Source organism: Euprymna scolopes, chromosome 2, assembly GCF_053919585.1.
Source record: "Euprymna scolopes isolate OS-2025 chromosome 2, ASM5391958v1, whole genome shotgun sequence".
In the NCBI taxonomy this organism is placed as follows: Eukaryota; Metazoa; Mollusca; class Cephalopoda; order Sepiida; family Sepiolidae; genus Euprymna; species Euprymna scolopes.
The window spans coordinates 188,733,315-188,805,403 of NC_136483.1; the positions used below are offsets into that span (position 1 = coordinate 188,733,315).

The 72,089-nt window shown below is 34.3% G+C and overlaps 1 protein-coding gene across 1 annotated transcript; it reads right to left on the minus strand.

Annotated features, from left to right (window-relative positions):
* Positions 1–21,804: 21,804 nt before the first annotated feature.
* On the minus strand, positions 21,805–53,685 carry LOC145299745 (uncharacterized). The gene is made up of 4 exons (XM_080144429.1): positions 53,494–53,685; positions 28,249–28,344; positions 25,292–25,385; positions 21,805–23,422 (listed from the first exon to the last, which is right to left on the minus strand). The coding sequence occupies exons 1-4, from the start codon at positions 53,551–53,553 to the stop codon at positions 22,521–22,523; spliced, it is 1,152 nt and encodes a 383-aa protein (XP_080000555.1). The 5' UTR covers positions 53,554–53,685; the 3' UTR covers positions 21,805–22,520.
* Between the last annotated feature and the right edge of the window lie 18,404 nt (positions 53,686–72,089).

The window sequence follows — 72,089 nt, forward strand, 5'->3', positions numbered from 1 at the left end:
CAGTCCGGAACATGTAGTCAAGCTAGTGAATAAAGAAATGTTTCGTTTGCACTTGTTGACCCTTTTCACTGAGTAATTGTTTCGCCTTCCACAACAAATAGGAAATGAAAGAAAGCGTCCAAACAATGAGAAGCAGTTAACCCACATAAATGGACAATTCTTCGAGGAAAAAACACCCAATTTAGTTACCATAACGAGGTTGAACCGTGAAAATGATGAAATGTTCGAAGGTATTATTCTTCAAAAAAAAGAAAAAAGATTGCATTATTAACTGACGTATATAATAAAAGAGAGAAAAATTGTTTTGAAGGGTTTTCTGGCTTTCTTTTTGTTAAGTTTTTCTTTGCCGAGATTGCATGTCAGAAAACATTTGATGACTGCAAAATGAACGCAAAGAATAGTTTTTGTTTCTTTTTTCTTTTAATAAAAAGGCAGACCACAACGATTAAAGCTCGACGGCGCCGCGTGGTTTTTAAAAGGGTAATTCAATCCTAATTTAAATATGAAGTGGGAAAATAGAAAGTATTCACTTTGTCATGGCGGTCCCGTTGAAAATTAGAAACTGTAAACCGGTTTTAATAAAAAAAAAAGTCCCCAGTTATTTTAAGTTGCATAGCTTTTGTTAGATTTGTTTAGATTTTATTATTTACTAAAAAATAGTTTGTATTTATTATCGGTTAATAATTGCTGTTACATTGTAATGCTTTTTAAAATTATTTTTAGTTAATTAATAAGAACCCTATTTAATTAAACAAAATAAATCATTCCAATTATGAAAAATTATTTTTTATTATTTGTTAGAAATATTTTCAAATTTAATTTAATAGATACATTTTCGATCATCAAAACCCATTTTTATTAATATTTTAAAAATGTATTGAAAAAAAAATAGGACTTGACAGAAAATTCCACGTAAAATACAAATGGCGATCTTTCATTTTGGATTGCAATTTACGATTTCAGATACGGAAGCATTGACGAAATTTATCATTTCTACTTTTACCTATAAAATATATTACATTTTATTAGTCCCTCACGTGTCTCTTATTCACACGCAGTCCTTCCCACATATCCTACATCTTCTCAGCTCCTTATCTTAAATACATGCATCATTTTGTAAAAACACACACAAAAAAACAATCGATATGCTACCACCATGCAATGTCTCATCTAGCTATTTTATTAGAAAACTGAACAAATCTACATTTGCTTCCCAAAAGCATTTTACCCTGGTTTTTTTTTACTGACGCAAAATAAAGCTCAAATAATCTTTTAGTTCTTAAGTTGAGTCATATTTGCAAAGATATGGACGTATATCACGTCTATTTTGTTATAATTTATATAATATTCCGCTTCTCTTTTCGTTAATTTATTCATACTTTCATAAAGGCTAAGTACACTTATTGAAAGCCAAATTGCTTCAAAAAAAGCAAAATTCTCAAAAGTTAGTTTTAAAAATGCCAATCTGTAAACCATGGACAGGAATATGAAAGTGACCTTTCTTTGATATAGCCTCATTTTCGAATATCGTTATAATATATGATCATTGTAATGGTGTATGAAATGGACTCGGTTCTTCGCCGACGAAAGGAATCAACGAAATGTTAAATAAAAAGGGAACATTCGAAAGAAACAGGGCAAAAATGGACATTGTTTGCCACAAGGTGCTGGACGGAAGGACTAAATTAAAGATTTTCTTTTACGATGTGATTTTATTATTTGTATTGAACTATGTAGCACACTATTACTTTTTGAGTATTTGTACATATTCATTTATCTTATTTAATCAGTTCTATATTTGAAATATAATTTCATAGAAATTTTTTTAGGAAACTCATATTTGCTGTGTGTTATTGATCTTTCTGTCCAAAAACTTATTTTTACGCTATTCAAAAAGCTATCAGTTTTACTCAAACATATTTGTTCATTTAATGTATTGACCTTTTCATTTTGAACTTAAATTCAAGCCATTATCACCGCACAAGCAGAAAGGCATAGCATATAAAATTAACAATAGGTCATTTGATATGACAAGTACGCATTGGAAATGAATGTTTCCGTTTAGAGCACAATTGAACTTTTGCATTTTAAATTTTATTTCAAGCACTTATATATATATAAATTTTTTTATAAAATCAACAGCAGGTTCTATACAGTACAATGTAGACAACAATATATTTTTAAATCACTGCGGGGAGGTATGTGAAGCTTCCTCTCAGTGCACCGAAACGGGTCCCTAATTAGAGCAGGCAATCAATCGATTTAATTTAAAAATAGGCGATTTCACCGGTTTTGATGACTAAAAATATGGGAGTGTAAAACATTTGTTGATCATCATTTAATCCCGAACAATGTCGGATGTCCCGACTTGTTTAGTATACGTTCAATACAAAGACGAAGCACTTGCACAGATTCTGTCTGTATCAATTACGGTATTCGTTTTTTCTACCATCATTAAATCACAAGGACATGCGGATTCCATCCAAACTATCATCTGTAATTTGCACGGGCCTCACTAGTTTGTAATTAAGATGGCAAGTAACTCACTATTACACCTGTATATTTATTTCGCGATATTTCATCATACATTGATTCAACTACACTTTAATATTATTAATTGTTTTTCACACACAAAACACCATTGAACGGTACTTTTTTGTGATGATAAATAAATGCCAGTGTCAATTCGATTAACGATAACTTTTTCTTCTTTCAAAAAATCTAATTACTAGCTATATATTATAAATGTCTCCTCTTTTCGTTTACTTGAAACTGTATCAATTAAATTGTCTTTAAACGATAAATAGTCTGTCATTTTACCGTAAAGTTAACTGTCAGCTAAATATTCTGAAACTCAATAAAACAAATGTTATTTTTTTTAAATATGTTTAGTAATAATTGAATTGCTTTAGTTTAAGTACCGTCTTAATTCGATGTTTGGACAATTACTTTTCACGTGGAGTTCGTCATAAATTGTACTTTAGCGACATCATATAAATCATTAAACACTATTATTGCAGATCAGCTATCCTATTTCCTTGATGTTGGAAAATGTGATAACATACATACGAACATGGGGTGCCTTAGCGAATTAAGTTTATAAACGATAAAAATAAACAGTAAAATTATCTAGGACTTCATAACGTAACGGATAAAGCGCCGGTGTACTGTAATACATATGGTCTCGACTTCTATTAGAAAGACATATGCAAGCTACGCTGGAGACAGGTAGGACTTCGAAACATGCATGTCCATAGATTACTTATAAATTAATAAAATAAATAATATTAGCTGCCCAAGTATGGCAGCTAAAAGACAACGGAACACAATTCATCATTAAATGGATGATCATAGAGAGAAGACCAGCATACTCACCAGCCTCAAAACGGTGCCCACTTTGTTATGCGGAGAAATACCACATTATAAAGACTATAAATTACCCCTAAAAGACCTGTTTGAACGTCCGCTGTGAAACCCTTAAGGCCTGTATACATAGGAGAAAAGCGCTCCTAATAAACTGAGAGGACCGAACAACAAACGAAGACCCTACCTAAAGAAATTTCTTTAAGAGTATTATAAATGCAGTCAATTTAACGCATAAAATAATTTAGTAAAAGTGAAAATATACATTTAGACAATTGTAAGTATAAAAATATTAGATAATTTTATGGCTATATATATATATATATATATACATATAAAAGTGAACGTGTCTGTCTGTCTGTGTGTCTGTGTGTCTGTCTGTCTGTGTACATTTCCCTACGCAATAACTCTGTCAATTTTTAGTCTATAGACTCGAAATTTGAAATACCGGGTACTGAGATTTGGGAAAATCGATGTGACGGGTGTCAGCCAGAAATTTGGCTGTTAAGGGGTCAAATTTCAACGATTTGACCTTAAAGAACTCTACACAACTCCTCCGACGATTTTGGATCTAGAAACTTGAAATTTTAGATATAGGTTCTTTGAACCTGGATCTAACTTAATAAAGTTATTTGAGCCCGAAACTATAAATTTTAAGGGGTCATAATAGGGGTCAAATTAAAAAAAAAATTAATTATTTTTGCTCAGCATACACATCCAAACACCCGGGCAACGCCGGGCTGAAATGCTAGTATATATATATATATATATATATATATATATATATATATATATATATATATATATATATATATATATATAAATTAAAGAAAAATAAAAAGACCTAGACATTACGAGTCAGGAAAGGAAATTAAATAGCTTATATAAGATCCCTTAGAACCTGACACCAAATGCATAGTAACTAAAGATAAACTAAAATAAAAGCATATGGGTACTGATTGATTAATCAAAATATAAGCGTATAAAATATATATAATAAATAAAATAAATAAAATATATATAAAAACGTATAAAATATATATATAAAAATAAAATATAAAATATAATATAATAGAAAATAAAAGAATCAGGAATTACCTCCCTTGGATTAAAATAAAAACAGACAAAGGTTAAAGAATTAATAAGATAGGTTAATAACGTCCCTTGGACCCACCAAGGCTAACCGATCAGACCGGAAACCATGCCAATTAGAAACAGTATAGGACAACATGCAGTTACTAACACTGCATTAAATAAAAGATTATAAAATTGATATAAAAATAAAATAAAACATACATAAATAGGGATAAGCTATAGTTGAATAAAAATGAACATTATTTTAAACAATGTGTGTGCTCCTGTTTTTTCTCAAACAGAAAACAACATGGCTGACGAGAGCCTAACATTATTTACGCTTTACCATTAACTGGTCCCCCTATGTTCGGCTTGAACATTATGATAAATGCAGTCAATTTAACGCATAAAATAATTTAGTAAAAGTGAAAATAGATATTTAGGCATTTGTAAGTATAAAAATATTAGGAATTTTTATGGCTATATTAAAGAATACCATAACCTCTCTCTCTCTCTCTATCTCTCTCTCTCTCTCTCTCTCTTTCTCTCTCTCTCTAAAAAAAATATATATATATATATAATAAAATGAAAATAAAAACACCTAGACATTACAAGTCAGTAAATGAAATTAAAAATAGCTTATATAAGATCCCTTAGAACTTGATACCAGATACATAGTAACCAAAGATAAAATAAAATAACAACATATGGGATACTGATTGATTAATAAAAATATATGCGTATAAAATGTATATAATAAATAAAATAATATATATATATATATATAAACGTATAAAAATATATATAAAATAATATATATATATATATAATAGAAAAGCAAACAATCTCGAATTACCTCCCTTTAACTAAAATAAAGAAAGACAAAAGTTTAATGAATTCATAAAATAGATTAATTAATTCCCTTGGACCAACCAAGGCTAATCTATCAGACCGGAAATCATGCCAATTAGAAACAGAATAGGATAACATACATTTACTAAAAATACATTAAATAAAAAATTTTGAAAATAAGAAAATTGATATAAAAATAAAATAAAATATACATAAATAGGGATAAGCTATAGTTAAATAAAAATGAACATCATTATAAACAATATATGCGATCCTTCTTTTTCCTCAAATAGAAAACAACATGGCTGACAAGTGTCTAACATTATTTACCATTTACCATTAACTGGCCCCCCTTATGTTCCGCTTGAAACCGACGGAACCAATGTTTTCTGACCTTCTGTACAATTTTAAATAAATACTAAGCTCTTATATCGAAAAAGGGGTTTTCTTTGTAATCGAACACTTTATTGGAATTCTTTCCCCAAAAACAGTAAACAAATATATATATATATATATATATATATATATATATATATATATATATATATATATATATATATATATATTGACTATAACAATGTGCTTGATGAAAAGACAATTAAACGTTTGATGACCAAATTACGTGAGATGGGAAGTGTGGCAGATTCCCACAAAGATTACAGTGGTTGACATTGTTCAACCATAATTCTTGACGATATTAAAATTTGACATGAACATTTTAAAGGATAACCAACAGTACATCTCTTACAATAAACTGGCATTTCGAGAACATCAGTCTTGAGGATTTTCGTTGATTATCTTAATTATTTTCCTTACAAAATTCAGAACTTGCAGAGGCAAACCAACCGCAATAAATAGAAGGCGAAACGTTTGGAGAAAATCTTAGTCAAACAATTTAAAATGACCTGGGTTGTTGGAGTTGCTTGCCTGGTTGATATAACGTTAACCTGTTAAGCTAGGTATGGCTTTGTAGACTGGGTTCAAATCATCCGACAAGCAGTAATTATCATTTTTTATATTGATTGTTGCATAAGAACGAAGCAAGGGTAGTTTTATAGACTTGGTTTTAATCTCCTGTCATACAATCATTATTTCAATTTTAATCAGATTGTAAGGATATAATCCCCAATCATTCAGTTATTATTTGGCGAAAAAGATGTTCACAAAATCTATAGAGATTTGAGATCAAAATGAGAATACGGTGACTTTTTACCCATCGGTAAATTTCTATTATTAATAGAACATTAAGTTGATAATCGAATCACTATTCTCGCTTTCTCTCTGTAAAAATCTTGAATTAAAAAAGACTGCGCCCTTTTTGAGAAACTCCAACTCCTGTTTTATTAACATGTGTGAATGGTGGCTTTGCAGGGATGCAAAATAATCTCACGTGTAAGTACTTTTTTTAGCCCGGTTGAGGAGACCACCTTTCTTTTAGCAACCCTGGCAATGTATTTGTTTCAATTCGTGTTCCTTGCGAATGTTAAGTCAAAAAGTTTGAAGGATAAGCTCTCGTGTACTTAATATTCGTCATGAGAATCAGTGGATGAGATGCTTCTTGTAATTTCTTAAGGAAATAAGTTTAGTCTTAGTAGTATGAAATGTTACCATTCATTTACATCCATATTGAATTACAGACTACATCCAGTATCGAAATAGTAGCTTTATTACAACATTTGACATATTTCTATTTTGCGTGAAAATTAAAGGGACATCGTAATATATATATTATGGCATCACTGTTGGGTTTGTTTACTTTTTGTTGCGTCTCTTGATTGCCGATTCTTAATTTTTTTTTTCGATTTTGCAGGTGAATCTTAATAATAACTTCTCGTATATTCCACTATATTGGGACGTGAAAAAGTGCTATCTAGCAAGGAGAAATAAATAAATAAATAAATAAATAAAATCTGCTAAATGCACGTCTCCTGATGTTATTGCTGAGAAAATAAGACGCCATTTTGATACAGTGAAAAGCTTCATGAAGAACTCTTCACCATGAAAAAATGATCAGATACTGGACATTCAAGGAGTCTTACTGCTATAATTATGGGAAATATGGTTCGTTAGCTGAATAAAAAACATTGCAAACAAGTAAATCAATTTTTACCGCCGCTGGGCTTCATGAAGTGCCTAAAACCAAAACAAATGACATAATTCGCTGCATTGTTTATGTCAAGTGCCCTCTGAAATTGCCTCCTCTGACCCCAAGACAAAAGGATTGCGGACGAAATGGGCATAGAAATAGATGAACGCTAACATAGATATTTTTTCCATTGACGAAACTCTTGGTGGACCTGACGATTCGAGAAAGGGCTGGTTGCTTTCTGGAACTGAGCGTCATAAACGTTTAAGACGTCAGCAACAGGAGGAGGCATCGTGATATGAACTGGTATGATAGAGGATAGATTGTAGGTCCTATCAGAATACTTGATGGCGTGAAAATTACATCTGCATCATATTGTGACATGTTAAAGGACGCCTTTGACCCAGGTGTGGACGACATACTTTTTCCCTTGCTGAAAAATTTGATTTCCATGCATGACAATGTATCTTCACATTCTATTCGTACAACCACACCATTTTGGCCTCTTTTAGATTTCATGGAGAGAAACTAATGGTATGACAGTACCCCCTTCTATAATAAAGAAACTAGACAGTTCGGTAGATTCTAAAGGTCATGGGGTCATGTTGACAAATAATACACTTTTCTCATTAATTGTAAAAATTTAATGAAAGATTGCATGCTCAATATATATTGTGTTTATTTCTCTTGCTTCATTGCACTCCTTACGTAATATGACCGGTCAATGATTTCGCATCAAGGAATTCAAAAGTTCTACATGATTTCAACTTCTACCTTCGCTTCCAAGATGGATGTCAGCTCTGTCTGTCCGACCCTGTCCGACCTCTGACTCGGCCCTGACTTCTCTCTCTGACTGACTAAAGCTCTAACTATATTGAGAACTCATCTCTTACTCATGACGTCATTGCATGACCAAAAACCACGTGCATATCGATCCCGCGGCCTGACATGCCTCACGTTGTCTAAAACATGCCAAAAACACGTGCTTCGTCCACACATACTTGCAAAGAAGAATTCTCTAACCTCATTTTCGACTAACCTATTTTACAATAAAGTTTAACATTTTCTATGGTTCGGATCTAGATAACCTCAATTTAATTTCATTTAATTTTCATAACAGAATTGCATCATCAAATTCCTTTTTCAAAACTATTTTATGTGAAACTAAACAATGAGTAATTATACATTCCATTTTCAATAACATATCTGTATTATTTATTTTAAATTCTCCTGAATCTTAATTCCAAACCTAGCTTCCCAGGTTCGAATTCTCGGACCATCCTATCTCATTGTTACTTACTTACAAGAACTGGCGACTGTTCTCTAACATATACATACATACACATATACATATGATGATTGCAACGTCTTGTCAGACGAGTGCCACTCCCTCAGACACTCAAAATCCATGAGCCCAAATGTCTGAGGGAGTATCTATACAAATATGATGTTACAGAGTCTTAGCTTTGTACGACAGCTAAGTCTCTCTCTCGGTTCAAAATGTTGAGATCCAGCAACAAGTAAGAGCAAGATAGCCAGCAACAAATTAAACTGCAGACCAGCTTAATGCGGGTACTGGTCTTCCGCTTTATGGTTTTTTAAATCAGAGATTTGTCTTCTCCTAGAAAGGTTGCCTTCACCATGGCTTACGGGAGCCCTCTCTACCCCAATACACATATACACACACACAAATATACACGGTGCTAGTTGGCCGTTGACCCAGAAAAAGAGTTCATTCGCCCTTTATATATACATACATATATACACATACATGCACATACATATAAGTATATAAATATGCATGCACATATACATACATACTTTTAATGATGTTAGATCAGTTATTACATACTTCTTGTTTGTATGGCCTTCACGCGTCACAACGGAACCTTTTTCTTTTCTTTTTTTGTAGACAAATGTCTGAGGGAGTATCTGTACAAATATGTTATTGCAAAGTTTTAACTTTATACAACAGCCAGGTCTCTTTCTCTGTTTAAAATGTTGAGATCAAGCAACGAGCAAGAACAAGATAGCCAGCAACAAGTCAAAGTGCAGACCAGCTTAATGCGGGTATTGATCTTCCGCTTTATGTTTTGTTTTTAAATCAGAGATTTGCTTCTCCTAGAGGGGTTGCCTTCACCATGGCTTACGGAAGCCTCTTCATCCCAATATAATTCGATCCATTTCTGGAAGTAAGGTATCTGGGTACCAGAGCATATTCCACACACCGGTGGGTCATGCATGCTGCAGCTGACAGGGCTTAGCCTCTGTGTAGGATTCTGTCAGGGTTACCTCACACTTAGTCTTTGGTTAAAGAACCTTAGCCCACAAGGCAGTGGGAGTCCAGTTATACAGCGCCGGGCACACGCTGTTCATCAGAGTCCCAACAATAAATAAAAAAAAACAACATCAACGAGACGTTAAAAAGGTGGTCATGAGTTGCGGTGTCTGTGCAAACCGAAGGAGCGTCCAAAGCGGCAGAACTCCCCAGCGATCACGACGACGATGGTCATGGGGCCAATTAAATGATTATATATATATATATATATATATATATATATATATATATATATATTGTGTGTGTGTGTGTGTGTGTGTGTGTGTGTGTGTGTACAGTGGCGCAAAAAAGAAAATGGCACTGGTCGTTTTTTCCCAAACAGCAAATTTAAGCTAAATTAAATGTAACTGTTTAAATAACGTATATCGCATTTGATTCGTCTTTTATTCCTCTACAATGTTACGTCTTCATGCTTGACTTTAATTCAACTATCCTAGTGTTCACCTCGATTATAAAAAAATAAGTTAAAATCGAAATGAAACTCTGCAACAACAAATGAGCTTTACACCAGCTTTAAATATCATCCTTTTAGGAAATAAAGCTTCTCTAATCGAAATTATTGTTTTTCCAGGTTATACAACGCAACATTTAGTCCATGTACGTCGACTCTCTAGGTTAGTCTATATACCTCGATTCTCTCTTAGTAATAGTCAGGAGTTCATTAATCTTCATCTTTCTGGCTTATCCAATCTAGAAATATGCCGCATATTGAAATGTGATGAAAAACAGTACGAATGACTATGCAAAAGCACCAAAACACCGGTATTCTTCGTGATTCCGCAAAATCTGGTCGTACTAAAGTTACTTTTTACAAGGAAAACAATGCTATCAAGATCCGCAGCCCCAGAAACAGATTTGAAATGGCTTTCCAAATCCAACAAGAGTGTATTCTTATTAAAAAGTACTATATCTCTCCAGTTAAGAAGAGACTGAAGGAATTTAATTTGCGAGGCTGTGTTAAAAGATGCAATCCCATGATTTCTGTAAAGAGGAGAAAGTGTCGTTTGGATGTCGTTAGAAGCAATCAAGACCATGGCTCTTCATATTGGTCAAAAGCGATTTTTAACGACGAAAGTTCAATAGACTAGGCAATGATGGTAAGCTATATGTCTGTCGTGGGAAGGACGAAGAAGTTAATCCTAGGTGCCAAGTTTCAACACTGCAAGGTGGTAATTGTTCATTTTTAGTGTGGTAGGTGATTCGTGGTAATGATCCAGGGTATATAGTTCGCTTACAAGTTCGAATTAATTCGACTAAGTACATTAATATGTTGACTGAGCATTTTCTACCCTACTTTGGCCGGAATTTTTATGATGATCTCACCTTCACGCAGGATAACGATCCCATTCGCATAGCTGGCAATGTCAAGAGTTTCCTTGAAGAGCATGATATTCTGCGTTTGGATTGGCTTGCACAATCTCCAGACCTCAATCCTATTGAAAACGTACGACACTACATCACGCAACAGCTACGCAATGATAAAATTTCAAATTTGAAAAGAAATTTGGACAAAAATTAAAGAGAAGTGGAATGTCTTTTCACTAGTATATTGCCGCCAACTAATTGAAGGAGTGCCCACAAGAGTGCAGGCTGTCAAATTGCTGCTAACTATCAACTATTTCATTGTGTTCCTCTTGTGTTTGTGTTGCATTCATGTTCTAAAGTTACATTTAAATAAACATTTTCCATTATGCAGAGTTTCCTTTTGGCTTTTTCGCTTTGAAGTTATTTTTTTTAATTGACGTTAACACTAAAATACTTCAATTAAAACTCGAATATGAACTAGGAAAATTATAGAGGAATAAAAGCCGAATCAAATGAGGTATAGGTGGTTTAAACAGTTACACTCAATTTAGTACGGCCTTTCTTTTTGTCGCCACTTTATATGTGTTTGTGCGTACGATATCTTTTTAGATTATTGAAAATGGCACTGTTATGACGACTGAACATGCATTCATGACCTGAAAGTTTCATCTCTCTTTTTCATATATTTACGGTGTGAGACTATAAGAAAGTAATTTCTGACATAGACGTGCGTCAAAAGCACAGATGCGTTAGTGAATTCTTATTAAAAGTGAATTAAGAATAGTGACTATGTACAAAAGACATTCTAGAACAGAAAAGTTCGCTCGTTTTAATTTTACTAGTTCCAGTTACGTAGCCCTTTGACTTTTGGAGTAAATAAATTGGACGCCTTTCTTTTGGAACGATTCTCGTATGACAAATGCGCTTACAACGTTCATCGACAGACATCGTTCACCGCTGGCAAAAGTGCATAGAAAATAAATATGACTATGTAGAAATAAAAATGTTATGTCACCAAAATGCCACTTGTTTTAATGGTATCACTCGCAGGTATGTAGCTCTTCAACCTTTTTAGTTAAAATATAAGAGGCTTTAATTTTCGAACAACTATCGTGTACATATAATGATAGGGTATGTATGAAGGTCTATTCTACAAAATCTTCAGCAACGGTATAGCTGGAAATATTTTTAAAATTATTAAATCATTTCTCTCTGACAGGTTCATAAGAGTAGCAGTTGAAGATCAGAAATCAGAAACTGACAATATTAATGCTGGAATCCCGCAGGGGTCCATCCTCGGCCCAACTCACTTCCTGATCTACATCAATGATCTCCTAAATCACATCCTAAGAGAATTCGTAGACATTTACGCTAACGACACTACTATCTATGATCTTGATCACGTGGTGCAATGGGAAAAGAGGTGACTGGTTAATGATAATGCATCTAGAACCAAGCTTTTATCTTTCCGTCATTAACGCTTGGACCGTCGTCTGGTATCAATTGAAATGAATGGCTCTCGTCTTGGGGAGTCTCCGTGTTTTGACAAGCTTCTTTCGTCTGACTTTTATCCCTAATCTAAAAAGGAGCACACACATAAAATCCGTTTCCAAAATAATGGTTTGATCATTCTACTGGTAAACTAGATATATCACTGCCGATACAATTCGCTACATGTATAAGAGCCAGGTACGTCCTTGGATGGAATACTGTTGCTATATCTGTGCAGGAGCTGCTAGCTCCAGCTTATCCTGCCTTGACATAGTTCAAAATATACTTCGTAGGCTAGTAGTGGGTGTGCTTTTCTCTTTCCTGCAACCTTTTTCTCACAGACGAAACGTTGCAAGCACGTCTCTGCTATCGTTATTTTCATGACAAGTGCTCGTCTAAGCTTCAATCTATGCCCCCACTCTCAATAAATTCCCCTACACTTTTTTGTGCCTAAAACTAAACGTGGATTCCATGAACAAACTTCATACTTAGAACTGCACGCCTGTGGAACCGCTTGCCTGCTTTCCAGCTGACTACAATATGGTCGTCTTTAAGTTCAACGTAAAAAGTTTCTTGATGAGGCTTTCCCTTAAGTAATCGGGTTCAAAAGCATCATTGGTCAGACGCATTGCCAAAATGGGACTACATTTTTCATCAAATGTGATAACGAAAAATTTGAGTTCATTCAAAGAATATGTATATCATAGAATTCACTAATATTGTTAATCGATAAATTCACAATTTCTTGCTATAAAATCATAAAGAGAGTTAAAAAAAAATTAGTTATTTAAAAAAAGTTCAGTTTTTAATTATAAAAAATAAACGACACACGGGATTGAACCTAAAATCTTTCCACCAACCCCCGGTACTCTAACCGTTACGCTAACATGTCACATTGGCAAAATCGCGGTAAAAAAATATTTATATACAAAAAAAGTTATGCAAAATAAAAAAGCGTTAGTCACTTATGTACTTACTATCCTGTTTGTGAACCCACATATTTTGTTGTAACTTTTTATCTACTGAGCCAATTTTCGAATTTTTTTTTCAAAATGTAGCTAATGAGGTGTTCTATCCAACTATATAACCTGTTTGAGATTTGGTTGCGAACAGAATTAGTGTCCAGTTTATCAAATTCCCACTACTAATGATTACTACGATATTGTCCGATTGAGTTTCGTACACTTATGAACCCTTATCCTTAAGTCGCTTCCAAGCCTCGATAAGTGGTGACTCGCTTATAAAAAAGGGCAAACCACGTGTTGTAACAGTATGTCTCACTATAACCGTTACTATTGAGAGTTTCATTTGCACTGTTTTAGCAGGGCCTTACTAACGCTGATACAAAGGGTTACTCTGCTGCCGAAACAAGAAAATATCACTGTCGCTGTTACAGGGGTTATTCTGGCACTGTTACAAGGGAATTTTACTGGCGCTGTCAACGGGGCTCTCACTGGAACAGGCACAAGGAACTCATTGCAAAGCTTACAGAGTTAAACTACTGATTTTATAAACGGTTATTTCGACGCGTTAACAGGAGTATAACTGGAGCTGTTTCAAGGCGTTATCATTGGGACTGATACAGGTGTATCCCACTGGCGCAAGTACGAGACAGTACTTTTGCGTCATCATTGTATCTCGAAGTAAATCGATGCAAGTACTTGTTTTACTCCTTTTTGCCCCAAAACAATGTATATTGCGACTTGGAACGTAACGTGTAACTATTTTAGATCGTGTCTACCAGGGAACCATAAGGAGTTGAGTAGCGAGGTGTATTAGACCTCTTCAAAATTGACCTTTTTCTTCAAACATATAAAAACTGCTATTATTCCCATTCTCCAAGGTCTAAATTAGTAAATATACCAATTATTGTGATCTTGGACCTTGGTTATGCCTGTCTCAAGAGCCATGTAATTTTATTGTTGACGTTTTTCAAAAACGCTGCAAAATTTGGGATATTATGTCCTTATTTTCATTGTAGCTTTCCAGAGGTTGATGCTATAGCATTGAAAGTGGTACCAAATGAGAGCTAATAAAATTGTCTTGCATATGGTAGTAAACATATGAACACCTGTGTTAATTTTAACTAATTTTACTGTACAAACATATATATTTTTATGCTTGGAAAGGATGCCATCATATAATACATAACTTTATCTCAAAAATGTTACTCTTAATGCATGTATATAATTTATTTTCACTAAGTATGTTTTATCTCTTCATTTCAGATTGTAAGTTAAAGCTGATTTGTTTAGATTTGTGAACTGCTGACAACATGGCATCTGGAAGACAACTACGCTGTGGGAAAGTGGGTCATCGGTACAAGTGAACGGGATGAACCAACTGAAAAGAGAAGAAAGGTAGCAACACCTGCCACAAGGTCATTCAGTGATGTGTATCTCATTGGGCAACCCAGCTCCAGCATCAGCGGCTCTCAACTTCCTACTAATCGCCAGGTGTTCCAGTATTTCCTGAATTTGAGGAATGATAATCCCAGCAGTGACAATAGGTCTTTAGCCCATGATACAGTGGATGTCGTTTTGCCATTCTGGAATATGGCAAGGATTAAAACACTAACTAGACCAAATGCAGTCAACCGTTTCATGATCCTCCATGAAAAGTACAGGAAAATTGTTAAAAACAAGGGAAGAAATAACAAACCAGAGTAAGAGAAACGAGCTAACTTTCTGAAGGGTTTAGACAAGTTATTTGATATTAGAGCAAAGGATGCTGTGAAGGAGATAAGAAGCAACAGGCTGCTCACAAAGGAGACCAAGGAAGAGGACGTCAATTTCTACTTGGACCAACAGACCACTCGCCTGGCCCACATGTCAGGTCATGATAAGGTGTTTGAGAAGAAGTCTAGAGAGAAAAGCTTCCGAGAAGAAAGAGAAGAGAGAATGTTATCATCAGTGACTGCTGCAGCAGCAGAAGTTGGGAAAATTTCATGTGATGAAGACCCAGAGAACAGTAAAGGCTCTGGTACTAGTGAGGGTTCAGAATACACTGAGACAACACCAAGCTGTTCATCAAAACCAAGTAAGATAACCTTACACTTTCCACACTCAGTTATGACCAGTGAAGAGATTTGTAGCACTGCAGATCGGTTGTCACTCTCTGACAACCAGACTACAGCCATGGTGTCTGCAGTGTTGAAGGCAGGATGCGCAGATCTTGATGACTTTATTATATCAGCCTCTACTACAACACGAAATAGGATAAACACTCGTCATAACTTGTGCCAAAGTTATACTACACTGGGATGGAAAAGTTCTACGGGATGTTCTTGGTGAAAGATACCCAGTGGAAAGTCTTGCAGTGCTCGTCTCTGGTACTCCACAGTATGAAGAAGGGAAGCTGCTTAGTGTGCCCTTCAAAGAAAGCTCCACAGGAATCCAACAGTGTAATGCTAAATTGGAACTTATAGAAGCATGGCGTCTCACAGACAACATTGTAGGCTTGGTATTTGATACCACAGCAAGCAACAGTGGCATCAACAAGGGTGCAGCGAAGCTTATTGAAGAAAAACTAGGCAAAAAGGTATTCTACTTCGCTTGTCGCCATCACATATCAGAGGTAATAATTGGAAGTGTATGGGAGGCTGTGTTCAGCAAGGTCAAGAGTCCTGACAACCCAATGTTCAGCAATGTGAAAGAGAAGTGGGACAAGTTGGTTAAAGACTGCCCAAGAGTTGAACAAGACTTGAAACAGAAGAAGACAAGCACAATTGCAGTCTTAAGCAATTTCCTTGAGGAAGCAAGTCCGAGGGCAGATTACAGAGAGGTGGCAGAGCTGTGCCTGATCCTGCTTGGTGAGGAATCTCCTCGAAGTATCCACTGGGCCAAGCCAGGTGTCATTCACCAAGCCCGCTGGATGGCCAGGAACATTTACTGTATGAAGATGCTCATGTTTTCCAAGGAACTAAAATACAACACGGACACTATCTTCAAGCTGGAGAGGATGAACAAGTTCCTAGTCTTATTCTACACCAGCCACTGGGTGACCACCACATCCGCAGCTGATGCACCTATCCATGACCTCCAGCTTATGAAGAACATGCTGCAATACAAGCAGTATGACTATGAACTGGCAACCTCTGTTCTCAAGAAAATGAACAACCACCGCTGGTATCTGACCCAGGAACTAGTGCCATTCACCTTGTTCAGTTCACATTCCAGCATGACCAAGTCTGCAAAAGAGAAGCTCGCAGTCAGGCTGTCGGAAACAGAGAAACCTGAGAGTTACAGGAAAGGCAAGCCAGTGTTTCCTGTCATCAATGCAGCTACAGTTCTCACAGACCTGGTAGGGCCAGAGTCTCACTTTCTGTTTGATGCTCTTCGAGTGAAATGTGACTGGCTCACTACTCCTGCTGACACCTGGGAAGACAATGAAAGCTACAGGAATGCACAGAAGTTTGTGAGGTCAGTGAAAGTGACCAATGATGTGACTGAGAGAGGTGTGAAACTAATGAGTGACTTTGCAACTCAGGTCACAAGTGACCCAGAGCAAAGAAGCTGCTTACTACAAGTTGTGGAGTACCAGAGGAAAAAATTTGACAGTTTCAAAAAAGCCACATTGAACAAGTGATAATACACGTATTAGTAACATCCTATCTGACAGTTTCTTATGAAATATATGTGTCAGTGCAGTGCTATCATACAACCAAACTGATTTTTTGTAGTGTCCCAGCTGTTTGTGCATTAAAATTAGTTAAAATTTACACACGTGTTCATGTGTTTTATTGTGCTTACTACCATATGCAAGACAATTTTATTAGCTTTCATTTGGTACAACTTTCAATGCTATAGCATCAACCTCTGGAAAGCTACAATGAAAATAAGGACATAATATCCCATATTTTGCAGCGTTTTTGAAAAACGTCAACAATAAAATTACATGGCTCTTGAGGCAGGCATAGCCAAGGTCCAAGATCACAATAATTGGTATATTTAGCTAATTTAGACCTTGGAGAATGGGAATAATAGCAGTTTCCATATGTTTGAAGAAAAAGGTCAATTTTGAAGAGGTCTAGAGGTGTATGTTCACATTACATTAACACTTCAGCAGTGGGGAGACATGAAGGGAATTCCAAAGTCTTGCTGTCCTAGAGAAGAAACCATTAAAGTAGAAAACTTCCCGGCACCTAGGGATTTTAGCAGTGAAGGGGTGGTATTTTGCTACTTGTCGTTCAACACTGACTTTTTGTCAACTAATAACTTGGCACCTCTTTTACCTCAGACAATATAATGAAATGGAAGTTGCCACCAGATTAGTTTACTTGACAGCCGATAGGTGGCTTTCATCTGACTGAGGCATCAATGTGGTTGTTTACACTGTACCTGCTTGTGGAAGTCTCGCTTTATTTTGAGATTTAAGTTTATTTCGCTTAATTTTAGCTTTAGCGCTTGCATTTATATACATCACAATTATACTGACACACCGGTTTCAATTTTATCACCAAAGTAAAGCAACGTTGCGCATAGTCCGTACCAGATAGGTAACCATTTGGGAATATCAATCGCTGTACGTATGAGGAGTCGACATCTCTTAACAAGAACTGTAAAAACATAACATTGTCATCTCTCCTGATACGGATATATAAAGGACCGTAGCGCAGTGGTTAGATTACTTGGAAAATCAATTGTAAAAAGTGATATTCTCCTGAAGGTTGAAGGTTCAACCCTCAGTGTGGGCGATCCAAAAAAAGAAAAAATATCCAGTCATGGCTGATGGAACAAGAACATGCTACCCCCCGTGAAGTAAATAAAGGGTTCTGCTCGAATTTCTGTCCAAATTCCCGAATTCGACAGAAACATTCACGAGTTCGACAAGATACACCTGAAGAAGGTCGGAGGTTACATCGACCGAAACGTTGTGAAAATCACACTCAAGATGAGAACAGTAGTCTGACGAATCAAAATAATACGAATAACCAATCCTCATCTCCAAAAGAAGAAACTTCAGAAATGTCTAACTGTGTCGGATATATACTTGAGAGTAAAAAAACAATGAAAAGAATATGCTGTTGTCATAGCACTAATGATTAGCATGTATTGACGAATTATTATTACAATGAAATCGTATGCTCCGACAAAAAGGGTAAATCCGGTAATGCTCTGGAACCTTTTAGTTTACAATTTTTTTTACATTGATATCCTCAACTCTACTTATTCGCCGAAAATTAATTGAAAACATCTTTTTGTTTCATTTACGTTTATTTTTTAGCTTGACTAATCAAACAGTCATCGTTATATCGTATTAATCTGAAGATTCTATTTTTTGCATTGAATTTCCTCAATATTTTTCCACTCAGAAGTCTTTATAGAAAGACATCGGTTAGTTATAAGCGAAACCAGTTGGAGGTTGCCAACATTCTTAGCGAAAGTGATTCGAACTTTTCCTCAATATTTTTCCACTCAGAAGTATTTTTAGAAAGACATTGGCTAGTTACAAGCGAAACCACTTGAAGGTTGCCAACATTCTTAGTGAAAGTGATTCGAACTTTTCCTCAATATTTATCCACTCAGAAGTTTTTATAGAAAGACATCGGTTAGTTATAGACGAGACCACTTAAAGGTTGCCAAAATTCTTAGTGAATGTGATTCAAACTTAAACACTCAGATTATCAGTCCGTAAATAACAACTTCCATGCGGATACCTCCGAATAAAATATTAATACAGTATCAGACGGAAGTAAAAATACATGCATACTATTATAAATTCTTTAGAACCATCGATGGATGTCTGCTAATTTGAAATCCAATTACCTTCTTTTAATAAAACCTATAAAAAAATTTTAAATAAAATAAAAAAAAGAAAAAATCAAACAACAGAAAGAAAGAATAATAACTGAATTTATGAAATGAATTTTAATTTATTAAAAATTGTCTTTAATGGGGACGTGAAGAATTATGTCAAATCCACATTTTGAAGCAAACTGACGCCATTTAACCTCATCATTTGGTTGTTTTTTTTTAAGTTTTATTTTCGCATTCTTGCACGTCAAAAACAGCCAGACACGGTGTCAATATCTCAAATGTCTATCTTTAGTATCTCGTATGGTTTGAAAACAGATTTCTGTGTCGGTGTAAAGTCTTTAATCAGAAAGTGGTAAGGGAAGAATTTTCGTTTTCCATGGCGATGAAACAACTGTTCTTAAACTTAGTCACCAATTATTATTTTTATATTATCGTCTATAGTTGTTGCAGAATGGAGTTCTTTTATATGATTTCGTACGTGATTTTTTTTTTACTTGCCCAATTAAAAAAAAACAATGTTCATAGTTTCACTTATTTAGTACTGATTATTATATATATAGCCTGAGCAGCGTTAATATATAATACGTGCATTAATGAGACAACTAGATATACAGGGCGAGTCATGGAAAAAGGGCGAGTCACGAGAAACGGGTTTTTAAAACGCTCCTTGCTCTCCTTTAGTAAGAGATAGAGAGTGATGAAAGTACTCTTTAAACTTGCTTAAGATGCCGTTATCTTTCTTGTTATTTATTTATCCGTTACCTTACATTTAGTTTTCGTTAGTAATTGATTTTAAATTGCTTTCCTTTAAAAATTTAAAAACATCCGTTTCCCGTGACTCACTCTGTATAATTCTTACTTTTGTTTGGCGTTATTGTAATATATTGTTTTACATAACATTTTGAAATATTGTCTAATAAATGTTAAGCATTTATGCATTTTAGTTTTATTTATTTGTTTTCTATTTTTAGAGACATCCACTCGGTGCAGGGAGCGACAATTCAAGAAATCTATACGAAAGTTTAACATTTGTAAAAAAATTTGTTTTTGCAAAAAGAAAAGGAAAACGTCCCATACTTTAAAATAATGGCTGTTCAAAATTATTTATAAATTTTAATGGTTATTTTTATTTGTTACAAAAGTTTATATTTTAAAAATTAACCACTTTCATTTATTTCATAAAAAAATTCTACTGCAATTTATTTTGAAATTCTAATTATTAATTAAATGCATGTTCAGATAATAATTGTTTACTTTTGTGTTATTGCGTTACATTCGTGTGCTTTGTTTTGTTTTTACCAATATTTTACATGAAATTTTTCGAAGATATTCCTGAATTCCTTCCCTCTGTTCCTAGAGGACGTCTCTAAAACTTAAAACAATTCAAAAATGTCTTAAAAAAACAAAATGCATAAAAGAGAAATGTTATTGTATGTAGTGCATTGCATTTATGGTTTGGGCTCAAATTTTCAGTATCTATAATTTACAAAGTTTACTAGATATGTTAAGCTTGCACAAACATTGTTTCAAGATCTAAAGATTTAATTTTTTTCAACCATTCAAGCGAAATTTACGTTGAAAAATGCTCGTTAGTCTGTTCGAGTCTGAACGAAAATTCTGTAAAGCATGGAGACAAACAGTCCGTTAAATATGCCATTTAATTTGCTAGAATGATTAATGCATTACAACCACTTAAGTCTACGTATTGCAAATTGGTCACACACCATGTGTGAAAGATATCAGCCAGCACTAATGTTTTGACTGATACATTCAGCAGGCAATGGCGTTGCTTGAAGGCAAATTAATCCATCCGTGAAATACTGGATTCACACAAATACACTGTTATTATGTTGCGTATGCAATGACTTTTTCTATATTCAGTGAAACACTTGATAAGATGTTTCATTCTCATTTCAAATCTTAGCTGGTTACAATATTGTTGTTTTCAAGACCAACGTAAACAAATTATTGTTTAACCATCTGTCTGCATAATCAAATTCTACCAGATTTTTATCATCATTACCATTCACCTAGGCGTTGTCTCACCATTCACATTGCACTCATTAGCTCTTATCCTCGAATGGTATTTGTGCCGTGACAAATGATTAATTCATTAAAAAAATAATAAAAGTTCTCTGTTATTTATTTGTTGTTTGTTCCTTGAAATCACATTTATAATCATGTTTCATTGCATTTCAAACCTCAACTGACTACAACATTGTTGTTTTCAAATCCAATGTAAACAAATAGTTGTTGAGCTGTAGTCTTAAGTCATAAAACCATCATTACCAATCACGGTGTTTTATCACCGTTCAACTGAAACTCGTTGACCTTAATCCTCGATGGGCTTTTGAGCTTTCACAAGTGGTGACTCTTTAGTAAAAAAAGTTCCAAGTTATTTAGGGATGCGTTTCTGTGTTCAATGAAATCACAGTTATATCCGTTACAACAAATGAGGAATTTTATGCAAACTCCATAGCAAAGTTTTAATTCTACGGCTGACAACGATATTTTTAGTCAATAATGTTTTCCACGGCTTTTTTGGTATAAAATAATAACTTAATTCCGTTTTACAGTGAGATTTACTCAGTAAATTTTAATATACTTATTTTAGTTTCGTATTTTTTTATGAACAATAACTGACATTTGGAAGATGCTCTTATGAAAATTGATGCTTAATTTGTTTTGTTTTTTTTCTTTTGAAATGAAATACAAACTCTTCCTCTTGTTATTTTAATCGTACACAATTCATTAGACATAAATTATGTGTTAATCATTGCCGAGAAGAAATGAACCGTTCATATATTTCGCATCGGTATTAGCCAATAGACAATATAGATCGGGTATTATATAAAGTCAGCGTGACAGGATGTACAGAGCGATAATATAAAATTTACTTTACTGATGAGAGGATCATCGAAGTCTCTTGCATATCATTGAACGGCAAAAAAGATAAAGATGGTTGGGTATTTATATCTGGAACTCGATGGACAAGTTAAGCGCACGCTTGAGTTAATCTGTACCAATTACATTTGGACCGCAGAAAATACTGTAAATTTTATTAACCATTATATGTGTGGCAAGGTTTTGGTCATTCCATATTGTTCACGACGTTATTCATTAAACCATTCAGGCAACCACTAACAAGAGCTCAAGTTCTATCCGTCAAGTGCTCGAGTATAAATCAACGATTTGTCCCGACTTGGTTGTCAATCCTTTAATACATGTGGCGATATTTACTTTTTAATTGATTTCAATTTTCGTGCGTGTTCCAGGGACGCCACACATTCTGTATGGATACGTTCGGTAGAGCACCTTCATCTGTCGTAGAGTATGCAGAATCGGACATATTGCCATCAACTTTCATCTCGAACGAATCGGCGTTGCCCTCTTGTGGAGTCCGTAACAACCCACCCACAGGCGAACTCGACGGCGTTGCAATGACAGTCCCCGTGGGAGACAAAGTAGCTAGTCTCTGTGATTGATCAACCGATGTGTATAATGGGATGGCTTTGATAGCTAACGGAGTGGTCACCAAAAAGGCGATAGGCATTCCATTGTTTGTGTCCACCCCAGTGATTTGGTTACCGTTTCGAATAAGTTCAGCTATGTCGACAGCGGTGGGTAAATTACGTACAATTGTAGACGTCGTACTCGATGGAATATCCGCCAATTTTGTTTCATTGTGTTCAAGATGTTTTTGACTGAGGTCGTAAATTGTCTGTTGGTGATTATTTGTATGGAACTGAACTGAGCGGTGGCCGGCTATCTGTTGTGGATCAATACTGACCGCTTGTACTGTTCCGGAGGGAGACGGCTGACCATTGACTACACAAAGAGGTCTAGGATGACCGTCACGTGCCTCGTTGGACACAGGAACTGAGTGATTAAAGGACAGTCCCTTCAGTGTTTTACAGTCGACCGAAACTGAGACTTGGTGTGTTTTCTGTGTTTTAACTTCTGCCTTCTCTAATCGGTTGGTTATTTCTTGGTTCGGTGTTTTACTCCTGTTGTTGTAGCAGTTGTTTAAGTGGCTGATGACTCGAGATCGGAAGTCGGTATTGATGCAGTCTTTCTTGCCGAAATAATCAACGACTTCGCCGATGCAGTCGTTAAATCCATCGCGATATCTTGGATGATCGTGGTAACCAGCATCTGAAAGAGAACAAAGGCAAAACTAAATAGTGATTCGACATTTAAGGTTTGTTGCTTTTTGAAATGTAATGCAAGGTCGATGTTTTTAATGGAGAATCTCGTTCCTCTAAAAGGATCACTCTATACTGGAATAAAAAAAATACCGTTCTTATTATTTGAATTCTTCAGATTACTGTTCTTACCTTGAGAACAATTTTACAACGTTTCGGTCGATGTAACCTCTGACCTTTTTCAGTTGTCTTGTCGAGCTCGGGAATCTTTCTGTCGAACTCGACAATCTGCATGGAATATCGAACGGAATGATTTATTTAAATCAAGTGGAGTGTTGGATGGAACGGAATGTTGTATTTAAATCAAGTGTACGGTTGGTTGGTTGTTTTTGTTTTACGGCATATCAACCCTTTTCAGGTTATTTAATGCTGAATCTAGTTGTTTGGAGGGAAATTCTTTTAATAGAATTTTTTTTTTTCGAGTCGGTTTCTATTCAACCCATAGTTGGGACCCTAACAGGTACTACCACTCCGGGTCAGAGTGGATCTGGGAGCAATAGCAATTTCAGGTGGCTCCACACCCCCCAAAGCCCACAAGCTGAGGCCTCACCATCGGATATAGTTTAAGGTCATATCCAGGATCGTAGATAGCATGCTCTTGTGTCGTCAATCATGACTGTTTAAAGTACATATTAAAATTTTGTTGTTCACTCTTTTGGGGGTTGAAAGTTTGGTCCTCAGTGCGGGCAGCACTCAAAATGCAACTGCTTACTTAGGAATGATATCTTGTCATGGAACTAGAGCATGATACCCCCGTAGATTAAATAAAGAATTCTGAGTAAAATTCCGTGCAGATTTTGGAGTTTAGAAATGACAATAATTTACAAATGGCAATTATATTTAAAAACGTTTCATGTTTTGGGCTTAGTTTTTAAACCTCTTGTTGCAAGTACGTCATACAAATTTCTGCTCAATTCCGAGTTTTATCAGAGGCAAAAAAACCCAATGTTAAGTCAACCTAGTTCTATGAAAAATTTTGACATGAATGAGGAAAAATCCGTCTTCAGTTTTACTAATAAACTCTGTAATTTCTTTGATAATAAAGATAAAAATAACTCGAAAAACATCCCAATGACCTTCTAGATTTGGATCAGTGGAAACGATGTTAAACAAATTGTTTTAAAGCGATGGTAGATGAGAAATTGTAACAACTTTTAGATGCCCTCGTATTTTTAGGTTTTTCCTCCCTTGGCGTTTTTATTGTTTCTTTCTATGCGAGCTGCAACGAAGCTTACAATAAGTCGCATGCAGCCCACGAGTTGCATGTCTAACATGTATGGACTAGACTAGCAATCGTTGGTTATGCAAATAATAAATCATTTGTGGTGCAAATAGTAAAACAGGAAAACTTGAAATATAAACAGTTTTTCTTTGCTAATTTCGACGACGTTTCTAGTCATCCTAGAAATCCTACACAAGATTCAAACAATTCACGTCTTGAAGAGGTTCGGTTAAAACTGCGCAACACTTGCTCCATCATAGAATTCACTCACAGATATTTTCACTGATAATATTCATTGTCTTAAGAAACTTAATGCGGCGTTTTTTTTTGTTTTACCTGGTGTACTTATAATTCTATTTAGCTTTTATATAAGATACTGACAGATCCTATATTTCTAGATAACGATCGTTTTGAGAATAATAGTGACAAAGAGATAAAAAAAAAACCCTACCAAATTCAAACATGAAATTTCATGAAAAACACTGAACACTGAAGTATACAAATGCGAACTATAGTATATAGCACTCAAGTATTTCATTGTATCACGGCAGAAAAATAAATTTAAAAAATGACAGAAAAAATCCAAACAATACTCACTATCGTCAGGGTTGATTAATTCTTGGAGCTTTTTTAATTTTCGAACCGTCAACTCCAGAATTTCTGCTTTTTCTAATTTGGAAATATGCGAATTCTAGAAAAGAAAAAAAAGAAAACAATGCAGTTAAATAATTAATCTGTATAAACAGAAAACTGAAAATCTGGACCAAGTATATTGACAGCACATCGCATTTATAGGGGTGCGTTGAACATACCATAACATTTGTTAATAAACAAACGCCGTTCTTTTGAAACATTGGCAAAACACATAGATTCTTAAATTGAGTTAATCTTAGAATTGCATGGAAAAGACATAATTTATATTTACATCTTGAACAAGAACACAGACAAACACATCACCAACAAACACACATACTAACACAATATACAAAAACACACATACTAACAGAACACATACAAACACATCACCAACAAACACACATACTAACACAATATACAAAAACACACATACTAACAGAACACATACAAACACATAACACACAATCACACCCCAACCACACATGCTGTTAGCTTGGTCTCGAATGTGACATTTTCCAGATATGTTTTTTATGTTTTCTGATCTCATGTATTAAGGACAAGATACACAGAAAAATGACAACTCTTTCAGGTATCTATTTTGACTTTGTTTAGATTGGAAGTGAGCTTCTATAGCATGCAATCTACTTTTGAAGTGAGGTACGGAGGGTCCTACGGCACATTTAATGAGACAATTCTTCTATATGAGACTCTCTGGTTTTTAATCAAAGTTAACATTATTAAGATCGCTTGCCTTCACGCAACACAGAAGACCTATCTGTCTCGTTAACTCTAAACTGATGACAGTAGCAATTCGGTTATGGGGACCACAGAGAAGAGAGCTCCACTTTTTGTTAGTTTTCCTTCTATTTTATGAATTATCTTTACCACGGCTAAGGAGTTTCATCTACACACATACACACACACACACACACGCATATATATATGTATATATATATATATATATATATATATATATACATATATATATATATATATATATATATATATATATATATATATATATATATATATATATAACTTGAAATTGAAACTAGGGGTTATCCGAAGAAATAGAATTCTGGGTAATTTTACGTAATAGATATCCTCTCACAATGAATGCCCTTTAATGCAAATTTTCGATTTTTAAACATTTTTATGCATGGATATGTCCATATTCTGTCAACTAAAATGCCTCTAAATGGTCATAATTAAAATTAAATGTGTGCTATATTTATTAATTGATTTCTAATATCTATTCTTAAAATCTCATAAAAATCAGAGATATTTTAAATCACGAAAGGCTTCCATCTTCTCTTTGAGTGAAACTAAATTAGTTTAATATAACGTGCATTAGTCAAGCTTACGACTATCATCCGTCTTTCCAAAACTATAATAAGATCTATATATGTGTATAGAAAATAAAGAGAAATAAAGGATACATTAAACCTTAGTATATGAATAGCAATCGCAGCATAGAGATTAGATAGCAAGTGTCTATATTTGTGTTTCGTATGTGATTGAATTTTACTCATGATTAAGCCCATAATAAAATGAGAAGGCGAAATACCGATCCTTGGGGAATTTTTTTTTTTTTTAAATAAAAGGTTTAAAATAGTCATTCGTAATATTATTAGCTATTTCCATCGATAAATAACTGATTAATGATACATAAAACATAATACTGTATTATATCATCGTCATTGTATCAGGCGAGTTGCCCGAAAAAAAATACTCTTTTCCTTCACGAATATTACCAATCTCGATTACACTGATGATGTCGTTTTGTTAACTGATGAAAAGTTGCCACATATCATAGAAGAGTCAGCTGTTATGATTGGACCGCAAACAAACGCAACTAAAACAGAATGTGTCCTTCTACCAAACCGGCCTAATTGAAACACTAGACACAACACCGCTACAACAAGTACTTGACATCGAATATCTAAGTAGCCACACTCATTCACTGAAAAAATAATTATATAGCTACTGTATAAGTAACGGATATGCGAGAAATACACAATAACAGCGAATTTCTCATAAAATTTGTTTTATATAAAGACTAGCTGGCAGCCCGACGTTGCCCGGTCATACAATACGTTTAAACATAACATTTTAATTTATGTAGATTGCGTATATATTATTATAGAATAAGTCCGCTATTGATTATTATATGTTACGTCGAATAATTCGCCCGGTCAACTAATTCGCAAAAATAAATAAATAAAATAAAATAAAATAAAATAAAATGAATTAATGATGATGTCGTTCATCAACTTTCGTCTGTGTTTGTTTACAATATCACGTCAGCTGATAATTGGGTTTGACGATGAATGCTCTTAAACAGTCATTTCAAATTAATGCTTAGTTTTAAAATATGAAAACAACGAAATGATTTGCGGCGATTTTAAATGGTTCATCTTCTTTTATCATGAATTGAATTCACAAATAAGAATAAAAAGTTGAGGTAGACACGGGCTTGAACAGGCGATCTGTAGTCGAATGCTCTACCATATGATAATAAATCTCTGTATTTAAAGAAGAAATGATTTGCTGAAATTTTATTATTTCCCTTGTCGGTGTAACGCAAAATATTCCCATGCAAAAAATTATTCTTTCTTATCTATAAGAGAGAAAATCTATTTTTAAGATCAGATTTTTTTTTGATTTTTTACACTCATTGGGTGAATTTATGTACAAAACATATCTAAGCGCACTGCCAGATATATAAATTAGATTGATGTTAAATTTGTAAAAGATAGGCTCAGCCGTTTCCTATGAGGAAGGAACTCAAAACACGAAGTTACTTTTATATAATAGATAGATAGATAGAAAGATTGATAGATAGATAGATAGATAGATAGATAGATATTATTTGTTTTTTTTATACATGTGTGAAAAGATGCAGAGGATTTACTTACATCTTTCTTCATGTCTTGTATGAGAAGACTTTTAAGTTGAGTCAAACAGTTGTTAATACGCGCTCGTCTCCTTCTCTCCATCAACGGTTTATTACTCTGAAAAGATTAAAAAAAAAAAGTAAGATTTAATTATTTTATAGAAAAATTATCTTAATATTCGTCTCATGTTGCCTGAATGGCAGAGTGAATTTCGAGCCTATAAAGCAATCCAGGATTAGTTATGAAGCATTTACATATATTAATATTAATAAGTAATATGAATTTGCCGGTTGACGTACAATTTAATTATAAGTTTATTGACAATCACTCGAAACGAAAAAAAAAAAAATACGTGAATCTTTTTGACTATTGGAACGCAGTTGGTTTTTCGAAATTTTCAAATAAAATGCACGTAAGGGTTTTTATGACGTGAATTGTCGTATATTGATAAAGATTTGGTAAATGACATGTTAGATTCCCAATTTAAAAAATCTGACTGGAATTATCTTTAATGTTGTAAAAAAAGAAGAATGTCAGGAAGGTTTAGTTGAGTCAAATATGGTGTCGGCGAAATACATAAATAGATAGATGTTATTTGTTTTTGTTTTTGCGATACGTTTGGAATGAATTCAATTATTTACGAAAGTGCATTTTTACCTAAATGCGAGTTGGAAATAATTTTCCCTTCAACCAATTTGGTACCTCCACATAGGGAGCGGTATATATATATATATATATATATATATATATATATATATATATATATATATATATATTATTTTTTAAAATAATAAATATATAGACAGATATAGAGAAAAGAGGATCCGGAAAAAAAAACAGAATGAAAGTTAGAGGGACGAATTTACGTTAAGCCAGGAACACGCGCAGATGCATAATCCAGTGTTATCAACTGACGCTATTTATTTTCTGCAATGTTATAAATTTGAGAGTTCATTCAAATTTTCCATGCATACATACACACACACACACTAACACACACACACACGCGCACACACACACACACACACACACACACACACACACACACACACACACACACACACACACACACATATATATATATATATATATATATATATATATATATATATATATATATATATATAGTGCAAAGTTTTGTTGAAAATTCAAAGACTCGTGTTTTCTTTTTTATAACCTTCGTTTATTTCGTGGATTTTTCCATTACAGCTGTTTCATTAATGAGTGGCAATTTTACGATTTATGTTTCCGTAAAAATATCCTGTCCCCACCAACTTCTTCAGATGTTTATCCATTAGATTTTTACAACAAATGGTATATTTTAAACATGCTGGACATCGTATTCGGGTAAAAAGTTTTCCACAGCCATGCTTCCTCACTTTCTTCATCTTTTGGTGTTATATATATAAACATTTATTTTTTAAAGTTTTTCTTTAATCCATGAATTTCCAATGAATTGCTCATCTCGTCGGGGTTAATGTCAGCAAAACAGATGCGCGTAATTATAAAGTTTGCTTATTAGCACATAAATTGAACATTAAATTTGAAATGATTGATAGGATAATTCATGGTTGAGTTAATGTATCATGTTCCTCATTCATTCTTTTGAGTTTTATTTGTTGTAATTCTACATAATTTATTTCAGAATTTCCATTTAAATTATAGCTCTATCTCGTATATTAAACTTTCTTTATCTGCTAAAGGGTGTCTTATAAATATTGATACTAATATTTCTTTGGACTTTAGATTTACAGCATTATACAATCTGTAATCCTACGATAGACATACATATATATGCATGTTATTTTTATTTATTTATTATTTTTACAACAGTAATCTATGTGGATGCATGTTTCGAGGCCTTGCTTCTCTTCAGCATAGCTTGACTGTTTCTATGATTCCCTTAAGAAATCAATTAAAAAAATCTACATAAATATCTACGTAAATATATAGACCATAAAAATGAATATCAAAATTATCTCTGGCTTAGTGATGTAATGGATTACACGCGGGACTCCTGAACATAAGGCGAACTCCTGAACATAAGGTCCGGAGTTCGAATCCTGGAATCTTAGAAACCGTCAAGCGTTGTTGATAAGAGGTAGGCCTTCGAAACATGCACATCCATAGGTTACCGTTTAAATTTTTTTTTTTTTTTATGTCTGAATAAAACTATGGGCGATTTCCTAAGAAATAAGATCTTCAAGGTGAAGACGCTAAGTTAACCGTATTATCGTTTAAAAACACAACAAATCTACATACACAAACGCATTTATATATATATATATATATACATATATATATATATATATATATATATATATATATATATATATATATAGTAGAAATGGTAATTAATAAAACCCTGAAGAAAGTGCTCAATACTGTTGTAGAGCAAATATGTGTTTTATTTTTTATTTTTTATTTTTTATTACCATATTTTTCTGTTAAGTTACATTTTTGTTTCGGCTACACGACCGCTTTTTTTTGCCGTCATGTAGCTTCCTCAGACTATATATATATATATATATATATATATATATATATATATATATATATATATATATATATATTGCTGCCTTATATGTATGCATTTCAGGGATTACAACAGGATACCGTTCTATAATCATTGATATTGAGACATGATGGACACTTTAAATGAGTGGACAATGCGACTTTTCTCTCGATGTCCGCCATACTTGTGTCATGTCGGAAAATCGAGCAGATTTATGACAAGAGCCATTTTGTTTTAAGGAAAGATGAAGAGAGAATTGAAAAGGGGAAAAATAGAAAAATGTCCATCGGTTTAATTTTTCATTTGTTTTCTTTATTTTTGTTACCGGAAATGTCACTGCATCGTCCAGTCAGACATAAAACCGTAATCTGCAGGTGTCACATTGAATAGAACGGATAGAAAATAAACAAATAAGAAATGACGTCCCGTGCTGATGTGGAAGGGGGGCGGGGCAGCACACGTTGACACGGCCGATATTTCACACACTGGATAAAAAAAATATATGGAAATCAGGATAAACCTAATCTATCTACCAAACAGAAACGCTTTTTCATGAAACATTTTTATAGGCGTGCTTTATTTTTGCAAGCGATTCGCCACTTATCAAAGCATGGGAACCACTCGAGGATAATTGCTTATGCATATAAGTTGGTCAATAGGGCAACAACATAATGATAGGTAGTGGCGGAAATAGCGAATAGGATTTGATTATTTAAAAGGACGGTTCATTAAGAACTTGAAAATGATCAGGTTGTAGTCAGCTGGAAAGCAGCTCTACAGTACAGATTTCTACAAACGGGCAGTTTTAGGAAGGAAACTTTTTATCACGGAATTAGATTTAGCTTTACACACAGGTAGTGTGGAGAATTGTTGACGGCTGCTGCAACTAGACGAGTGTTTGCTGTGAATGTTTTGCAGGTGAAACAATGTATTGAAACTCACTCGAGCACTTGCCAAATAACGATTAAGCAGAGATAGACTGGCAATGTTTCTTCTATTGTTTCCCGAGAATAGGACATTAGTTACTAGGATTTGAAATCGATTTTGAACAATGTGAATCCAGGGAAGGTTGCTCTCGCAGCTCCTCCCTAGATGAGACAACAGTTCACCATTTTAGAACATATAGCCAACACAATTTTGCGGCTTTAAGACAATAACTTGTAATGCACATAGTTAAGAATACATTTAGGGATTGATAACGGTGTGGATTTATAAATGTCTTTTGGAAAGTTCAGCTTTTCGCAGAGTGACTACGTTTGTCCAGAAAGCATAAATGAATGCAGTTCTTATAACTATTTTATACCAAAAAACCTTGCCTTATACGCAAATATAAACTTCTTTACTTTTTATGGCCCGTTAAAAAGTGGCAAAAGTTATAGGCTATTTACTTGGAATGACGTTTTATACCATATTGATCGTTGGATATGGTTTAAATTTGTGCTAAATTCCGTATTGAATCCATATTATTTCTTATTCTCCCTAGCTTTGCATCAAACAAATACCATAATACTTCGTAAGCTGCACATTATGATAGCAAAGGACCATACCAGGTTTCAGCCAGATCTGCCGAATAGTTTCTTCAAAATGTGCAACGGACTATCAGATATAGTAAGAGAAATATAATATAGATAAATTAAGTCTATTTGATTATAAAATCAGTTTTCTACATAGGAAATGCATAGGCCAGGAGTATATTTCTTGCTATTTGTCAATTTTGTTTTTGTATCAAACCCAACCACGTGTACATAAATATGTTCAATTATGCAGGATAATCAAGTTGACGCACTGTTTTTCATTACATCATAGTTAAGAAATGCTGAATTTGGTCAGTGCCAGATGAGTTACGCGTCAGGAATATCAGACGCTCTATTTGGAAGGGCAGCAACAGAGCTGTGTGAATAAATACAAAAGCTAACGTCATCATTTCCCTTAACCGACATTTAGATGTAATGGAACAGCCTCTTCAATTTAATATTCCCTAGGAATTTATCTATTTTAGAGAAGAAATATTTCAGCAGCCCAAAATGAATGCCGCAATGGGCATACATTTTTATTAATCTTCGTAATAACAGAAACTTATACATTTCTTATTGAAAATATTAGATAGCGTTTACACGAATAAACACGAAACTTTTGTTCGGCACTATCACCGTTTCACGTCAAAAACGTATATAAATAGGAACTATATAATTTTTCCCTAGCAACATTTTTTAGTAAGAAAACCAAAACGTTGCTAAAACTATTCCATCTGAAGGACAGTCTAAGTAAACTTAACCTCGTTCGGAGGTTTAGAAATGGGGTGTAGAGCCGGCTCTGCGTGAGTGCACGGATTTGATTGAGAGATTAAGAGGCGCTGACGTTCGGTTTGAAACATGAACTTCAGGCCGGCATTTGCGCAATGGTCACTCCTGCGTTTAAAAATGCCAACGGCATCGATCAGCCCGCGTTCGCATCAGATACGCTAGCGCACCCTATCCGATGTCTTTGTTCTATCGATGGGATACGCTTAGATAAAAATCGTATTGACTGAGAGTTTAATGTCTAAACTGTTTTGTCTCTTTCGACCTTTACACGTGATGATATCCATCGGCACGCATGTTAGAAAAAAATGTGTAATAAAATCCAAAACGCACACACAGACACACAAACAGGCACACACACCCACATAAACACATACACATACATACGAAGTTTGTGTTCACTTAATCGAACCGGGGGATTTTTTCCTTCGGCATCAAAATCTCTGAAATGGATTTTCCCCTGTTAATCGCGATATGTTAAGGCACCTGTGCAGTCCGAGGATGCCAACCATCCCAGAATTTGCATTCAATCTGGGAAAGGGTTATTTATTTTTTTTCTTTTGCGAATCCCCGGAAGAGCTCATAGCGAGGAGTGCTGACAGAGCCTGGCAGGCTCATTTTTCGGGCCAGGGTTCTCATCCTCGAGTGTGCTGACTATTCAATCTCACTATTTTGCCCTTGTGTCACCACTTTCCCACCGTATGAGGGGAATAAATAACATTGTGTCCATCTACTGCCTTGGACACTGTTAGACCGACTGATTTATACCAGTTTGATGATATAAATACAATTTATTCCTCGGTTGGTTTTCAATTGGCATTTGATTAATCGGATAATAAATTTCTAAAAAATGTCTCAAATTGTGCAACCGGCTTAACTCTTAGAAAACAAACACCCTTTTCCGAAACTGAAACTTTTTCAGATGAGATATATAGATATCCGAGTATTCCATTAACTTTCTTTTTTACCTCTCACACGTTGAGGTAGTAAAAAAAATCATATAAAAACACTAATTTTACTCACCCCAAATAATCAGATAAATTATAAGTTTCTTGAGATCTCTTGAATTTATTGAATTCCAGGACAAGAATGCATCTAGTGTAGTGGATTATCGCGCTAAGTGAAGTAACTTGAAAATACATTATTATAAGAAGGTGCACAATCTCTCATATGAGCCAATGTATATCGGTGTTCAGGGAAACCTAATTACCTAATTGGACTTCGAACAATTTGAATATTTCGTCAGGGTTTACTTGCTATGTAAAACATATGCTCGTCCGAATGTCCTGACAAACCTATCAACGAAGAACCGAGGACAATATGAGGATGTTGTCTTGTATATAATTGAAACTCTCATTCATATATATATATATATATATATATATATATATTTAGGCAGCATTTTTTCTTTTATGCAGGTTTCATTGAATAGCACAGACAACTCTTGCTTATTTTTCTTGTAATCCTTCTTTTCTCTTTGTCGGACCATTTTCCGAACCTGTTTTTAAAGTTGTGAAAGAAATTTCCCACAATCGCGGACGTTTTCGACCTCCATTGGTCATCCCTAGACGAGTAGTAAAAATAAAAAAAATAAAAAATGAAATTGAAAAATGAAAATAGCGAGATTAAATGAAAAGACGATAAAAAGACGATTAAAATCGCTTAAAATCACTAAATTACTCAAAAGCACTTGAGCGTGCCCTCCGTTTCGTTTTGAGTCTGGTTAATCGTTGGTTTATTAATGTGGATTAACAATGCCTCAATGATTGGGAGGCGCACTTCACAAAATTATTATTTATTACAAAAAATTTAAAACTAGCCAATTACTAATAAATAATAATCCTATATCCGATGGCAGTATGCTGAAAACTAGAAATGCTGTGTACGTCTGTAAATGTCCCATAGGAGAATGTGTCTTCAAAAATAATTCGTACATTGGCATGACTCGAACCAGCATCTCACGTCGTTTAACATGTCACCTGTCTTCCCCGAATAGTTCAATCTATCAACACCTCATAGCACACCACGCCTCTAAAACTGAATTTAGAGACATATTAATAAAAAAAAGCACGGCCATTTTAACTGTCTCATATTGCGAGGTTCGCCTGCCAATCTTTGAGGCATTGTTAATCCACATTAATAAACCAACGATTAACCATACTCAAAATGAAACGGATGGCACACTCAAGTGCTTTTGAGTATTTTAATGATTTTAAGCGATTTTAATCGTCGTTTAATCGTCTTTTAATCGTCTTTTCATTTCATCTCGCTATTTTCATTTTTCAATTTCATTTTTTATATTTTTACTACTCGCCTGAGGATGACCAATAGAGGTCGAAAACGTTCGCGTTTATGGGAAATTTCTTTTTTCACTCGAAAAAAAAAAGTTCAGAAAATGGTCCGACAAAGAGAAAAGGAGGATTACAAAAAAACAAAAACAAAAAAAACAAAACAAGGAAGAGTTGTCTGTGCTATTTAATGAAACGTGCACATATATATATATATGTATATATATATATATATATATATATATATATATAAAGCTGAACGTCTGTGTGTGTATGTGTGTGTGTGTATGTGTGTCTAGTCACGATTAGGCTCCTATATAGTTGACTATTATAGAAAAGTGATCATATATAATGATGGAAGATGTATCGAGACACAGGAATGGGTATGTTTGATCTGGCATAAAGATGATTCATTAAAATTGTGGATCAGCGTACGTGCCTGGTCCACAAAGTATGGAAATAAAAAAATTTAAATAAAAAAAAAACGTTTACAAGTATTTTGATATACATAATAATACTTTGATAAGTATATTTTAACTTTAATAGGGATGGTATAATAAAATTGTGGGGTCTGCGTTCGCGCCTGACCTCACAGAATGGAAATAGGCACACACTTTAATAAAGACTTTTCATATCTATCTGCGTAAGTATACTTTGATAATTATGTTTCAGTCTGAAAAAATATGGTATAATAAAATTATGGGGTGTTCGTTCGCGCCTGACCCCCATAGAATGGAAATATGTCGCAAAGTTTAACAAGGTTTTTTAATATAGATCCACAGAATATTGTGATAAGTGTTTCAGTGTGAACAGGTATGGTATAATAAATTATGGGGTCTATCTATTTTATTTTTACTTTCATCATATTTTGCTTTGGTTTTGATACCCCCAAATTTAACCCAAATTTACAACCGTTCCTTTTCATAACCTATCATACTTTCATAAATCAGAGTCCATTTTCTGTAAGCTGTTTTTGAACCCAGTCAACGACGGGTACTTTTGCTAGTATATATATATATATATATATATATATATATATATATATATATATATGTGTGTGTGTGTGTGTGTGTGTGTGTGTGTGTGTGTGTGTGTGTGTGTGTGTATGGGGTGGTGTTTGTTTGGCATGTTTATATATATATATATATATATATATATATACACACACACTAGCAGGCCGCTCCGCTAACCCGGTCGTAAAATACGCTTAAATATTATATTTTGATTTATGCAGACTTCGTATTTATTTTTATATAATGCGCTACCACCGAGAACCGAAACCAAAACGCTTATCTTATGATTTACTCATCCCTTGATGTTATGCCTGAGCTATGAAGACATGTTTGCTGCAAGGCTAAAAATGAAAATATGAATTAATAGCTCTTACGTTACGCATGCATATTCGTAATGCCGTCATTCGACCTTCAACTGGCAAATTCCACTTTTTTATTTACACCCATTTTCCCCAGCGGAAATGCAACACATTTGTTTGAATACCCTATATATTAAGTTTCATGTCTGTAGGCAAAAAACTGGCAGAGGAGTTTGGTAAGCAATGTTTGTTTAAATACATTTATATGTATATATACGCATACATAAATATATATAGAAAGAGGTCTGTGTTTACTATGACCTTTTTACGCAAATATTACGCAAGTATAAATTATGTAGAATGTCTGCATGAATATAATTACACGTAATAGTTAACTAAAAATGATCATCCCATAAGAAAACCAAAAAAATTATTAGGTAATTAATTAAACTGAATGTTTAAAAGAATATGCAAATTAGCTAGACCCTTTGCAGATGAATTCTACGGCCCACACATAAGAAAGTTTTTAAAAAAATATGTATATATACGTGTGTGTGGTTTCACAGAGTTTAGGAGCTGCTAAAGATTACATACTGAACCTTCATTCATCGTCTTCGGTGAGAGAATCCACCATATATAAAAAGCGATAAATAGTCAGGAGCGATTGTTGTTGTCGTCATATTCTTTATTGGGGATCGGATGTACCGATAGGAAGCGCTTGAGAAGAATATGGCCGAACAACAACTACTGAGCGCCGTAATATATAACAACAAAAAAGACCGCTCGGCGAATTGAAATGTTATCCAACAAAATCGGAAAAAAATACCCCGTCGTGTTCAGTCAGAAATGTTATAAAATAAATAAGTCGATTAAAAGAATAACGAATTGTAATAAAACCCGAAGCGCTTTTCGTCAAACAAATTTTTCAAGGATGTATGTCTGAAAGAAGGAAAGCATCTTTTTTTTTATTTTCTTTTTTTAGAAATACTAATACTAGTATGCGAAAGGGATAGAAACAAACAAACAAATAAATAAATAAAACTATGTCCAACTGTAACCGAAAGTTTCTCTGCTTACACAAAGTAGGGGGGGCTAGAACTGTTGGCAAGCGCCTCGCGTATAGGAAGGTGGAACACTCCGGAGATCATGTAGACTCACAGTCCTTTTTATCTACTAAGTGTTGTCCAATATCTGATCCTACTAACTGGCACCCCAATTATATATATATATATATATATATATATATATATATATATATATATATATATATATATATATATATATATATTAAAAGAGTTTATTTATGGTACAGAATTTACAAATGACAGAAAAAAGAATTCGTTTGGAGCCTAGGCGTCTTTCGCCATCCTCATCAGGGGCAAACGATGCCATTTTTTACCTTTTTTAAAAAAAGAAACTATGGGGAAGAAATTAAAATTAATGATGAAAATGAGAACGACTTATTTACAATTATAATATATATATATATGTATATATATATATATATATATATATATATTAAATGTAAAATTAAATTAGCATGTAAACGAATAGGCAGAAATTATGATTGTGAATAGATTCTTTACTTTTAATATCGATCTACAATCAACTTGTATAGTGGCACTGAAGACGGAAACATAACCTCAATGGAGTTGTTATTTGCAATCATTTGGACGATTTTGTAAAGGATAAATACCTTAAATATAGATCTACTTTATATCAACTCAAAAACAATATATATGCGCGTGGGGGGATGTATGTGTGTACGTGGGTGTGTGTTACAGAACATCATAACAGTATAGGTACCACCGGTTTTAAATAAAAAATAAAGGAATCAATATGTGTTCGACAATGTCGGGCGATCTTTAAGCTTCGTTTATATCTGTCTCCCAATATATATATATATATATATATATATATATATATATATATATATATATATAGATGTGTGTGTGTGTAAATATACATATATGTAAATGTACATCTATATATATATATATATATATATATATATATATATATATATATATATATATAGATCGTTTGAATTTTTATACTCCTAGCTTGTCGGATAAGTTATATTATACACATAGATGCGCACATATATATGTATGTGTGTGTTCGTGTGTTCGTGTGTCTGTTCGTGTGTGTGTGTGTGTGTGTGTGTGTGTGTGTGTGTGTGTATGTGTGTGTGTGTGTGTGTGTGTGTGTCCGCACGGATGTCATTCAGATGCGTATGTGTACGGCTTACTTTACAGAAATGTCTACTTGGAAAAATGAATTACATGTGTTAAGACTTAGCCATTGTCCTCCAAAAAGGACACCCTTAACGCGGCAGGTATTTTGTATTTGGGAATAAAAATGTGCGTACATTTCTTCAAAGGTGATATGAACTTCAGAAGACTGAATGAAAATGTCAATCGACTGCGTGCGAATTAAACACGATATGCCTCTTATAAGTACAAATGTAGACACAACACACACACACACACACACACACACATATATATATATATATATATATATATATATATATATAGAGAGAGAGAGAGAGAGAGAGAGAGAGAGAGAGAGAGAGAGAGATTCAGCCACTCTGGTGATTCGTAGACAGCAAACACGTGTCAGTAGATAATTATATTTAAAAAAACAATACATATAGCACTCTTCATTTGGGGGTACCAAATTGGTCTAAAGGAAAATTATTCCCAACTAATATTTAGGTAAAAATTCACTTATGAATAATTTCATTCATTCAAAAAGCATCGCAAAAACAAAACAAAAAATGACAACAAATTAACAATATATATATATAGGTTCGATCCTCGGCTTGGGAGAGGTGTTAGTCTAGCGGCACTGATGAGTTGTGATACAACGAAACAGGTCTGTATGTCGATGACTAAAATATATTTTATAAAGCTCCCCTCTTTGGTAGAGCACTCTTGTAAATTATCTTACTCGCTACTTAATTTAGCTGAAATAATGCGAAGCTCGCGATTTGTTTACAAACAAACGTTTGAGCCCTCTACGAGTAGCAGACGAATGTTTATTTAAATAATCGTTCTGACAAGTTAATTTCGGCCACCGATTCCGTAGTCAAGGGGATAGGACTGCCGACTGTCATCACGACGGTTCTAGGTTCGATCCTCGGCTTGGGAGAGGTGTTAGTCTAGCGGCACTGATGAGTTGTGATACAACGAAACAGGTCTGTATGTCGATGACTAAAATATATTTTATAAAGCTCCCCTCTTTGGTAGAGCACTCTTGTAAATTATCTTACTCGCTACTTAATTTAGCTGAAATAATGCGAAGCTCGCGATTTGTTTACAAACAAACGTTTGAGCCCTCTACGAGTAGCAGACGAATGTTTATTTAAATAATCGTTCTGACAAGTTAATTTCGGCCACCGATTCCGTAGTCAAGGGGATAGGACTGCCGACTGTCATCACGACGGTTCTAGGTTCGATCCTCGGCTTGGGAGAGGTGTTAGTCTAGCGGCACTGATGAGTTGTGATACAACGAAACAGGTCTGTATGTCGATGACTAAAATATATTTTATAAAGCTCCCCTCTTTGGTAGAGCACTCTTGTAAATTATCTTACTCGCTACTTAATTTAGCTGAAATAATGCGAAGCTCGCGATTTGTTTACAAACAAACGTTTGAGCCCTCTACGAGTAGCAGACGAATGTTTATTTAAATAATCGTTCTGACAAGTTAATTTCGGCCACCGATTCCGTAGTCAAGGGGATAGGACTGCCGACTGTCATCACGACGGTTCTAGGTTCGATCCTCGGCTTGGGAGAGGTGTTAGTCTAGCGGCACTGATGAGTTGTGATACAACGAAACAGGTCTGTATGTCGATGACTAAAATATATTTTATAAAGCTCCCCTCTTTGGTAGAGCACTCTTGTAAATTATCTTACTCGCTACTTAATTTAGCTGAAATAATGCGAAGCTCGCGATTTGTTTACAAACAAAAGTTTGAGCCCTCTACGAGTAGCAGACGAATGTTTATTTAAATAATCGTTCTGACAAGTTAATTTCGGCCACCGATTCCGTAGTCAAGGGGATAGGACTGCCGACTGTCATCACGACGGTTCTAGGTTCGATCCTCGGCTTGGGAGAGGTGTTAGTCTAGCGGCACTGATGAGTTGTGATACAACGAAACAGGTCTGTATGTCGATGACTAAAATATATTTTATAAAGCTCCCCTCTTTGGTAGAGCACTCTTGTAAATTATCTTACTCGCTACTTAATTTAGCTGAAATAATGCGAAGCTCGCGATTTGTTTACAAACAAACGTTTGAGCCCTCTACGAGTAGCAGACGAATGTTTATTTAAATAATCGTTCTGACAAGTTAATTTCGGCCACCGATTCCGTAGTCAAGGGGATAGGACTGCCGACTGTCATCACGACGGTTCTAGGTTCGATCCTCGGCTTGGGAGAGGTGTTAGTCTAGCGGCACTGATGAGTTGTGATACAACGAAACAGGTCTGTATGTCGATGACTAAAATATATTTTATAAAGCTCCCCTCTTTGGTAGAGCACTCTTGTAAATTATCTTACTCGCTACTTAATTTAGCTGAAATAATGCGAAGCTCGCGATTTGTTTACAAACAAACGTTTGAGCCCTCTACGAGTAGCAGACGAATGTTTATTTAAATAATCGTTCTGACAAGTTAATTTCGGCCACCGATTCCGTAGTCAAGGGGATAGGACTGCCGACTATCATCACGACGGTTCTAGGTTCGATCCTCGGCTTGGGAGAGGTGTTAGTCTAGCGGCACTGATGAGTTGTGATACAACGAAACAGGTCTGTATGTCGATGACTAAAATATATTTTATAAAGCTCCCCTCTTTGGTAGAGCACTCTTGTAAATTATCTTACTCGCTACTTAATTTAGCTGAAATAATGCGAAGCTCGCGATTTGTTTACAAACAAACGTTTGAGCCCTCTACGAGTAGCAGACGAATGTTTATTTAAATAATCGTTCTGACAAGTTAATTTCGGCCACCGATTCCGTAGTCAAGGGGATAGGACTGCCGACTGTCATCACGACGGTTCTAGGTTCGATCCTCGGCTTGGGAGAGGTGTTAGTCTAGCGGCACTGATGAGTTGTGATACAACGAAACAGGTCTGTATGTCGATGACTAAAATATATTTTATAAAGCTCCCCTCTTTGGTAGAGCACTCTTGTAAATTATCTTACTCGCTACTTAATTTAGCTGAAATAATGCGAAGCTCGCGATTTGTTTACAAACAAACGTTTGAGCCCTCTACGAGTAGCAGACGAATGTTTATTTAAATAATCGTTCTGACAAGTTAATTTCGGCCACCGATTCCGTAGTCAAGGGGATAGGACTGCCGACTGTCATCACGACGGTTCTAGGTTCGATCCTCGGCTTGGGAGAGGTGTTAGTCTAGCGGCACTGATGAGTTGTGATACAACGAAACAGGTCTGTATGTCGATGACTAAAATATATTTTATAAAGCTCCCCTCTTTGGTAGAGCACTCTTGTAAATTATCTTACTCGCTACTTAATTTAGCTGAAATAATGCGAAGCTCGCGATTTGTTTACAAACAAAAGTTTGAGCCCTCTACGAGTAGCAGACGAATGTTTATTTAAATAATCGTTCTGACAAGTTAATTTCGGCCACCGATTCCGTAGTCAAGGGGATAGGACTGCCGACTGTCATCACGACGGTTCTAGGTTCGATCCTCGGCTTGGGAGAGGTGTTAGTCTAGCGGCACTGATGAGTTGTGATACAACGAAACAGGTCTGTATGTCGATGACTAAAATATATTTTATAAAGCTCCCCTCTTTGGTAGAGCACTCTTGTAAATTATCTTACTCGCTACTTAATTTAGCTGAAATAATGCGAAGCTCGCGATTTGTTTACAAACAAACGTTTGAGCCCTCTACGAGTAGCAGACGAATGTTTATTTAAATAATCGTTCTGACAAGTTAATTTCGGCCACCGATTCCGTAGTCAAGGGGATAGGACTGCCGACTGTCATCACGACGGTTCTAGGTTCGATCCTCGGCTTGGGAGAGGTGTTAGTCTAGCGGCACTGATGAGTTGTGATACAACGAAACAGGTCTGTATGTCGATGACTAAAATATATTTTATAAAGCTCCCCTCTTTGGTAGAGCACTCTTGTAAATTATCTTACTCGCTACTTAATTTAGCTGAAATAATGCGAAGCTCGCGATTTGTTTACAAACAAACGTTTGAGCCCTCTACGAGTAGCAGACGAATGTTTATTTAAATAATCGTTCTGACAAGTTAATTTCGGCCACCGATTCCGTAGTCAAGGGGATAGGACTGCCGACTATCATCACGACGGTTCTAGGTTCGATCCTCGGCTTGGGAGAGGTGTTAGTCTAGCGGCACTGATGAGTTGTGATACAACGAAACAGGTCTGTATGTCGATGACTAAAATATATTTTATAAAGCTCCCCTCTTTGGTAGAGCACTCTTGTAAATTATCTTACTCGCTACTTAATTTAGCTGAAATAATGCGAAGCTCGCGATTTGTTTACAAACAAACGTTTGAGCCCTCTACGAGTAGCAGACGAATGTTTATTTAAATAATCGTTCTGACAAGTTAATTTCGGCCACCGATTCCGTAGTCAAGGGGATAGGACTGCCGACTGTCATCACGACGGTTCTAGGTTCGATCCTCGGCTTGGGAGAGGTGTTAGTCTAGCGGCACTGATGAGTTGTGATACAACGAAACAGGTCTGTATGTCGATGACTAAAATATATTTTATAAAGCTCCCCTCTTTGGTAGAGCACTCTTGTAAATTATCTTACTCGCTACTTAATTTAGCTGAAATAATGCGAAGCTCGCGATTTGTTTACAAACAAACGTTTGAGCCCTCTACGAGTAGCAGACGAATGTTTATTTAAATAATCGTTCTGACAAGTTAATTTCGGCCACCGATTCCGTAGTCAAGGGGATAGGACTGCCGACTGTCATCACGACGGTTCTAGGTTCGATCCTCGGCTTGGGAGAGGTGTTAGTCTAGCGGCACTGATGAGTTGTGATACAACGAAACAGGTCTGTATGTCGATGACTAAAATATATTTTATATATATATATATATATATATATATATATATATATATATATATGTTTCTGGGAAAATATATGTTATTTCCTTGTAATATATACTAATCCTTATTTAAGAAGCTCAATATAATTACAGAGCAATATAATGAATAAATAACAAAATACTATATTCCATAGTTCATGATGTAAATATCAACTGAATTAAAGGTATAAATTATAAAATGGTCAACATTATGAACTTTGGAATATAGTGTATGGTCATTTATTCACCATATATATATGTGTGTATGTATGTGTGTGTGTGTGCATTGCATACATTTTGTCTACAGGTCTATATTAGCGCAAGTCCTATTAAAGATACGGAATTTCTTTTTAATTATGTTTTTCTTATATTTTTTCGGAATTTATTTGATCAACGCTGGAAGCTTGCTTTCATTCTGATTAAAGTTTTCAGTGTCTTTTCATTGTGTCCTTATCGCCTGAACTAGTGATCAAACTTTCAATCACCGGAAGATTCGATTACAATCGATTATCTTTACTTTACACGTCTGTGGATTTCAGCTTTCGACCTTAAAGAAAAATGGATGTTTTATGAGATGAAACGTTCTAAAAATTACAAGAAGAGAACAACTGTCTAAATAGGCTAACATACACGATGAAACGATGCATCGATCCAGAACAAAAAGACAGAAAACATCCATAAATTCACTAGTGATTATTACATTGTACTCAATATATAATATCAAGTATTTATTTGCTTCCCGCGAAAGCAAATTAGGCACAGTGTCGTTTTTAATGTGGGGGGAAACCAGTTCCCCCCTAACGGGGGCACTCTTGCAGTATCCCAAAAAATAGTAATTGTCATCAGTGTAAAAGGTACCCCTACATTGACCAAGGAACAACCTAATTTAAGTAAATCATCAGAACAGAGACTACACTCTGATCCTGGCCCGAAGGCCAAGAACAATACCTGTGCCGATACCAAGTAGTGATTTCCAAAGTTTGTTGTTTTTTTAAGCATGACTTAGGTGACATCAGCTAAAATTGAAACGAAAGCAGTTAGCTCACTTTTTTCATTAGTGCAAGCTTAAAATAGACACATTAATTCGACTTGTGTCTGTCAGTTTTTAGTTTTTCTAATTTTAAAAAAAATTTGCAGCTTTTTTTGTCGGCTTAAATTAAATATACTTTATTCTACATGTCTTAATAAATAATAACTCCTAACACGATTAATCAACGTGAACCTTTCTACAACCTACCTCTTCGAATTAGATTAATAATCTTAACAGAAAGAACGTTTTAATTAAGATCGAGGCTTGCTATTTTCACATCTCGTTCTCTACAACTCTCCGTACGTAAAGTTGATATTAAAAATATATCTTCCACTTTATAGACGTACACTATTTTTTTTTTGTATTTTGACGTTTATGTTTTAAATTTAAAAAATAAAGCAACAAAAAAGAACATCCCCGGCATTTCATGGACCCATCACATATTGGGGAATTAAATCTTAAATGTTTTTTTTTTCTTTTTTTCGAAAAAAAAATATTTATCCACATCATAGGTCCTGGGTATGACCTTAAACTATATCCAGCGGTGAGGACCCAGCTTGCAGGCTTTGGGGAGTGTGAAACCACCCTTTAATTGCCATTGCTACCAGGTCCACTCTAACCCGGAGTGGTAGTACCTGTTAGGGTCCCGACTATGGGTTAAATAGAAACGGACTTGAAAACAACAAATATATTCTATTAAAAATTTTTTCTTCAATCTTTGGATTCGGCATTAAATAACCTGAAAAGGGTTGATATGCCGTAAAACAAAAACAACCAACCATATTCACACCATAGACACACCACGTATACCCAAACTTTAATATTTATTATTTTTTTCTATCTTTCTTCAAATAAGTTATCTTGAGAAAGTTTTGAATAATAAATAAGAAACATCGATGAACATCTAAACAATTTTCAGTTTTCCTTTTTCATCTTTGTATTTTTCTTTTCAGAATACAATTGTTTCGGCATAACACCAAAAGCAAAATATATGAGCCGTTTTTTTTTTTTTTTTTTTTTTTTTTTTTGAAAGGTTTAACTTCAATGCATCTAAAAAGAAGGAACGCCCAGATATAGAAAAACCTTTCTACAACTTGCATTCATTTTATTTTTTTCCACAATCCTTTTCATAATAGTTGTTTTTATCCAATAATATTTAATTATATCATTATAACTGTAGAATTACACTATCGGGATTTTCGAAAACTGTATATAATAAAAATATTAATTTCTTGCTTTACCTCTGGAAAAAGTATATTTCACACACACACACACACACACACACACACACACACACACACATATATATATAGTGAATGAATGACGAAAGTCTATATTCCAAAGTCCATGATGTTGATCATCTTACAATTTATTTCTATAATATAGTTGATATTTACAATACTTGACAGTATCTGTTTCGTAGCACAATAACTAATCACTTAATTAATATATCAATATTATAAAATGCGTTTCATTAGAAACGCATTTTATTTCCTTTTGATGGATTGATTGTTGCTATTTTTTCTTACTAGTTAAGGGCAAAATAGATTCACTAATTGATATAATAATATTAAGTGATTGATATTGTGCTACGAAACAGATACTGTCAAGAATTGTAAATGCCAACTGAATTAAAGGAATAAAGTGTAAGAATGTCAACATCATGAACTTCGGAATATAAACTTTTGTCATTCACTATATTGCTCTATAATTACATTGAACTTCTTAAATAAGGGTTGGTATATATTATGAGGAAATAAAGGAGATTTCCACACACACACACACATATGTATATATAATATATATATATATATATATATATATATATATGTATATATATATATATTAAAGTATATTGTTAAACGTTATCAATAAATATTAGAACTTCAATACTACTACTACTACTACTACTACTACTAATAATAATAATAATAATAATGATAATAATAATGATTTATAGCTACTCCACAAAAATGTAGTATTAACATGAATTGGCACCACACAAAAAGATTAAGGAGGATGGAAAGACATAAGGGAGAAAGCACTAGCCAGACCTCTACGAAATGAGTGCGAAACTCTCCACTGGATGAGTGGGAAAAAAACTGGAACATTAGAAAGGTTATATCCACCCGAAATCTAGTGAAAGCCAACAGTCGGTGCCAACGAGAAATCAATGGTAAACAGGTATAGTGATAACGCAAATTTCTCTGCAAATATTGCCGGAGAAATGGAAAATACTAGATATCTGTGAAGACTTTTAACGCAGGCTTCAGGAGACACCACAGATTGTCGCTAGTGAATACTCTCTTATGATGGCCTGTGTAAAAACTCCTAGTAGTAGTAGTAGTAGTAGTAGTAGTAGTAGTAGTAGTAGTCTTGGCCTTCGGGTCGGGATCAAAGTGTAGTATATGTTCTGCAGATGCTGCACTTAAGATATTTTGTGCCAGTCAATGGAGGGGAAACCCTCTATACTGGGACAATTATTATTTTTGGTAACCAGAGTGCCCCCTTTTTGCCTACTTTTAGGGGAGCTGGTTTTTACCCCACATTAAAAACGGCCTTGTGCCTAATTTGTTTTGGTGGGGAAGCAAATAAATTCAATAATAACAACAACATGTATGTTTGAGAGTTAATGGTGTTTAAATGCTTCGTCTTTTGCATTGTTCCTATCATTCAACTTCTTAATTGTCTTTTATTTTTTACTGTTCCCCTATTTCGGATTGAAATTCACTAAGTTTACTTGACTGCAATTATTATTAGTATGAACTAATAAGGAAACATTTCAGCTGTGTAGTTTCCAGAATATTTGATATATAATGGCTGTGCTTATTTAGATTATTCGCACTAATAATCCCATCTTAGGTGTTATTTTCCTAACGTTTATGACCTTCTCGTATGCCTATATGGATCACCGAAGGAAACATCCTTGTTTTAATCTACTAAGTAAAGTCGGTGTTGTTTCGTAAACCATGACTGAGTAGAAGTTTTAAATAATTCGTAATTGTATTCTTACTAGCGTCTTTATTGAAAAGTAAACCCTTACCTAAAGAAAAGTGTCACTTCAAACTGAATAACACGTTAACACTGTTATATGTGCCAGGACTTTTTCCGTTCATGGATTATATAAAGGGTCACCTCTGAACTTCCGTGTAGATCTCCGATTCTCAAGTTCAACATAACACCCTTGAAGAAAACCGAGGCACCCAATAGTGAACAGTAATCCGAATAATTCAAACAGTACATATCAATTCACATCTCAAAATCCAAAACATTGTGTCATAGCTGTACTTTTTAAGAATGTTCATTGCCTATTCTATTTTGAAAATGAACGCTGAAATGATTTCTGCGTGGCTTATCTGTGGCCATTTATTGATTACATTTCTTATTTTCTTTATATCTTGTATCTTTATATCTATAAAAGTGAAAGTGTATGTGTGTGTGTCTGTGTACATTTCCCTTCGCAATAACTCTGTCAATTTTTAGTCTACAGGATCGAAATTTGATATACAGGGTACTGAGATGTGGGAAAATCGATGTGACTGAATTTCGGCCAGAAATTTGGCGATTAAGGGGTCAAAGTTCAACGATTTAACTTTTGAGAACTCTATCAAACTCCTCCGACATTTTTTAGTCTAAACACTTGAAATTTTAGATATAGGTTTCTAAGACATGGGTCTAACTTAATGACTTGATTTGAGCCCAAAACAATAAATGTTGAGGGGTCATAATAGGCGTCAACTTAAAAAAAATTGACCTTTTTTTTTGCTCAACATATACCTCCAAACACCCGGGCAACGCCGGGCCGAAATGCTAGTCAATATATATATAAAAATGAAAGTGTCTGTCTGTGTGTCTGTGTGTCTGCGCAATAACTCTGTCAATTGTAAGCCTACAGATTCGAAATTTGATATACAGGGTACTGAGATTTGGGAAAATCGATGTGATTGGTTTTCGGACAGAAATGTGGCGATTAAGGGGGTCAAAGTTCAAAGTTATTATATAAACTTTTAATATAATTCAAATCATATTTGAAGATCACTTGATATATAACATGTTCATGTTAATATATTGTTCAGAAATTTGGGCGTCGTTGAGCTTGGAAGCCTATTTCATTCTCGGGGACTTAAAGACTATGCATTTAACTGCACGGCCGCGAAAAAGTGCATATATATCGTTACATAAATGAAAGATGTCCGAATAAAAATGTCAATATGATGGTATATGTTTATATATATATATATATATATATATATATATATATATATCATTTTCCTATACATTTGCGTGTTTTTTTGTATCGATATTCATATTAAAATATATTTTCTATTCATTAAGATAAAAATAAAACTTTGTTATATATGGATCGTGGAATTGCATTCATCTGCAAGCTAATTTGCATATTCTTTTAAACATTCATTTTAATTAATTCCCTATTAATGTTTTTTTTTTCGGTTTTCTTGTAGGATGATCATCTTTAGCTACCTATTACGTGTAATTATATCCATGCAGATATTCTATATGATTTATAATTGCGTAATATTTATGTAAAAAGCTTATAGCAAACACAACCCTCTTGCTATGTATATTTATGTATGCGTATATATATTTGTTTAAAATATTTTGCCTACAAAACTCCTCTGTCAGTTTTTGGTTAACCGACATGAAACTTTATATATAGGGTATTCGAACTGATGTAAAACTTTATATTTAGGTTTTAGCGGGGGAAAATCGGTGGAAAAATGTGAAAATTAAAAAAATTGGAATTTTCCAGGTAAAACTTAAACGACAGCATTACGAATATGCATGCATAACGTAATAGTTATTGGCCATGTTATAAATTTTATGCCTTGCAGCAAACATATCTTCATAGCTCAGGCAATAACATCAAAAGAGAATGTAAATCATAAGCTACACGTTTTGGTTTCGATTCTCGGCTGTGTCCCACGAGTCATTTTATTTTTAAACTTTTTAAATCATTTCTATATATTGAGTCCAATATAATTTAATAATTAATACGATAATAAATAAGAAATCTGTATTAATTAGAATATCATATTTAAGCGTATTTTACGACTGGCTAATGCCGGGCTGCCTGCTAGTATGTATATATATATATATATATATATATATATATATATATATATATATATATATATATATATATATATATATATATATATATATATAAACATAATTTCATATCAAAGCCCAAACAATACAAGATTTTCTTGCCAATATATATTTATCGCTATTTATATAAAAACGGTACTATGTCGCTGTGCGTGTAAGTTCATTCCACATAGACTCCGAAACGGCTCGAGTATTTCTTTTTAATTTCACACGAACCTACTTTATACGCCGTAGGGGGTTTTGAAGTTTTGTATCGGAATGCCCTTGATAAGTATGAAAAATCAATAACTGAAAATATCCAATTAAAAAGGAAATAGTCCGATTTTGTACAAAGTTAAATAGAGCAAGAACATCACAAGAAAAAAAAGAGAACACTAAAAATCCCTATAAATTCCGTTTAAATATATAAGAAAATCAGTCGCACAACCTCCTTAGTATCACACAATATTGTTTTGAATTGCCAAGGAGGATGGATATAGCGAAGGGGAGAGCACAAATATGACCGCCACTTGAAATTTGCCGATATTACTGGAACTTTAAAGAACGTAATTTCATTCAACTTCCAAAGAAAACCAACGGTCCATGCTAGCGAGATATCAGACTTCGACTTCGACTTCAACTTCAATGAACACTACTGATCATTATCTATGAATAATGACGTATGTGAAAATCCCTAGGAAGAAACAACAATAGCAACGAAAATAGTAATAATAATAATAATAATAATAAGAAGAAGAAGAAGAAGAAGAAGAAGAAGAAGAAGAAGAAGAAGAAGAAGAAGAAGAAAAATACTAATCAGACCTTCGCTGGCTGAATGCTGCATTCCCAAGGTCACAGAGAACTGGGACCTTGGAAAGGCTTATTGCCACCCAAATCCCAATGGAGACCAATGATCACCACCAACGAGAAATCAATGGTAAGCAGCTGTGGCGATAACTCAAATTCTTTGCAAAAGTCATCTAAAGAGGTGGAGAGTGCTCGAAGTCTGGGGAGATTTGTTGTCACTCAGACTCTAGGGGACACCACCAGTTCTTCTCAAAGAGCAAGCTTTGGTGGTGGCTTGTGTGGCCACTCCTAGTGAGCAAATAATAATAATAATAATAATAATAATAATAATAATAATAATAATAATAATAATAATAATAATAATAATAATAATAATAACATTAATAATAATAATAATAATAATAATAATAATAATAATAATAACAACAACTATTGTAATAATAATGAAACTAAGGAAATTAAAACTACACAGTAGATAAGAAACATCATATAATCAGAAACTACTTCCTTATCAGCATAGGTTTGTCTTAGAAAAATTGGCCTAAGGTGGAAGACCGAAGAGGGAGGGCATCATCCAGCCCCCCCCCCGTCACATTATTTGCAGCTGTTGACAGGCGTGGAGAATACTAGAATCATGAGGATGCTTAACGTAACTCAGTATCCAGAGAAAAAACAAACCCGGGCATCAGTGAGAAAGAGGACTCATCCTATTTTCTCTTTTTCGAAAAAGAGAAGTAGCGGATGTATCACTGTTCTTATGTTCATGACAAGTGTTCAACTGCGCTTCTACAGGATGTTTTTATGGTGACGAACTTTAAATTGACAAGTCAATTTTATTTAATTGCACATTTAGCAATTATCGGCTATTTTGAGTTCAGCTTGGTTTGGCAATTCATCACGAAGACACTGACACCCAGGCAGCGTTTGTAAATTGCAAATGATACGATCAACTCACTGAGAGAAACATTTGATAGACGAATAATTTCAGGAAATGAACTTGTGAACAGATCACCTCGTTCGTGCGATTTAATCCGATTTAATTATTTTCCTTGGAGATATGTAAACTTCCACGTCTACGTTGATAAACCAGACACAATAAACTACTTCGAAGACAACATTCGACGCATTATTTCCGAAATACAACCTAATTTAATACGGAGAGTTTATGAAAATGAAACCTCTAGATTACGCCATATACGCACGAGCTGTGGAGTCATATGATCTTAATTTTACTTAAATTATGAATGCCAAAATTTAATCTCTGAAATAAACTACATATTTTTTTATAATTAGTTTTGTGTGATTTATTTTGATTTAAAGTTCGCCGCATCTAAAAAAAGACGCTTTATCTATGTCCCCCATCATACTCATCCAACTACAACAAATGCTAAGTTTACTTTACTAGCTGTGCCTAAAACTAAACGTAAATTACATGATCAAAGTTTGTTATCAGCTGACTATGAAATGGCCGTTTTCAAGTCTAACGTGAACAAGTTTCTGTTAAGCCGTACTCTTAAATAAACAAAGAATACTGAAGTTCAACCATTACTGATAATTACAGTATTGTCTCAGAAGTCAACTGACTATTGTTTATTTATATCCTCGGGTCGCTTGAGTATTGATAAGTGTTTACCCCTTACTAATCATAAAAAAATAATCATAATCTCCAACACTCATCAAGAACTTGCAATTTTTTTTTATTTATCGTGTCTATTGAATTAATTAAATTAAAGAGAATTACATTTCCTACCAGCGATAAATTAATGATAAACGACTGTTGTGATAACGCAAAATGACAAGCAACCGTGACCAAAAAGCAAAGATGTGTTGTTATAGGGATTACAGGAAACTTTGCTTGTTATTTAGAATGAGTAATCACTGATAAGGAGTGAATACTGCTACTACTATTACTAGTAATTCTTATTGTCAGTGGGCAAACATTGATGTTGAGCTGTTTAAGAATTTCTATCAAGTACTGAATAATAATAATAATAATAATAATAATAATAATAATAATAATAATACCAACAATAACAGCAAAAACAATAATAATAATAATAATAATAATAATAACAATAATAATAATAACAATAATAATAAGTATAATAATAACAATAACAATAATAATAGCAATAATAATAATAACAATAATAACAATACAACTACTAAGAATAATACTAATACTAATAACAACAACAACAATAATAATGACAACAACAATAATAATACTAGTACTAATAATCAAAATAATAATACCGACACCACCAATAATAATAATAATAATGATAATAATAAAAGCAATAATAAAAAAAAATAATAGTAACAATAATAATACTAGTAATACTACTACTAATGATAATAATAATATTAACAACAACAATAATAATAATAATAATAATAATAATATCAATGATTACTCGTTAACAGCGACCAGTGAAGATCGATGGTTGTGCCAATGAGAAATCAATGGTAAGCGGCTGTTATGATAACGCAAATCCATCTGCAATGGTTATTGAAAGATGTGGACAGTGCTAGATATCTGGGGAGACTTGTTGTCACTCAGACTCCAAAAAATGCCACAAGTTGTTTTCAAAGAGAAGTATTTGATGACCTGTGCGACTACTCCTAGTGAGTTTGTAATAATAATAATACTCCGTAAATTAATGTGAGACCGGCTTGATAGCATTTGTTAGTGAATTAAATAACGTCTATTCTTTTAAATTCAAACGCACGTCACATAAACTCATAAATACTCAGAAATATTGTAAAGAGAAATATAGCGAAACTAAAATTGATTTCACCTACCCTTTTATTGGAAGTCCTCGTCGAAGTGATTTTAGCTGGTGTAGAACTTTCGACATCCATAATGGCACGTGCTTTGTCTTCACCGATGGGGGGAAGGTGGTTACCTCTGTCGGAATGCGACTCCAAATCGGTTGTGAACGATGGTCAGTTACAGGTGTGTGAGCTCCGTGGGGTCGGGCATATGGTGTTTCACCTGGCAATCCAAACTTTACGAATCGGAAACGTGAAATTGTGTCCACTTTTGTTTTTCTTTTTTCTTTGTTGGATTGTTTTACGTTTCTATTTGATGTGCACGTTTTTGTGTTTGTTCTGAGTGTTATATTTTTTTATGTAAATAACTATTGTTTAAGATGGCTCGTGACTTTTAGACGTCTGCTATAATTTTAAAATAAAACATGAATCACATTATTAAATTTGAAAATATCTAAAGGAATAAAAACAATAAATGAAACATTAGGTACTGTTTAAAAAAAAAGACAATCTATTTCATAAATTTAAATATTGTTTATTTTTTGTAAGTTATAAGAATAAAAATTTATAAAATATTCATAACTGAATTCTTAATTTATAACTGAAACTTGAATGTTATTTTGATTAACCACGCCGTTTAATGCTCTTTTAGGCATGTGTTTTTAGCGGCTGGTAAAAATAAAGCGAAACAAAAAGAAAACACTGACTCGTAACCAGTGCCCGTGATTTAAATTATATTCAGTCACTTTAGATTTTTTACTTTGAAAACATACTTCGTTTTTCTTTGGTATTATCATAAAAACAAACGTGTGTGATATTATCTATAGGTGGCTCGTTTGGTTTCAAGCGTATCACGAGGTCAAAATTTGCGGCGAAACCGGATAAATATTAAATACACTTTTTATTTATATAAATTCAAAAGTGCAGTTAAATTGTCTCTGCTTTGTTGGGCTTTGCAATTTATGATTTGTCAATTTACATACAGAGCAATTTTATTTTTTGACACTATTCAGTATGAGAAAACAGTCACATTTACGCGCGTTTCTTAAATAGTAAAATTATTGCTGGAATCTCTCTTAAAAAAGTGAATATCGAGTTGTTGATCTAGGCCTATTATATTGAATTGTTATATTCTTAGTTTTGATTATAAGTTTTAAATATCTTTGGTAAAAAACGTAAAACTGGAAATAACTTATATTTTAATAACACTATCAAGTACCTGTCATCACAACTCAAGTCGGAATAGTTATATATAAGTAATAAAAATTGGGGTTCTCTTTTTGTTTTAAATTGATAAATACTGTGTGATATATCATTAAATTCAAAGTTGGTAGATTTAGTTTTCATATATATTACAGATTGAAAATAAAAATTAAAAAAATAAATTATGTTAATTTCTGCAGAGATTTTTTTTCCTACGTTTTTATGTCATTTAAAGATCAAACATTAAACCAAGTCCAAAAGTGTGATAAACACATAAACAAAAACAAACATTAAATCCTTCGTTTGTAGTTAAACAACGCAGAACGATTAATTTCAGAACTTTGACTTAACAGTTCAACATTATAACGATTAGGTTACATTAAATAGCCTTGTCATCTATACATATTCATAGATTTGTTTTCGTGTTTCTGTTGTCCGTCCTTGGCATGTGTATCCGACGCGCTATCTGTCCGGTCGTCAGGATTGTCCAGAGCATCGGAGTCAGGCCAACGCAAAGCCGAACTCTCGTGGCACGCAATGACGGGGACGTCGCAACTGAAGGCACGAGCGTACCGTTTGCCTGTTTCAACTGAGGCCGAACACATACGTGTGTAGACATAGGTGTGCGTGTGTATGTCTCGGAATGCCGTGTGTCGTGTGTAAGTGTACGGTGTGCAGCGGGCGGGGCGGGAGAGAGAGACCTTTATTCGTCTCGCTGGACGCCTTCGTGCGGAGGTGTATACCTTTGACAATCCGCGCACACGTGTGTCTAGGTGTGGCCTTTTTATTTTAATTATACTTACCTGTGTATATACGTGTGCGTCTCACTGACTTTTTCTCTGTCTATTCCTCTCTGGTTCGCCCCTTTCTTCTTTTCTTTCTATATGTGTGCGTGTCCGCCCTAGTGTCCAAAATTATTCAGTTATGGTCGGGATAGGCGACTGTACTGTGTACCTAAAGCGTGTGGTTATGTGTAGGATGACCCCCACCTTCTCGGAGAAAATATTTTGCTCCGTTGGTATGTGATTGTATATAAAGTTTTCATATGACTAGTTCTAACTGCCTGTGTGCTTACCTGTGTCTACCCGTGTGTGTGTGTGTGTGTGTGTGTGTGTGTGTGTGTAAGGACATATTTTTTGTGATGACAGAGTGAGAGGGGGAACGAGAAGAAAGAAATAAAGAAGGACGGGGAACGCATGCCACTTTAAAGTGTGTACCTGAGCAATCACTTTGAAGGTATGTATGTCCCGCCCCTCTTACCTGTAAACCCTACCCACACATATTTAACTCGCCTAACCCATACTCACCCTCCTTTTTCCCCCTTTCTTCCCACCTACCTGACGATCCGTCTTCTATCCAACCGGTTGATCTTACCACCGGACACTCAAATCTCTCACCTGAGGAAAGTGGGCAGGTTTAGAAACTGGCCTATCCGTTCCCCCTTCCCCCCTTTCTTTCCCTTTCCCTGAAGATCACTTTCTTTCTCCTTCCAATAAACTAAAATATCTATCTCGTCAAATAACGGCCACGAGCAAAAAAAAACACATATTATTATTATTATTATTATTATTATTATTATTATTATTATTATTATTATTATTATTATTATTATTATTAGCGGGGGAGGGCACCCGGCTTTGCCCGGTCGTAAAATACGCTTAAATATGATATTTCAATTTGTCTAGATTTCGTATATATTTTTATATTTGAAATATATATATTTCAAAACTAAAAAAAAATATTTGGGTGCCATCAGCTAGAATCGAAACCGAAAACAAAATTGTAGCATTCAAATCCAGTGATGTTACCACGTGACACGCATATGGACTGATTAAACATAAACTAAGATGAGCGTACAAAATATATAACGATTATTCTAATTTTGATCAATTTTAGACCCCTTAAAAACTATTTTAATCGGCTAAAGACCCATAAAAGAACGTTCCAGAAAAAATCAATTATTGGAGGCCACTAGCGCCGCTCTGCAACTTTAGGTTCGGAAGAGATAGCGTTTATAAATATGGAGAAAGACAGACAGACAGATATAGTGGGTTTTATAAATTAGATTATGTTATTTTTTGTTGTTTTTGTTGTTGCTGCTATTATACAGGCAAGCATCAGTGATTAATCATTGTTTAAAATCGGCCGTGTTCCCTGAAATCTGGATGACAGCAAGTTTCCCCAGAGTTCAAGTACTGTCCAGCTCTTCTGATAACCATCATAAAAGCGGTTGCGTTAGCGCAACAGCCGCTTACCATTGGTTACTTGTTCGGCACGACCATTGGTCTTCTCTGGGATTTAGATGTTAATAAGCCCTCTCCTGAATGTTCCAGTACTCTGCTAACTCTTCCAGTGGATGTTTTGTTTAAACCATCTTCATCTTTCATAATTATTTTGTGTGATATCAACCAAAGTTAATGCATATTATTATTATTATTATTATTATTATTATTATTATTATTATTATTATTAGTTGTAGTAGTAGTACTAGTAGTCGTAGTAGTAGTAGTAGTAGTGTTTGTATTAGTATAAGTAATAGTATTATTTTGCGTCTTGTACTTTTTCGTTGTTTATTTTTACTTCTTTTCTTTGAACCGTGTAATTTGTACTTTTTTATTGTCGTCTTGCTTTTGTTTTTATTCCCTTTTCTTCTCCTTTCATTACTCGATTTTCTATGAACGGTCCAGAGTATCTTACTAATAATACTAGTCATGCACTCATACCTTTTATTAAGTTTCTGCTATATAATTTAGTTTCGAATACTGAGGTATTCCTTTCCAATTCTCTCTTTCATTTCTGTTGTTTTGATGGTGTCTGCTTCCAGTAATCCTAGGTATTTATAAGCGTCTTCTTACCATAGTGCCCTCATCTCCGTTTGGTTGGGTAGTTCCATACCTTCTGTCGTCTCTAGTTTTGCCTTCTTATAACTAGTAGTGAGTGCGCACTTTTCCATACCAAACTCCATTTGTATATCCTGGCTGAAGATCCTGGTGGTGTTTATTAATGTCTCTAGTTCATTTTCGGTCCTTGCGAAAAGTATTATTTTTATTATTATTATTATTATTATTATTATTATTATTATTATTATTATTATTATTATATTGGTCCCAGTTTGTGTGTTGCTTTGTCTTTTTTGCTTATAATGAATTTGATTCTAATTTATTTATCTATTTTCAATTATCTATAATATAAATCTCACCTGTCTGTTTAAATGTATGTATGTATGCATGTATGTATGTATCTATGTATCCATGTATGTATGTTTATATGTCTCGCAAAAGCTTTCGACAGATACGACGGAGTTTCACGAAATCGGAATCATTTTGAAGCTGTAGCCTTAATTTAAACCTACGTCACTTTCAGTTTGGCGATGGGCGCGACAGCTAACGCGTCACGTTTTTTTTTTTTTACACTTTCTTTTCCTCCTTCGCGGTACGGATTCGAGCCTGCCTCTCAACTACCACATTTTTTTTTGCTCAACACACACCTCCAACCACCCGGACAATGCAGGGCACCCGGGCTATTCTTTATAATATACATCTCATCTGTCTGTTTAAATGTATGTATGTATGTATATATGTTTTTATGTTTCGCAATAAAATTCGACAAAGGCGACGGATATTCACGAGATCGTATACCTTTTGAAGCTGTACTCTTTGGACGGCAAATATCAAAAAATTGGCTAAAAACATTAATTCCTTCACTCTCAACTGGGCACTTTTCTACAGGAAGGAGTCGCTTTTTTTCGCCGATATTTTCGAAAAGTCATCCCCTCTTTTCAATGGACTAGCCTTAATTTAAATCTTCGCCACTTCCGGTTTTGCGATGGGCACAAAAGCAAAGACGTCACGTTTTTTTTCCACGTTCTTTTCCGCTTTCTCGGTACGGGTTCGAGTCTGCCTGCCCGCTAACACCTTTTTTTATTAACACACACGCCCAAACACCCGGCGACGCCGGGCAGCTATGCTAGTTTTTAATTACTTTTTATATCATTTTATTTCTCACGTATTTAGTTTTTAGTTCTATCTATTTATTTGTACATTTTAAAAATGTATATCTATATATGTATATATGCGTTCATATAAGTACATACATACATACATACATACACACATATATACATACATATAGATATATATATGTATGCGTATACATATACTTAAATATCTATTTATTTATTTATTCCGTTTTAATCATTTATTTATTTTTTTTTTTTATTCATTTATTTTTTCTCCTCATAGTGGATCGACTATGATCCCATCCAACAAGAAATATTATAGCAGAGTGCTAAAAATATATGAGTTGCAACATGCATGAACCTATATATTCGGGTCAAGATCAAAGTGTAGTATCTGTTTCGTCAGATGCTGCACTTAAGATAATTTGTACCAGTCAATGGAGGGGAAACCCTCTGTACTGGGACAATTATTATTTTTGGTAACCAGAGTGCCCCCTTTTTGCCTACTTTTAGGGGAGCTGGTTTTTACCTCTCATTAAAAACGGCCTTGTGCCTAATTTGCTCAGTGGGGGAGCAAATAAATACCATCTGTTCGTCAGATGTTGCAAGCTATGACTAGCTATGACTAGCAAAGACCACATGTGGGGGCAACCCCACATGCCTGGCCATTAACCAGCTCCCATTTCCCACCTCTCGGGAGCTGGTCCCCTTTTTCCCTTCCCCCTTCCTTCACTCCTCACATTAAAAATCGGCCTTGTGCCTAATTTGCTCGGTGGGGGAGCAAATAAATACCATCTGTTCGTCAGATGCTGCACTTCAATTTCTTGTTCTCTGCCGGTGGATGAGAATTCCTTCACGACTGAGACAATTTTTATTTTTGTTCCTTTTCTACACATTAAAAAAGGAACCTAGTGTCTAACTCTGTCCCGTGGGGAGACATTGTAAATAGAAACATGCATGCACCTATATATCACTTTGATATATACTTAATCCTTATAAATTTGCTGTTTTGACTATAATGCATAAATTTTGAGTAGTATAGGTACAAATATATGGGGAGATATAGGGATGGGTATGAATGTGTATTGAGAGGATGGGATTGTGTAGCATTGTTATATGGAAGTAGTTTCAGAAAAGTTGAAATTATAGTATAAGCTAAAGGGTGGTTAATTGTGTATATACATGTATATACACACAAATATTCATAGACATATATAAATACACATGCACATAAAGGTATATCTATGTACTCGATAGACAACAAAATTAATAGCAATCTAGGAAGGTGTTGTGAAAGTGGTTATATAATGAATGGAGAGTTAAGTTCAATGTTCATGTTTTAATATAAAGAGTACTTCGGAAATCCTTAGATTACCAATATTTCGGACATCTTATGAAATAATGCCCATCGGGATATCCTTTTTTCAATGTTCTGGTTTTTCAATGGGCAGTATAAGATTACTGAGAGTCCAAATATTTTTTAATGGAAAATAAAATAAGTTAGGGGCCTCCATCAAATATAATGAAAGGGGAAAAAGGATCTAGTGGTAAGAATATTTAACTACTTATTAAGACTATATTTTAATAGCTTACCCGTTGAAGATGAGTACATTAACTAGTGTTCATGAACATTTCAGGTCACGTAGTTCTGTTTGCGAAGCTTTTAGCAGGGCTTATCGAAGGATTGGTTTTATTGGTGTGCGTGATGGGACTTACTGGGACAAGGGAGTTCTGTGAAGAAAGAAAGAGGAAACAAATGAAAGTGGGGAGGGAAAATAAAAAATACCAAAGAAAATCATGAAAAAAGAGGGAAAAAAAGACTGGTGATGAGGAAAAAAGAGGAATTAATGGAAAAAGAGAGAACGAAAGAGATAGATAGATAGATAGATAGATAGATAGATAGATAGATAGATAGATAGATAGAGAGTTGGATAAGGGAACGTAAAGTGAGAGACGTGATAGAAAAAGAAAGACAATGCTTATCGAAGGGATTGGTTGTGTCGGTTTGTGAGATGGACTTTATTGGAACAGTGAAAACTTGCGGAGAGAGAGAGAGAGAGAAATAAAGAAAGAAAAAAGAGGGAGGAATAGCACAAATATTAATTATGATAAGTATGAAACATTCGTTGACATCTATGCTGATGACACGACCATCTATGGCAGCACATCAAAAGCCGTAAATGACAAAGTTCTCTCTAATTCTCTCTCATCTGATCTCGAACGAGTGGTTCAGTGGGGGAAGAGGTGGCTGGTCACTTTTAATGCATCCAAAACCAAGCTTCTATCTTTACATCATCAACGCTCTGATCCCAATCTGGCATCAATTGAAATGGATGGATCTCATCTTGGGGAGGCTCCATGTTTTGACAAGCTTCTGGGTTTGACCTTTACTCCTGATCTGAAATGGAACACGAACATCAGGTCTGTTGCCAAGGACGCTGGGAAAATGGTGGGTTCCTTCTACCGCTCCAGAAGATATCTCACTACTGATGCAATTCTCTATCTGTATAAAAGCCAAGTACGTCCAAGGATGGAGTACTGCTGCCACATCTGGGCTGGAACTGCTAAAAACAGCCTATCCTGCCTTGACAGAGTACAAAATAGACTTTTTGATTTAGTGGCGGATGCCCCTTTCTCTTCCCTGCAACCTCTCTCCCACAGAAGAGACGTTGCGAGCCTGTCTTTGTTTTATCGTTATTTCCATGGCAGGTGCTCGTCTGAGCTCCAATCCTTCGTCCCCCCTCGCCAATCTTTCACGAGAAACAGCCGTCTGGCTGAAACTACTGTCAATATTTTTCCTCACTCTTTATCTGTGTCTAAATCAAAACGTAGATTCCATGAGCAAAGCTTCTTTCTTAGAACTGCACGCCAGTGGAACTCTCTGCCGCTTGCCTGTTTCCCACCTGACTACAACTTGGATGTCTTCATGTCCAACATAAACAAACTCCTGACAAACCGCCCCCTTAAGTAAGACACTTTATGAAATCTCCAACACTAATGATTACTACAATACTATTTCATTGATTACTGTACACGCAATAACCCTTATCCCTGAGTGGCTTTCGGGCCTTGATAAGTGGTGACCCCATGTAAAAAAAACAGTAAATAAAAATAGGAAAACGAGAAATATGTTGAAAAAACTGACAAAATATAGAAAGATAGATATTCATCTATAGACAATTGTGTCACAATTGACCAAGTACATCCAGACGACCGACAGAGGTAGATAAAATCTCAATAGAATTCGGACTTAATTGATGAATAAAACAATTAGCATATACTCGTATTACTACTAAAATTTGCATTCAATTTGATCCCTCTTCATTAAGCAAGGTTCGTTGCATTCCAATTTACTAAGACATCTTCAATTTGCAATATTTTATTCAAAAAGTTCACTAAGTCATTTTGATTCAAATTAGAATAAGGAGTTTGCATATACGGTTGTAGCTTGGTTTGTTTTTATAAACGAATCTAAATTGGTTCAAACTTTATTTTTAGCGGCCTTGGAGCGAGCATTCGTCTAGCAATGAATGCACGTAGTATCCCTCTTTTTTTGTAAAGTTCTCATCAAGGCAAGGTAAATGGTTTTACAGTTATACCTAATATATATATATATATATATATATATATATATATATATATATATATATATATATATATATATATATATATATCCAATAAGAGAATATATAAATTGATAAATTACATTATGTTTATGGTGGAGATATAACATATTTTCGCGAGGATGTCATCAAACGTACGTTGGAAGTTTCTAACAGTTTTCCAGTGTTAGTTTGATTTGCTTGGCAAATTTCTCACTTAGTGATCCTAACCACGATAAGCGAATATAAATTGGACATTTATCTACTGTATTAACTTTTATTTAGGAAAATTCATCTGTATGTATGTATGTATGTATATATATATATATATATATATATATATATATGACTACCTCATTTAATCACATAAATTAATATACGAAAGTATAAATTTATGTGTATACTTTAAGTATTTACTTCAACAGTGCTCAATACGTAGGTAGAGCTAGGTAGCATGTCATAAAATATATATGGCAATCCTAGCGTGGATCAAACGCTGAATATTCTGTGTAGCTTAATTGGTATATATATTTTATAACTTACTATATATATATATATATATATATATATATATATATATATATATATAATGTTATTTCTAGGTGTATTCAACAAAAATAAGCTTATGAGGAAATAAACGCAATATTTATTATTTATATATGGCATCTGAAAACAAACATAAAATATTTAGTTTTAGTGTTGTTGTTTTTTTTTGTTTGTTTACTTTGCTTTCTTTTTGCTTTTTTGTTTTTTTTGCTTTTTTTGTTTTAGTTTTAGTGTTTTTGCTGTTGTTTTTTTTTTGCTTTTTTGTTTTCTTGATTTTAGTTTTAGCGTTGTTGCTGTTGTTTTTATTTTAGTTTTTTTTTTTTGTTTTTAGTTTTAGTGTTGTTGCTGTTGTTTTTTTGTTTTTTTATTTTTTTTTTGTTTTTTGATTTCGCCTATTTGGTGGTGTCCTTAAACCGTAATTTCGAACAATCCTAATTCCTCTATCAGAAATATATTTTGTAAAAACTAAAAGTTTAATGAAAAAAACATATTTGCAATTTTAAGCAGCGTTAATTTCAAATATCGTTTTATGATGATTTTGGAAGATATGAAAGAAAGAAAAACACAAAAAAACATACATGGAGATTAAGAGAGAAAGAAACAGACAGACAGACAGACCAGTGATTGTATTTAAGGTAAAAATGAAAAAAGAATGTATAAAAAGAACTCAAAGGAACTTGTGATAGAGAGGAAAAGAGACGGAGAGGAAGAAAGGAATAGAGTGTGTGAGAATGAGTGGAAAAAATAAACGAACAAATAAAATAAAAATGACTAGTTATAACAAGATCACAGAAAACTATGGTCTTCATCTGAACACGTTTGGTCTTTATCTTATCATTTTTTTCTTTTTTTTTTTAATAAATACTCTGATCTTTAACGGATTTTAAACCGGATAGGCTACCAGCGGATGTGACATTCCGATCGAGCTTATGTCGGCATTTTTGAAATAACTGATCCCTTTTGGCTCATTTGTACCCAGGATCAACGAGACAGAGGAAGGTCATAGCCGCTGTGGTAGACCGATAGATGTGGCCTAGTCAATCCGCTGTGTTCCGGGTATGCCAAACAAAGACACGGTTTAAAATGCCACACGCTGACCCTTCACCCGATTAAATCCGCTCAATTTAAGATCTTATAATTGGAACTTAAAACTTACATATTTTACTAAGCTCCGAAAGTTTGCTCTTTTTTATACCAACCGCGGCTAATCTTTCTGGGGACCCAAGGAACATCTTGGCTTTGGCAGACCCTTGTTTGAAGGAATAAGGTATTGTTCGATTCCGTTTTAGAAGGTCATATTCTAAGTAAATATCTACTCTTTCATACCGAGGGTATAGTCGATCACATGAGGCACTCATATTGGAAAATACTGACGTGTTTGTTCTCAGCTAATCTTTAAATCGACAAAAGGCTCTTTTCGGAGGAGGTGTTTTTCCTCGCTTTTCGACCTTGTGTCTAATCTTATTGCTGGTGAACGTAAGGAGCTACTATGATAAGAGCCAGATTTGTAGGATTACACTTCGTTGAGTCGAGAAATCAGATGTTTATGAATACACACACATGTCATATATATATATATATATATATATATATATATATATATATATATATATATAGTAGTATGAAGATGTATCCATAGTATTAACACAGAAACGTTCATGTTTTATTTTCCACAGGTAACGAAATATGAATGATTTTGTGTAGCTTACTTGCTATAATTTTTTAATACAACAATTAACATCTAATCATATATTTAAGATTACTGAAGTACACCTTGAAATATATATGCACATTTAAATGCCGTTTCGCATATACGAAGACAATATCATTTATCTCTCTTTGTCTCTCTCTCTCTCTCTCACGCACACACACACTCTCTCTCTTTATATATATATATATATATATATATATATATATATATATATAGAGAGAGAGAGAGAGAGAGAGAGAGAGAGAGAGATTCAAATCACATTACATTAAAATTTTGTACGTTGGTAAGATCGAGAAAACGCGGAGCAGCGGGAGGAGTCATAATTCAAACGGTTCAAGGAAGGTGTTGTTAAAGTAGAACATTTTCACGAATCAAGATATATCTATTTTGTAGGGGTGGAATTTTGCTGCTGGTAAGTACTTGTAAAACAAATACAGTGATGCTACATCTGCAATAATCGATTTCGCTTGAAGTTCTTTGGCTTTTTCTAGTATAGCACCAAAACAAAAAAGGTAAAACACAAAAAAAAAAAATATATATATATAACAATTAAATATCATCAAAGTTAAGATAGATTTTTTCCACCGAAGAAGATAACATTTTTGTTTCAACTTATAGTGTTTATTTACTTTTCAACATAATTGTTGTCAAATATTAAGTGTGAACAAGCACAATAGCTGACATTGGATTGTTATCTTAGGAGTCCCGATAATCGCAGGAAAATCGAAAAAAAATATACTGCTAGAAACCATTCCCAGTAAATATCATTAATCATAAAAAATATCTATCGTATAGAATTACATCGGAAAGATTTTAAAACTCAAACTCAAACAATTTTAAGTTGATTATCAAGTTTTTATTTACTGATATTGCACGTTGTATTGACAATTAAATTATTTAATTATTTAATTATTTTCTGTTCGAAATATCAACAATATCGAAACATGCTTAAATATACACATAAAAAGAAAAAAATCTAATGTCATTAATAGAAACACATTTTATAATTTCTTAAACCAATTTTTCTATTAGATAATCAATTACACATATTCTAGCATATAAATATTAGCATATTGATTTCTTAAGCAGTTTTTGCATTTCATATGCCTGGGTAATTATTTTTTCATTCATATTAAAGTGCCAATTTGTTTGGAAGCTGTTGTGGATAGAAATAATTTCGCACTGCTTTTATCCTTCGAAATATAACACTGGTCAACACAATATTTTTGGCAGGCAAAGTAAGACTGGTTTCTGGGGTTTTCAAGGGCGCTGAATCCGAATCTGACATTAGTTTTTTCAAATTGGCTCTAGTTTTTGAGATATCACAGGGGGGTCGTTTGTCTGAAATCACCCATTCGCGACCATAGCTAAACGTACAAAAAACGGCTAAATAGTGCATAAATGTCAGATATTGATTTTTATGATAATCTTAAACCACAAAGACAGTGTAAAATCTAAATCTAACAAGTTAAGTTAGATATAACATCATTTCATTTATCCTATAACTGAACACTTTTCATAGATTTCGAGGATATACAAAAAAATTTGCTAAATATTTGCTGAATTTTAATTTTCCAAGTGAAAAAAAACATTTACATAATCAGTTATATATCATAAATTAATGCAAAGCATTATACACTAGATTCTTAGTTACAATGAACACACAAAACAATATTTTATTCACAAAACTAAAATTGACGTTTATACGATTTTCGCTTGTGAGCAACTTTTGGGCAGTCTCTCAAAAGGTTCCAGCAGTAGTCTGCCATCATGTGCTCATCCCATTTGCCTTGATACCTCTCTTCCATTGTTTTGATGTCTTGATGGAATCTCTCTCCCTGCTCCTCACTGTAATCTCCAAGATTACCAGGAAATCTGTCGAGGTGGCTAAACAAGAAATGAACTTTAATGCTCATATTTGCCCCTAGTTTTCCGTATGCAGTAAGCATCTTACGGACCAATTGCTTGTAATTGTCAGCTTTGTGATTTCCCAAAAAGTTTGTCACTACATCTGTGAAGGACATCCAAGCATTTAACTCAACCGTGTTCATATGATTAGTGAAGTCAGAATCCCTCATGAGCGTTCGAATCTGAGGTCCATCGAAGATGCCACCTTTAGCTTTTTCGATGGAAAGACCTGGAAATTGCCTGCATATGTACTTGAAGCAATCCCCATCCTTGTTCAACGCCTTAACAAACTGCTTCATGAGCCCTAGTTTTATGTGCAATGGAGGGAAGATGATTCTATCCCTGGGTACCAAAGGCTCATTGATGACGTTGGCTGTGCCGACTTCGAGACTTTCTCGTTCTGGCCAGTTCTCCCTTCTCCAGTGCTGGATTCTTTCTCTGCTATCCCACAAACAAAGAAAGCAGGGATACTTTGTGTACCCACTTTGCTGACCAAGCAGAAAATTCACCATTTTCAAGTCCACACAAATCAGCCATTTATGAGTGTTGTAATTCAGCTTTTCAAGAACAAATTTGATAGCATCATACTCTTCTTTCATCTTGGTAGAATGACCAATTGGTACAGGAGCAAACTTATTGCCATTGTGCAAAAGTACAATTTTTAGACTTGCTTTCGAGCTATCTATGAAGAGACGCCAATCTGCTGGGTCATATGATGAGATCCCCATGCAGTTAAGAAGTGCAGAAACGTCATTACAAAAGACCAGGTCGTCTTCTTTAGAAAAGAAACGAAGCAAGCTGCCTTCCCTTGTCCTATAGTATGTTACTTTTGTGCCAGAATCAAGAATGTTTTTCTCTTGGAGTCGTGATGCAAGAACTTCAGACTGCTCCTTCGACAAACAAAGGTCTCGCACTAGGTCATTAAGTTCAGATTGATTGAAAAGCTGAGGGCCATTTGAGGGTTCTTCATAGTCACTACAGCTATCATCACTTGATATTGAAAGATCAGCTGGAATCTCTTCGGTTTCATCGATTTCAGGCAAACTGGTGAAAACAGGCACAGGTAGATCCTCAGAGTGCGCAACAGGACGGATAGCAGAATCCAGGCTCGGATACTGCCAATTTGCTTTCTTGTGCTTGTTAAACCCCGTCATGTCATTGAGACAGAAGTAGCAGTCATCAAAATGATTGTTGGGCTCTCTCCACACCATTGGTACAGCAAACTTCAACTTCAGCTTACCGTTGGTCCAACCGCGGAGACTTTCTACACAGGTTTTGCACACCATATGTGGGGCCCAAGACATGTCTTGGTCACCAAGTATCATATCTAAGTATGCTTTGTACGCCCTCTTGACAAAGTCTGTAATATTCCTCTTTTGTTGTGCCATCATATACTGTCCACAGATGTAACAAAAGACATCCGGTTCATATCTGCAACATCTTCTAGAAGAACTCATTTTCTCTCTGGAACTCATTTTCAACTGTGGAATTAAAAAGAAAATTCTTAATTACTATTTAATTTATACTGCAACTATATTTATGGAACATGTTATTAAGTAATTACAGTATATAATTATATAAAAATTCTCCCTATATAAATAATTATATAAAAATTCTCCCTGAAATACTTCAATATATACATAATCATTATAATGATTCAATAATATCAGAAAATTATTATTTACTGCTTCTATATTGAAGTATTTCAGAGAGAATTTTAGCAGTTTAGGCTTATTTGGGGCTATCAGTATCTTCTAAACTAGAGCCAATCTGGCAAAACCAATGTTATATTCGTAATCAGCGACCTTCAAAACCCCAGAAAACACTCCTAGATGGTCTGCCAAAGAAAAAAAATAAAAATTGGTTGACCAGTGTAATCTAACGTAATTTCTGTCTTTGTCCGCCTAACACGAAACAGCAGAACACTATTTGAAAAAATCTATTTCAGATAACAACTAACATAAATCACCTTAAAAGCACTATATCTTAAATTAATTTAGTTTACGAAGTTATACTTTAAACATTCCATCATGGAAAATATTGCACTGACTTCTGATTTTTCAGCGATATAAGCGAGAGAAAGAGTGATAGAGACAGAAACAGTTAGAGAGAGAGAGAGAGAGAGAGAGAGAGAGAGAGAAATAGGGGGGACACTACAAGATATATAGATGATTATAATTTATGGACTCGATTTATGAATTAAATTAGGCCTAATTTTGTCCGTTGCCATTTGAAACTCATCTGGTTATATTATTAGTCGCGCCATCCACATGTCAGAACCGCGACTTATTGAGTAATGTGTTGTATAATGTTTTCATGTGAGTAAATTTTATGCGTAATTTGACAATCAAGAGTTGGTCGCAATATAAAATCCTGATACGTTAGAAATGGAGTACTGCTGTCACATATGGGGGGGGCACTAAGAGCATAATTTCTTTCCTTCGACTTTCGACTTCGCCATCTAGTAAAAGATGATTTATTTCACTCTTCTAAGCTTATTTTTCACAAAACAGATATTACTTATCTTTCTTTACCTCATTGTTTCTTTCTGTGAACATTTCACCAATCTCCAGTACTGCTTTGTAAATCATTTACAGCAGGAATTTATATTCCTGGAAGAAATTTCAGTTCTTTCTCCGACATTCCAGAAGTAACGCCTCCTATTTTATTCTGCCCAGATGGATCACGGGAAAATTGCAAATTGCCTTGCTATGATTGAACGTATGCAACCATGACCGGAAAGTTATATATCTCTGTTGTTGATATTGACGGTGTGATACTGTAGTAAAGTAATTCGTGTCATGGAAGTGCAGCTGAAGCAAAGGTGCGTTATTCAATTCCTCCATACAGAAAAAATTGAACCAAGCAACATTCACCGGCGCCTGGTGAACGTTTACGAAGCTGATGTAATTGATTGTCAGTAGATGGGTTTGTCGATTTCAGAAAAGGCTGAAAAAGTGCATTGAGTATTGTGGTGATTATGGAGAAAAATAGATTCGCCTTTTAATTGTGACACTGCCCTCATAGTTTTTCAAAGTTTTATTTTTTTTAGTTTAAAAATTGGAGGTCTTACTTTTGGAGCGACAATCCTCCAACAGATGTAAGAGATACCTGTGGAATTTCCACGAGTCCTGCGCGAGTCTAAGTAATTTATGTTCATGTAGCTTATCAAAATAAAGCAAACAAGGCTTCCTCTAAAATACAGATCTTATATATGACATACGATGACCGGCATATTTATTAATCCGCGCCACTATTTACTTACCTGGCACTCGTGATCTACTGTTATTAGTGACAAGAGTTTAGGTGTAATTAGTATTAGACCAAACTTTGGAAGGCTGGACCTCTCAGATATCACCTTCCTCATTAAATAGGATGGATAGTTTCAGGTTAAATATCTTGTGTTCCATTGTGCAGGGACGATCACCTCAAAACGATCTTGTGACATGGCTTCCACTCGGTGTGAGGTGGATAAATGTCTCCATAAATCTCAAAGTATAATTTTTAATTTGTATCTCTTTCTTTTTGCCTGTCTGTCTGTAAGTCCGACCGTCTCTCAGTTTCTTTGTTCTATTCAATATCTTTCATTCACTCTCTCTCTCTTTCTTCTTTTTTTTCTATCTTTCTCTCTTACTCTGTAAGTGTATATATATATATATATATATGTATATATATATATATATATATATATATATATATATATATATATATATTTACACAGTGATCACCACTTATCAAGGCCCGGAAGCCACTCAGGGATAAGGGTTATTGCAAGTACATTACGTTAGTGTGGAGATTTGATGAAGTGTTTACTTAAGGGGGCGGTTCATTAGGAATTTGTTAACGTTGGACTTGAACACATCCAAGTTGTAGTCCGGTGGGAAGCAGGCAGACGAAACAAAGTTCCACAGGCATGAAGTTCTAAGAAAGAAGCTTTGTTCATGGAATCGGCGTTTTGATTTAGGCACAGATAAAAAGTGGGGGAAACTTTTGACAGTGGATTCAGCTAGACGGGTGTTTTTCGTGAAAGATTGGCGAGAGGTGATCAGAGATTGGAGCTCAGACGAGCACCTGCCATGGAAATAACGATAAAACAAGGATAGTCTCGCAACGTCTCTTCTGTGGGAGAGAGGTTGCAGGGTAGAGAAAAGGGCATCCCCCACTAAGCCACGAAGCCTATTTTGTACTCTGTCAAGGCAGGATAGGCTGTTTTTAGCAGCTCCTGCCCAGATATGGCAACAGTATTCCATCCTTGGACGTACTTGGCTTTTATATATATATATATATATATATATATATATATATATATATATATATATATATATAGTAAGTTATAAAATATATGTTATAAAATATATATGGCGATTAAGATACACAGGATATTCCGCGTTTCTTCCACGCTAGGATTTATCAGGCGATTTACAATTATATCGACACACTTATATATATTATATTGGCGATTTACAATTAAATTGATACACTTATTTGTGTAATTTCAAAATTACTATTTAAATAATATAAGCTGTGTATCTTAATCGCCAAATATATTTTATAACTTATTAACTAGCTCTACCTACGTATTGAGCACTGTTGAAGAAAATACTTAAAGTTTACGCCTAAATCTATACTTTCGTATATTAATTTATATGATTAAATTATGTAGTCATATATATATAATTATATATATATATATATATACATATAATTATATATATTATTTTCACAAGACAAGACAACAAAGGTTGGATTGATAGCAACAAGTAGTGTATTTTCATTGTTCGTTACAGATGTTGCGTGACTATTCGGACAATTTCAAACATTATATCTTTTGAAAATCTTCACAAGAACGGCCTCTCATCAGACGTATTGAAATACTTTTTAATGAACAACATGGAATCCATTTCCTTTTTAAGGGAACAGTGCTATAAAGGATTTACCAACATTTCTGCATCCAGAGGTTTTTCCGTGTTCTGTTTCTTAAGGATCTTTTTTTATATCTACCTATTTTCACATCTCGATTTTTAAATGTTTCAATCGATTATTCATGTATCCTAGCAACCAATTACCCATGTTCACTTAATTTAGGTTATTAGTATTTTCTCTAAGTTATTAATTAAAATTTTTGTCTCAATTCCGGACCTGATATTCAATATTCCTACCACATTATGTTGGTTCTGTGTTAAGGGAGTCAAATTTCAACGATTTGACCTTTAAGAACTCTACCAAACTCCTCCGACAATTTGGGGTCTAGACACTTGAAATTTTAGATATAGGTTCCTTGAACATGGATCTAATTTAATAAAGTGATTTGAGCCCGAAACTATAAATTTTAAGGGGTCATAATAGGGGTCAAATTAAAAAAAAATTTACTCTTTTTTTTTTTTTTGCTCAGCATACACCTCCAAACACCCGCGCAACGCCGGGCTGAAATGCTCGTATATATATATATATATATATATATATATATATATATATATATATATATATATATATATATATATATATATATGAAAACAATAGGAGTGGGGAAATAAAGTCACAGAACTATATATTGGTGGATATAGATTAGTTCATTTATTCAATAAGGAAATACAATCGATTAGTTGGGGGACAGCAGGTACTATTTATGCCAAGGCATTTCGAAGCCTAATGCTTCTCATCAGAAGAGTAGAGAAGGTGTTCGTTAACATAGTGGGAT

Excerpts from the sequence above, each read along its gene's own strand:
- LOC145299745 (XM_080144429.1), bottom strand. The coding sequence starts at position 53,553 with ATGGATGTCGAAAGTTCTACACCAGCTAAAATCACTTCGACGAGGACT. Across the intron at positions 28,345-53,493 it reads CGAGGACTTCCAATAAAAGG|AGTAATAAACCGTTGATGGA; the intron begins GTAGGTGAAATC and ends TAATCTTTTCAG. Across the intron at positions 25,386-28,248 it reads TACAAGACATGAAGAAAGAT|AATTCGCATATTTCCAAATT; the intron begins GTAAGTAAATCC and ends TTTCTTTTCTAG.